A 70,810-nucleotide genomic window follows, 5' to 3' on the forward strand; every position below is an offset into this window, starting at 1 on the left:
GTGTTTTGTAAGTGGAGAGCCAAATGAACGCAAAGGGTAAATAACAAGACAGAGTGTGCAAAAATATCATACGCTTTCTTCTAGTCATTTTGGATTATATTGATGTTCACCACTCTTACGGCAAGTAGCTGCATAAATTTGTGGCTACATAAATTTGTTTAGTTTTTCCGCACGTATCCTTTTTAACTAGCCGGGGGGGGGGGTTAGGAAACAAATATTTCATGTGAGTGTTTGAGTCAATGTATGTGTTGATATAGAAGCGAGTCTTGTTAAGAGATAACATTCTTGTCTTTTTCCTGTCAGCATAAATATTTAAGTAAAGCTGTCAGTGGAGCTCCCTCCTTCCAAGTAAAAGAAAGAGAGACAGAGAGAGAAAGATAAAGGCCCCTGAATGATATCTGTCTGTCAGCAAGGTTGTGCTCTGTAGCTGTAACTAGGACCACTCACATGCAGACTGGCCCTGTGTTTGTGTCTAACACGTCTCAAAGCTGTCTGTGTGATCGAACGGCCCTCCAGGCGTCCTGTTATGACAGCTCTCTCTCCTTCTTCTTGAGAAACCTCATCTGGGCATGTTCTGAGAGGGCGGCCGCTTGGAATAGTTGTGATGAGGGGAAAGAGCAGACCTCTATCATTCTGCTGCTGCTCCCTGTCACTGTTTCTCTGTGTGTGTGCTGTTTGTTTCTGCATATGTGTAAGTGTATTACTGTATTCTGCCAATAAAAATAAATTTTATAAGCACATACATATATAATGTAGACTACCACTGGAGTTGTAATGCAGTAATTTAAAAAAGCATTGCTATTGGTTTATCATATGTTTACCCAGATCTCACTGGAGACCAGTATTGATATTAAGTAAACTATGAAAAAAAAATGTAAAAGCTTTTTTTTAACACACAGTGCATATGAAACACAGCGACATTGCAACAGGTTTCAGAGAAATCTGTGTATTTTCTTGATGTCTACACTGTGCTTATTTATGTGCTATTATGTCTCTGTTTCTACTCTTTCTATTAGCCTGAAATTGGAGTAGATCTGTTAGTGTGTGACATCTGACAAGTCACAACATGTGCTCACTTTAGTGTGTACAGTCCCATATGTTTACACGTTCTGTTTTGACTGAATTACTTTGAGCCTTCGGGCAAGTTGGATCTCGGCATCTGTGTAGGAAGTTACAACTTTGAAAATAATAAAATTACCATGTTATCCATGAAGAGTTAATTGTTGTTTAAAATATAATTTATATTATGAATAATTAGATTATAGTGCACACTTGCATATATGTTTTAATGCCAAACTGTTGCTGTTTTTGAAAAATATGACTACTGTGAATAATAAAAGTACTGACAACAAAGAAAATGATATAGGATGAGCTACACACCCTGTCTCTGCACAGCTAGTTCTGACTGACATTGCTAGAGTGATATAAGGAGATCAGAGCAGTAAAAATGTCCTTGAAAGAGCTTTGGCCTGGCCTGATCAACCAGCACCATCTGTGACAACCCCAGAGGCAATTATCCCATATCACGTTCTCGCTGACCATCTATATTAAAACCTGCTCACAACACCTGAGATTAACCCAGGCTTGCACCTCTCCTGTCATGAGCTTGCTTGTTGACCCATGCTTGTTCTTCTCTCTGTGTCGCTGAGCCAGTTAGGTGGGGGTTGGTTCAGGGTCAGTCTGCACTTCGTTCAGCATATTCACCCTCGCCACTGGGTTGGTTCACAATCATGGGTGTGGCTGTCATAAAATGTCCTACAGCTGAAAATGACTAAAAGCCGTACTATTATAGACAAAGGTACAGAGAGGAAGGGGAGTAAGGGTGTTGGCAGCATCAGGGACTTGTCCCTCAAATGGCACCTGAAGGTCAGTGGCCGACTTTGGTAATCTAACTGTGCTCTGTCTCTCAGAGCCACCTGCCAATTGGCTTTGCTTTTCCTTTTATATATGATGAATGCTCTTGTTTAGATCTAATTGATAGCCAAACCATTGTTGTAAGCTCAAACACAAAATTGTATTTGACCAAATTCTCTATTGCTCTGTATCTAATTTGCACTGCTAGGTGTTGCACCCTAGCCTACCCTTCACCTTGGAATTGATGAACCTAGCTCCAGGCTCAAGACTCAAACATTCCTGCTTTGTGGAGCAGAATATGCTGGCCTTTGATTGAACTGCTATTTCAATCCCCTTTGACATTGGCAGATTTGGTTCAGGCAGCTGGTAAAGAGGTCCAAGACATGCTGGAGGGACTACATCTCAGTATTGTATCACCCAAGAGGCCTGGAATTAACTCAGTATATCATTACTTTATCTTTGGAACTTGCCTCTCTTTCATACTTTTCACTTTTGACTTCTTTGCAGGCACAGCAAAATACTTACTGTCACATGAAAAGAGCAATAGGTCTCTCTTTGCATTGTACCTTCAGCCTAGAAAATGAACAGACCTTCAAAGTACTGAGGGCCACAAAGACAGTATGCACACTTGTGATGATGTCAAAATGAAAGGTAGTGAATTCTCACTGACAAAGACCTGAGCCACCACGGCTCAGTGAGAATCAGAGGTGAGTAAGGAGATGGAATTGAGTCCAGGCTCATGCACATGGCTTGAATGTGTAAAATCATTTTCACTTGGTCAAGGCTGTTCTCTCCTTGTGTGCTGTCCTTGTGTTGCTAGTTGCAGCTTGTGAAAGGTACATCCAGTTGAAGCTGCTGAATAAAACGCTCACCGGGAAATGAAGTCAAAATACCCCTGCCACAAAAAGAACACGCTATCCCACATTATTTCTCTGTGACAAGCAGGCCCACACAACAGTCACGAAATTCAGCCTGCATGACCTGAATATGAGGGACACGACTTAAAAGCTCCCCGTCTCGAAGTGCATGTTCTCCTCTTTGCGGGGGCCATTAAGCTATCAAAGATGTGGCCTGTGAGGAAATGATACATTGTCCAGAGCTGGGGAATTCCTGAGCTGGAGGAGGATGGTGTGTGTTTGTCCATGTGTTTGTATGTGTGTGTGTGTGTGTGTGTGTGTGTGTGTGTGTGTGTGTATTTGGGGGGGTTAGAGGAGGTTTGGAGGTAGAGGAGAGGGCAGACGATGATGATGGACAGACATGGGGGAGCCCCCATAGTATCAAAACAGCAGGAATGTAGCAGAGGCTGGTAGGACCTAAAACGCTCTTCTAACCTCTGATCCAATGTGATGTGTGAAGTGGGGGCTGAGTTAGAGCTTAGCACACCACATAACACCCGAGATAAAGAGCAGGGCCACAGGCAAGCAGCTGGTTACCAGACTTGAACCACTGCTGCGTAAAAAGAAGGTGAAAAAATTGGTCATTTTGATGAACAGTCATTATTGTGTTGCTATGTGGACATATTTTCTTGTATGAGCATTTGTTTTGTTTTGATGAATGACGACTTTTTGTGTTGTTGGAAAATGCACAATACACCTCAGAATGTCAATAAATCTTTTAACCTCGTGGTACCTCCTGCAAAATCCAAATCCCGAATGTATGTAGTCTGAAAATCAGTGTTTGGTCAGTGATATTTTCTATTTCACCTGGTGTGATGATCTTTGGGCACTGACTCCTTTGTCTCATTGGTGTTTGGTGGTTAATATGTATGGAGGCATCAGTGCTCTGCTGCTTAATTGACCGGGGCAGTGCTCCATCACTGCATGCAGTCATGAGCTGGCTGGAGACGCTGTGCCTCCACACCATTTTATTTCCTGCTAACGGACAAAGCCAAGCTCTTTCTTAAAGCGTTCAGTCACAGTGAGAGAGATACATGTAGTGTATGTCTTTGACCTGACTCATATCCCTGTGAGCCCATGGACAGAGACAGAGAGAGTGAAAGAGAGAGAGAGAGAGAGCAATGCTGTCTGTGGTTATCCATTATAGGAGTGCCTAGAGCTTTTACAGTATCAGTCCAATTATGGCTATACATCTGCGTCTGCTTAAGTCCATTTGCTTTTACTTAATGCCCCAACTATTCCCTGATGCTTTGTTCTTTACTCTAAATACAAATCTCTATATCCATTTCTTTTTCTCTCTCCGCTTTCGCCTTCAGGCTGAGTGGCTCCTTGCCCCCTGTCTCCAACTCCCCACTGAACATGTAAGCTGCATCTCACCATTGGCTGCAGGGTCATTAGCCCACCGGAAATTTTGGTTTTGTTTTCTCCTGCTTTTTTTTTTTTTTTTACCTTCACCCAGAACAAAGGGAGAAACATTCAATAGTTATTGATTTGGAGACATTCAACTTTTACTGCAGATCCCATTTAATCACAAAAGCTGATTTATTGTAGGCCCTCTGACAATCCCATTAAATTGCTGTCTAGCTAATCAAGTCTGTTCTTTCTCCTCGAGGACTAATCTTTTATGTGGCCAGCAGAACAAATCCCGGCAGTAACAGGATTGGTGGAGAACTGGAAGGTTCAGGGCGGCCACACTTTACAGTAAAAAATCTGACAAAATGAGAAAAAAATATCACCCTGGGTTTAGTAGTGATTATCTATTTTGCTAAATTATTTGTCTTTACAGGTAAATCACAGAATACTAGTGATTCTGTTTAGAGAAAGCCATTACTGCGTATTTGGGTGTTTATTGCATGTCTTAAGAAAACTCAGTTAAGCTTCTTTTTGAATCTGATTGATTGTAGTGACCAATAGTATGATCATTTTGGTAATTTCACAAGTTCATGCAAACACTATTAAGCGATGTTCTGTCTGACTTGAAGATAATCCCACTTTGGAACCCTGTTTGTTTTCATTTTGTTTTTCTTTACAGTCAGGCTGAGCTAATCAGTTTTTTTGTGTGCGTTTTTTAAATCAGGATTAATTGTAAGTTTTCTACTGTGAATCTATCTGCAAACCTATATTGTGCATATATCACCTAAAGGCTCTTGAAATGCAAAATGTTCTAGTAAACCTTTATGTTTTCTCTCTGTATGTTGTGTGCGTAAATCCCTGCTTTATGAGTCATTCACTCGTTGGTCTCCTGCCCATCCACTAAATGAAGTGGAAACCCAAAACAAATGATGAAAAACTGTAAACACATGACCTAATTTTACAATGTACTGATCAAATTTTACTGGATCTTGTCTCATTGATTGACTCCAGGAAAGCTAGAATACAGATTGTATTGCTTTGTTTTCTTTCATTACATTTTGAGACATCCAAACTCTTTTCTTGATCTGTCTTTAACTTATATATTTCATCTTTGCATACATTCAACATAAAGTGCAGTATTTCTCCTGTGGGGTAGAATACCAGCTCTTTTCATCTGTGAAGGAAAATGTCAGCTGTAACATTTCCATTAGAGCAAATTGATAGTATTTCAAATAGTTTGTGATAGAGAGCTGTAATTGCTTGGTCTTGCAGTACCTTTAGGAATTCAATACTGTCAATAGAGCACAATTCAGTGTCATTCACTATTAGTCTGCTGAACATGTTCTTTTTGATTGTCATCTGCAGTAAGGCGCTAACTGGGCTGCAGGGTATCCGCCTGTGTTGTGTTTCCAGTAAAGAACAAGAAGACAGAGACATCTATTCCAGTTGGGTTCTCTCAGCCACTCATCAATAGTTAGGTTAGAAGAATACTATGGCTCTTTTATGCAAATAATGTTGTAGCCACATTCCTCTTTGAGCCCATGGATGTAGTTTCTGTTACACATTTTGTCAGGTATTTTCATGACAGTGGTGAGACCAGCAATGTTGTCTGGTTTAGAGACAGTGGCACTGAGAAAAAGACAGGAGGCAGAGCTGGAGGTAGCAGAGCTGAAGATGTTGAGGTTCTCTCTGGGAGTGACGAGGATGGATAGGATCAGGAATGAGGACATCAGAGGGACAGCTCATGTTAGATGGTTTGGAGAAAAAGCCAGGGAAGCCAGATTGAGATGGTTTGGACATGTTCAGAGGAGGGACAGTGAATACATTGGTAAAAGGATGCTGAGGTTAGAGCTGCCAGGAAGGAGGCCTAGAGGAAGACCAAAGAGGAGGTTCTTGGATGTAGTGAAGGAGGACATGAGGCTAGTTGGTGTGGGTGAGGAGGATACAGAGGATAGGGTTAAATGGAGGCAGATGATTTGCTGTGGCGAAACCCCTGAAGGGAGCAGCCCAAAGGAGAAGAAGATACTGAAACATATTACCAGAAAAGATCCATGGCCCTCATTATTAGCTATCCCGTGTAGATAAAGGCCTGACAGACTCAAGACACAGACTGGACTCTTTACTTTGCATTAAGGTGTTCCAGAAGTCCAGCTCAGCACCTCTGGACCTTAGTGGCGTGACCATTGATTGATCTCCTTACTTATTCCTCCATTGACATGGAGATGTCAGATACACAGTGTCACAGCTCGTTGACAGAATAAATCTTAGTTAGACAGGCTTATTGTCAGCCGACATTTTAAGGTTTTCACCTTGGTGTTTATGGAGATTTTCAGCTCCTAATCAAATAGGCCGCACTGCTTAGCTTTAGATTGTGATTGCATTTCTCCCATCACATTTGCATACTAAGAGTTTGTTTCCACTAGAAAGATCACGGCAATCTATGTGAGGCCAATGCTGGTCTGCAGCCAGGAAGACTGTCGATTCCATTAAAGGTGGGGCCAGATGTTTGTCATTACCTTTATTGATAACCACGGGGTCAATACTGTGATTTATTCTACTGGGATAGGACTAAGCTTTAGTCACAAGTTTCACCGGAGCCTGATCAATAGTACACAATGGACAAGTACAACATGACCACCCATGAAGTGAGAGACTCAGCAAAACTGCACATTTTTCATAGCGTTGTGTAGGCAGATGCACAAAATAGCTGCAGAGAAACTATATAAAAACTACTGGGTGGGTTTCATGTCTACATCAAGGTCCACAGCCCTTGACTTACAGTCACATTTAATTGTGAAATAGTTTTACACACTGTGCAAATAGGACTGTCTAAATATATATTTCATATCATCACTGGATACTCCTTCAGTGCTGACACCTGTTTCCACAGAAATCCCTTTAAAATCGAAAGTAGCAAATACTCGTACCATAGTAAATACTCCTGGATTATATTTCTGAGAGAATATGGATCTGTTCACAGCTTTTGACAATTAATTACAGAGTGGTTGCCTTAAATGGTGACTTGTATGTTAAAAGACTGATATCTAATGTATAACATAATATGATGAGTGTGTTGAAATATTCTGATACAGAAATGCTTTCTAATAAATATTTATTATATTAGTTTGAACATGTGAATCCAGTGCTTTAGCCTATAAAGTGGTGTGATTCATGGAACTGATGGTCTATGGCTGTGTGTCCAGAGGTGGACATTCCTCTGGTAGCTGTGGTCTATAGGAGGAGGGCACTGACAGCAGCCTCTGAATAGACGCTGAGTTGCTGGACTGGACCAAAATGTAATTACCTCTCCCTTACAATGTCACACTGCAGACCTGCGCCTGACAGCAGCCTCAAATGGAACGTGTTGGGATTGAATTAACCTCCAGCTGGGAACAGTGTTGTTGTGTGGTGTCAACCACACCTACGCCTTTTCTATGGCTGCAACTCAGTGAATTTTCTTGAACTCACGCTGTCACACCATTATGTAGCCCAGAATAGGTTTTCTAAAATTGCTTGGGCAAGCAATGTTGTTTTGTGGCATTTAGTGACTTTTGGCCCAACCAGCCAACCACTAGAATCGGTTCAGACCACTGACTAGTGTAATGTATTTTCACACTGACATACTTTGCTTTCTGCCCGTGAAATCTCGTAGCAGTAACACCAAGAACTAACCCTCCCTCCCTGAGCTTTATAGACTCATTGCTATGATAAGCCAATAGCTTCAGTAGGTCTGGCGTTATTAGAGTCAATCTATCCTTGTGAGTGACAGTAATTTGCTGCTCCCAGTGTAAACCTTTGTCATAGTCTTTAACATTAAACAGATTAGAGACAGTCACTTATAGAGATTGATTAATATTTTCATGATGTGATTTATTTGCTGGTGAGTGTACAGCCTGCACTGACCGAATGCACAAATGTAATGTAATGAGGACCTAAATGTGCCATTAATCTGGCAGATCCAAGGGTAAAGGGACAGCACAACAGGGAATGCAGGAGCACAATGTAACCAAGATGCAGATGATCACAAAATATTTGTGATTTCACTTTATAACTAGCATTTTATATTTTTATATGCCTAGATGTTTATTTAAAGCATTGCATGTAGCCTCTCAAAAGTGTAATAATGCATCCGTAGGATTATTTTTTTCTCATTATGCTCCTTCAGGCTCAGTTTATTCATAACACAGGAGCAGGGGCAAACTGAGGCTTTAAAAGAGGATTCCAGATGCTTCAAGATTGGAAATTGGAAATGGAGATAACACTGTGGAGGAAAGGGAAGCAGGGTGGTGATACACAATTATCTGTGGGAGGTGTTAGGTATTATAAATGACCCTCTGAAACCAGAGAAGATGGAGGGAGCCAGCAGGCTGTTGGGGGCTTCCTGTCTCTATAATTGAAAATCATTCAGACAGCTGTACAGTTTAACCTTGGAGGAGCATGGTCTTAGTTGCTAATTGATGGGCATGCAGCGGCAACTGCTGAAAAGTGAGGAGTATGTGGGCAGGATGCGTGTGATGTCTTTATGGACATGCTGTGTTTCAAAAAAGCTTTTAAAAAATGCCATTGAAGGTTCTTCAGTATCTCTGTGATGTCCCTTGACATTTTCCCTGAATCCTTTTCATCATACAACCACACAACACATTGCTGAGAGGACTGAATCATTGTGCTGGGATGTCTGCAAACATTCATGTGTGGGATAATTTCTGACCAGCTCCGTGCTTATCTTGAACAACATTTTCAGCTTTGCCAGCCACCCACCACCACGATACTGTCCAACATAATAATTCCATTTCTCAAGTAGCTAGTGTTTGGAGTGATACAAGCCAGAGAAGCTAGTAAGTGGTCTCCAGGAAGTAATAGGTCTCTCTGGTCAGTCGGAACAGAATCCTGTCTCCTTCCTCCATACAGAGGGCTGGAGGACTATGGTTGTCTCTTCCCTCATGGAACCAGATGCATTATTGATGGATGGCTTATTGGGAACTCAATTACACAGAGATTACTTGGCTGGCAGACGCTGGGACACCGCTGCCCTGTAAGAACAATTGAATTAGAGCACAGGAGAGGAGGAAAAGTGTCCTTCAGAGACGTCTCTCCTCTATCTGCAGAGCTCCTGGGGATGCCAAATGACCACAAACCAGTTCATTTTCTGACAGATGACCTTCCCAACAAGTGTAGCTGTAGCTGGGCAGCCAGCTGGCTGGATAGTCCTGCACAGAGCAATGGAGAGAAGTTTATTATAGGCTACCTCAAGTCTAGACAGTGTAGTGCGGTTGTACATTTCGAGGCTGTGGTTTCGAGGCTGTGGTTTGTTGTGGATTTAATGTTTGTGCATGTTTGCCTCAGAATAATTTGATGTCTAAAATGACAGCTGCTCTTTCTTTGGTGCTGAAGTAGATGCTATGATGAGAATGGCTCAGAATGTGAATTTATGTGCATAAATATTGGCATTTCACCAAATCTCATTCATATAACATGGTGTGCATGAATGAGAATCGCGCCTTGCAGGGTCGTATGCTATTACAAGTTTAATGTGAAGTCTGGATTGAAGAAGATGAGAGAAGGGGGCGTCTGCATTTGAAATGGAAGCATTCATCTTCCTTTTCTGTTGGTCAGCAAATGTGCTCAAAAGAAAGGAAAGAGCGAGGCGAGAAGAGCTGATCTCAAAGAAGAGAAATCATTTTATACCAGACCATATGGTGGAACCTTTTTCACCCTTTAGTGTGGTACAACTGACCATCCTAGGTTGCTGTTTATTGCATTTGTCACTGAATATATGGAAGATGAGTGATCTTATGCGCCTGTGTCTTCACATTTCTGCTCCTGCAGCTTTTCTTACTTACATGAAAATGTTTTTTAGTCTCTACAGTCATGTTTTCTTCCTGTATCATTTGTGAAGAAATCACATGGTTGATCATGGATAAGGTTTTCCATTTCTTAAGTGTCTTCTTCTATTGTCACTATGTCAGTGTGTCAGCGTCGAGAACAACTCTTGAATGAGACCATTGTTCAGGTTCACATTGTCAGTGGCGATGGGCCCATTGTTAGGGTTAGGTGGAGAACAGGCAGCTTTCACCAGGCTCCTGCTTTGTCCAAGTCTTCTGCAACAGGCTGGACACTTTCGAAAGAACACCCCAATGTACCTCTTTGTTGCCCGTTTCCTTGAACACTGGGCACAAGTTAGACCTCTGAGGAAAAGGTTCAAGAAGGAGTTGAGTTTAACCATTAGATAAATACAAATCCCTGCTGATGGGGGAGAAATGGAGGGACCATTAGACCAACAAGAACTGCTGGAGTCTGTGACAGTCATCTGAAGGAAAGTAATTCCCCTCCCTGAGCATGACTGGTCCACTAATTGTGAGCACAAAATATATTACCTAGAAGACTGGACCTTAGTCATTAAGAATTAAGAAGGCACATTTAAGAGTTTACTGGTTACAGTGATTAAACATTACCCAATTTATCCCATCTTATTCACTAGATTGGCTGAATTAGATAGATCACTTTAGAGGTATGTCTAATTTAGTTTGATACTTTATTTGTAAGGCCATTTTTGTTGGTCCTCATGACATGACAATACTTATCAGAGATTAAGACTTGGTTTTATGGTTAGGGTAGGGTTAGGCTAAGGTTTAGGTCATATCAGGGCTGGGGTTAAGCATTTAATTTTGGTGCAAGGGAATGCATTATGTCAATAAATGCCCTCAAAACTACATAAGACATGCATGCATTTGTGAGCTGGCTGATATTATTCTTTTGCCCATGTCTCTGCCAGGCTTTGTGTGTGTTGAGCTGCTCTTTATTACACTCATGCCTGCTTGGTTATGCAGTATGTACACACACACACACACACACACACACACACACGCACACACACACGCACACACACACACACCTACATGCACAAATAATCACTGTCTTTTTTATAAAACTTCATCCCAGACAATTCACAGGTGTCACTGGAACCACTTGCTCATATTCTCCTGTTGTGAATGCAGATGACAAACACTGATTTCCCCCGTCTGTGCAGCATATATGAAATTAAATCAATCTTCGGTCAATTTTCTGTCTTTCTGTCACAAACACACCAATCAATAGCTGCTGGTTTGAGAGGATTTTGATTGAGTCATATTTCTTGTGTAAATTATTTTACAGAAACCAAGCCAGGTGTTTATCTCTGTTGACTGTGATAATTAAAATCAAAAATTTGATCATCAAAAAATTGTATTAACATTGGAAGACAAAACTGTCAAGTGCTTTTAATAAAAGCCAGTGTGACATTTTTAGTATCAGGTTCCCATAGCGTGTTTGAAATTGGTAAAATCCAAGGATAAAATTTCAACCAGCTGAGTTTTGTGAAAGTGCACAGTGTGCTATGTGTCATTGTTCAGCCTTATGCCAACTGAGTGAATCCAATAGATTATTTCCTAATTGTGAATACACTCATGCAATTGACCTATTCACAGTGAATAAATGCATGCCATTATTTAGGTAAATCATCTCCATTAAGTAAGCATTTTTGTAAATTAATGTCGTGACTTGTAGCATCAGGTTACAACTTGCCCCCAGTAAGCAAGGTTCTTATTTGTATGAGTTATCTTTTTTGATCAACATCCCCTCACTTGTTGGACATTAAGGAAAGTGTCCTTCTACATATCATTAGATTTCTATGAGTGTCGGCACAAATAGTTCAGTTGTAGCTGGATCTGGGTAACTGAAAAGTTCTCCTGAAAGTGGATTAGCCCACTGTTTTTTGTTGCACTTTAAAGTTGGCAGGATTAAGGGACACACACACACACACACACACACACCCTCCCTCACACACACACACACACACATATACACTTTAATAGGTTTTAATCCACTGTTACATTAAGAAATAATCTCACCAGCAGCAGTCCCTATCTGCACTCTATTGTTTTTAGCTCTTCTCATTGTTAATCAACATGTGATCCATTAAGAGCTACAGAATGCCAGCAATCTCGTGAATGATCAACAGATTTGATGGATTTGATGTGATCTCCAAATGTGGAGAGCTTAACTGTTTTCTATTATGTTCAATATGTTCAACTGCCTCTCAAATGAGTTTTGACAATGCCTTCACTCCTTTATCCCTCCTTTATGGTTTGTCTGAAACAGTTAAACAACACAAAATGGAAGGCTATTTGCAATCTATATTCAACTCCCTGACATCCATGTGCCCAAAGATCTGTTTCCATGTCTCTTGGCTGCATACCTACATGGCCTGGAAAGTTCAGGTTTCCCACTACCAGTGTCACATGTCCTTCTCCAGATTAACAACATGCATGGATGTGACCAGAGACCCTCTGACACTACAGGCTCAGACCAGCAGTGTATGCAACAGAGTTTGTATGTACGCATGATAACTCAAGAGGTGGCTAACAAGTCTTCCAACATGTTGAAAACTTTTGTTGTGTTTGAGGGTTTGAAGGCACATTGCTCAAGCTTAAGAGAGGAAACAGAGTAGAATTTTCTCAAAAACTATTAGCAGTCAGCTAACGCACCATTGCTCACCAATGTCTGAAGTGTGAAGCTATTCCCAGACCTGTGAAATCAGTGAGTGTTTTATCATTTCAGAGCGATAAATCTTACAGGTCTGTTGAGTTTGGTGAATGACCTCTGTGCTGTGTGTATGTGCTGCGTCAGTATCTGTGTGCGGAAGTGTGGGGAACCATGCCACAGGGTTTAACCCTGCAGCATTGATCCCCAGGTTGCTCAGGGCTGTTTCCTAATTCAACAATTTTCAGCTGTTACAGATAGAATTGGAATAATAAACAGCTGAACCTCCCACTAATAATCCTGCCAACCCCCTCCCCGTCCATCTTTTCGTGCACACACACACACACATTGCCCCTTCCTCCACTGCTTGGCCAGCTCTCTTTAGGGTAAATGGGGCTGGGGTAGAGTTTCTGTCTCTGATTATCACTACCAGGACACACACATGCACATTTGTAGATGCATAAAAGCAAAAATAATCCTTATGCAGACTCCCTATGACAGTAGTGTCAGTGGATTCCTATTCAGCATATCATGGTTTTGTCACTCTAATGGTTCATTGAGCTTTGAGATACTATTGCAGGAGGGGGAAGTGCAGGAAATTACAAGTAATATGTTTTTGGAAAAACAAAATGCATAAAATTTGTTTCACATCTTTTTCTGCTTGCAGGCCTACATGTTAGATTTGGGGTGTTTAGATTCCTTTTGGTCCAGTCCTGGAAACAATTAGTCTCCTGAGGTCAGGCCTTGAGTTTCATACCTAACGTCTGGTCCACTAAATCTGTTTAGTTGTTTAGAGCCTCCAGATTCAGGAGTCTTCATCCTGCAATGTCAGTTACAGAACCTGTAGATTTTGAAAATAACACAGGTGCATCTGGCTTTTTCATGTCCGCTGGGAATTTTGTAAAATTAGTCTTAATGTTGGTAGTCAAAAGACTAGTCTAGTATAGTTTTTTAGTGGTATGAGAGACATAATGGGATTAGCTGAAAACACTACACCACATATTTCTCATTTTATTATTTATGAACGATTTCTCCTAACTACACTGCAAGTGTGTCATCTTACTCATCTCTGTCCATACAAATCTAACAAATATAACAGAGTTTTGCATTGACTGTCATTTTGGAGTCAAAAGTAGCTTTGCCTCTGCCAGTTTTCAGATGTTAGGTGCATAGGAGAGCAGAAGGCCTATGCTTTCATAGTAGAAATGCAACTTTGTGGCTCCTCCATGACTCCATGTTGATATAACCATTAAGCATAATATTTTGCTTATCTAATCACCTTGTGTATGGTTGTGCTGCATGCAGATTTTAATTTAATCACATTAAATGTAAGCCTGATTCATCAGTTTGCCTTGATGAAACCAGCTGACCTGCTTACACGGTTCATCACTGGATGAACAACCTGCTGAATGGAGGTGTTGAACTGACATGCCCTGCAGTATGAGGTCAGACACTGGCGTGTTGACCTGTAGGCTCTGTTCATAAAGGGGTCATTTTCAGCCTGCCATGGCCCTTTTGTCCACTAGTCATATCTCTCCACTACCCTCAAACAACCAGACACCCACGCAACCTGCTGACAGTAACCCATGTCTCCCGGCATCCACTGCATTGTACGTCCTCTGAGGGTTTAAGAGCCTGAGCTATCACAAGTGCGTAGAAATATCTTAATGCATATCAGAGAAGGAGGTAGACTCTTCGTGACTGACACCTGTCAAATTCACTCATGTGACACCTACTCTGTGTCCGTCTATTTCAAACTCTTTCAGTCTTATTTTTCTCAGTTTTTCGCTTGTCTCGTGCCCTGGGGCCCTGAAGTCTTTGTGCTTCAGTAGTGCTGGGCTCAGCATGCTGCCTGTGTCCACACACTGCTGCCTCAGCACTAATAAAGCAATAGTGTGATAGAGAGAGTGCCAGAGTTGTCTGCTTTCAACATCCCTACTCAACCATACCCTTACCTAACCCCCCACAGAGACATCATTAGCAAATCTATAGAGGATCCCATATTAGGGAAAACATTAAGGAGTCTAATTGTGGTTCTGTACTGGGACTCACTGGGTGTGTTAAATTTTGCAAGCACTCTAATGAGTTGCAGTGTTTCCTCCAATGGGTTTATTGCCCTACATTCCAATTTGAGCCATGTCACTGACCATTGGGGCATCTCCTAAAATAGTTCAGTGGTGTAGAAAAGGCAGTTTTCAGGAGTGCAGTGTTTAAAGGGCAATTACAACATATCTATTACGATTTGATTCTTAGTTTTGGAGTTTGGGTCATTATTTTTATTTTTCACATCATTGTACCAACTCACGACAATGACCCTTCATTGTACTGTACCCTTTACACAGAACAGCGAGGGGGAAACTCCTGCCTTGAATGGGCAGTGTGAAGTGATACAAGAAAGTCCAGTTGGGCAACTATTTGTGGTGGACTATATGTGTTTGTGGGTGGTATCCTTTAGTCTGTGCGGCAGCACAACAGGGAAGCTTGACTGGTGCATCGGCTCCGTGTAACAAGAGGAGATGACTGGACCATGTGGCTTCAGTGTGTCACTAAAAATGGCCTGACAGCTGTGTGTGTACTGCAAGTAAATGGAATAGGAATAGCACCTGAACGTGATACATATGGATTCCCAAAGCATGCCCAATTTGTGTGGCATTAATTTTGGATTATAAATTCATCAAATATATTTAACATGATTTATTATTACTGGTGACCTGTCCAGGGTGTACCCCTGCCTTCCACCCGAGAGAGAGCTGGGATAGGCTCCAGCAGATCCCCGTGACCCTGAGCCAGGAAAAGCGGGTATAGAAAATGGATGGATGGATGGATGGATGATTTATTATTATGTTTACTAGAACAATTATATATTTAGCTTTCAATTTTTGTTCTGTTTGGAAACTATTACTGTGAATGGCAGAAATGTAATCATCTATGAATGGATATGACTAGTTTCCACCTGAAACAGAGCAATATATCTTCCTCTCACTCCTAGGTTATTTAATTGCTTTGTTATGTTTTGTCTTCTCAACTGACTTGCTAGCCACTGGTCAACCTACATTCAGAAATCATTAGGTTTTGTGGAAGACTGTGGAAGGTTCCAACCCACTGGACTAGCCCTAACACAGATCGTGGAACCCAGTGTTTCAGTCATAAAATTTATTATGTGAAATAATAATTTTAACTCAAACAATAGCAGTCAACATTTACAGCAGGGATAAAATAGATAGGTCTCTTCAATGAAAGGCATTTAAATAAAAAACAGTCCAGAGCTATGCTGCTAGCACAGGGGAGTACTACTCAGCAGCAGTGCACTCACCAGAATCTATATTACAAAAATACCTCGAATAGAAATGTGGTTTATTTTACATACCTTCCCACCAGTGATGGCAGCACTGAGCACACTCCACTCAGGTTGGGAAAAAAATCCTGCGGCATCTCTAACTGTACATGGTTTGTTTTGATTTTAATGGAAGACAAGAGTGGTTAATTTGGTTAATCATGTTAATGTTACTTTACCCCAATCTAATGCTTAAAGTTATAAAGTAAAAAGAAAAAAAACAAAAAACAAATATTATTATTTCTAAATATTTATTCCTGTACTGAATTTTATTCTCTGCTGTATGACTCAGATGTTTGAGTTCTTGGAGATCATCCTGAGCTGTAACAAGATGTATGTGCTGGGTCAGGGCTATATGACGACAGAATGATGGTGGCTATAGCACCTTCCCCAGAGGCCCAGCTAGCTGTTAATCAGTAAACCTCTTCAAACCGTACAGTGGCTGCTTGCTAATCCATACTGTCTTGTCTTGTCTTTCTAAACCACCTACATGCACAAGATGTGACATGTGGGTGTGGCAGCGTTGGAACTGCTGGAAGGCAAAAAGTTGTATAACAAGTAATGTAGCACATTTTTATGCTTTTGAGTAATTAGTTAAGCAATCAATTCACTTTTTGTTTAGTAATAACTAAACAGTACTTGGTCATCATCTGTTTTAGTCTCTCAAATTTATTCCTGGTTGATTTCACCTTAATCTGACCACTGTGCCTCCAGCTCTATCTTAATTACCCTGGTCATTTCCCTCTAACCACTGTGGTTTGTTTCCAGGCTTCAGTGTCCTCTCTCGTTATCCTTCAGGGCACTATTGGTCAGTCCCCCACCCTCCCCTCATTCTCCCTCACTCTCGTTCTCTCGACTTAAATTCTTTGGGCATAAAGAGAGAGAGGAGGGGAGTCAGAGGGGGATGGGAGATCCATGGGGGAGGGGAGTGCTCACACTGTTGTCACTGGCCAAAGAGAGAGGAGTTGTGTCCCATATGTGGAAAAAAGCAGAGCAGTGCACACACAGTCGGGTCTGCTCCAGGGATTATCCTAGCGCTTTCAGATCTGATGGAGGACATGCAGGCATGAATAGGTAAGGCTGTCTGTCTTCTCTGCATATCTGTGGTGATCTCATATTTGACTAGGCTCGGCTGAAGAGTTGTGAAAGGACCGGAGCTGAGCGTGTTATAGCAGCTCTGTTTTTTTGGCCACTGACCATAAGCTATTTCCCTGAGCTAACTAAGCATTTTAACTCTTCCTTCTACTTTCAACCTCTCTCTCTGTGAACTGTGCAAGGACAGAGATGTGATTGTTTTAACTGGAAGCTGTGGTTTGCTGCTGTGGAGTAGTTATTCTGGGCCTAGTGTATAAAGTTGACTGTCAGTCAGCAGAGAGGAATAGTTGGAAGCAGTGTTCATGAAGCCTGTTGGTGTCCAGGGGCAGCCGTGTGGACATTGCATAATTTCTCCTCCATATGTTCATAATGGTACATAGGTGAATGTAAACTAGTAACTGCATTGTTTTGTTTTCCACACACTAAAATAGCCTGAATCTCTGTTAAGAAATGCTCCATAACGTGGCTTTAGGGTGATCTGAATTTGTGTTATATTTGTGACTCTTTATTTATTTTTGCCGATATAACCTCCTTTTTTAGAGGTTCACTGTATTTTGCAGAAACCTTCACGTTTATTTGTGATTTAAATGTTCTGAGAGATTTTTGAAACTGAAAAACAGTTACAGTTATTTGACTATGGTTTTTACACTATAAACTGCTCAGCACAGACGTGGATAGAAATGATGATTTTGTGTAAACTGAATAGAAAAATAACAAAAAAAGGATGCTATTAAACAAATTATCTTGTGCGTTTTCTCATTTACTCTATATCAGGCTGAAACAATAGAAATTGGAGGATTAAACTGCCTTTAATTTGTTGATGATTAAAACATTTAAAACCAGTATAGCGGTTCTTATTTTTTAAATAGACAGACATAGTTGAATTTGAAGTACAATTAAAAATCTAACGCTTTCATTTTTTGCGATGACTTGAAAGGTTTCTCTGCATTTTGCTTATGTGGCTCAAAAAGTGTTTGGTCTCCTAAGAATGGAGTCTTTATTGCCCCAGCACACAGAGCAATGGCATGCATGAGTCTTTTTGTGAGGCAGATTTAGAAAGCCCTCTTTAGAGCCTGGATGCAGCGTCACAATCAGCTTAATGCCTGCTTATAATGAATACGCTTGTGAGCGTCCGTTTGTCAGACTGGGTGTGTACATGAGTGTGTGTAAACTGTTTTTGTTACACTGATACTGCTCTCAGGTTGGTCAGCAATTCTAATATACTGTGTGTGAACTTTGCGTGAAAGGTTTGGTTGATGTGTGACATTGTGCAGCAGCTTGTAACTGCCTCACCTCTCACAATCTCTCTCTCTGTCTCTCTCTCTCTCTCAGGGCTGTTGTGTTGTCAGTGCTAACTCATACCAGCGATGGACTACAGCCGGACAGACGCTAACCTTAGCTGGCATTCACAAAACAGCATTCCTCCTTATTGAGACCAGCTCCACAGAATGCTGAGTCCTATTGTCCCCTATAGTGAGTACATTACGCCCATCTTTCTCCCAACCTTGCTGCATGCCTCACCAAACAGCCCCACTTGACTTAGTTGGACTTTGCCTGAATCAATGAGACTCCACTCCAAAAATAAGCACAGGTGGACTGATGTTCTGTAGATTGCAAACAGAAGGAAAATATGCAGGTAACAGTGACAATGTTCAGTTCAGAAATTTGACCTTTTGCTTCATATGTACTACGGAAATCTTAAACTTGGCACGGGCCTTGTCTGAATGTTTCATCACCAGGCAGAAGACACTGATGGGTGACTGGAGAGGGACAGAGGGAGACTGATGGTATAAGCAGCAGAAACCAAGCTCAGGCTCAGCTCAATACTTAGCACCACACGTTGTGCTTCCTAAACTCCCTTTTCTTCCATCAATGCTGACTTAATAACTGATGTGTCCAGTTTGCTCACGCCCCCCTTGCACCCACCTACCAGGTTTCATTTGAGTCCACCACTCTGGCTCTCCAAAATAGCATTGTTTGCTAGCCAGCATGGGGCTGCTTCTGTAGCCTCGACCTCAAGAGCCTTTTTTTCCCAGCTCTTTAACTCACCTCAAAAGAGTATTATAAGCATGTGTTACAAGGAAAGAGGAAGAAATCAAAGAGAATGGTTCATTTAAAAATATTACTTTGTAATTTGGAGTTGGATTTTTTTTCTTGCATGCAAAAGTTGGGTTGCAGAGGCAGCGTGTAGGTGTGTGGATTCAAACTGGACAAAATAGCTTGACTAAAGCGGATGTTTGACAGTTACCATGACACTGGTTGCTTTCGGTAAATTTCACCCTTGAAATAGCCAATGTTATGATTCGGCAGCTCATCAGATGAATGGGATTTAGAATAGATATTTGACCTTATGTCTTCTTATGAAATGTCCTCTCACAAGAGGCTCTTGGTTTATTTTAATGTCAATTCTCCCAGAACAAGTTATGTATTTTCCTATTAAAAGTTATATAAAAGTTGTTTATAGCTACTTTTTAACTGGTTGTCCCATCAGGCCCCTGTACACTGCTAGTCCATATAGTCCGATCACACTCAGTGCTACTGCATTGGACAGCACGTCCAAGAATGTCACAAACTACTGGTGGAATAGTCAGCATGCCTTCAGAGGAGGCACACTGCTGGTCCTTCATGGGAATCTTCCGGTACATTATGCACTGGCCTTTGTGCGTGATTAGCTTTTATGATTAGGGCACACAATGCAACTTTTCATCTGCTCTGTTCAACAACTTGATGGTTTTTCACATACAGAGCAGCTCTGTTCTGCAGTGTTTTCTGCAGGGTTGGGACACTTTCAGAACAGCCTGCTAGTGTGTGTGCATATAGACAGAGGGATCGTATGAGTGCACACAGCAGTGTTAGGTAGTCGTGCTGTTTACTCTCAGACCAGTGACACATAAACACACCCCTGTGCTTGCTGGTGACACTGTAGCTCAGGGCCTTTTAGTTAAAGACTGTAGTCATGATTCTGTTGAGCAGAAGAGCAAAAGGCTGCAAAGACTCTCACCTTCATGTCAGAATTCACTTTGTGGGAATGTGGTGCATTCTTGCTTCCCAACGCTACTTCTGACTGCTCTAGGTGCATGGATGCATTCATGCAGTATTCTTCTTCAGTGTGTCCGGTCCTGGTCCTTGTCTCCGGACAGTTCAGAGGACTTGAAGTGGGGGTGAGCGGCCATTGCCGGACCTGAGAAGAAACCTGAGAGAGATTCCAGGGGCCATGGATACTCCTGGAGGGATTTGGTGCAAAGAATCTGTAATCTGCACTTCAAACACACTCTTAAATCAGTCCCAGGCCGCCAACCCAGGAGTGCCCTAACTCTTGTTGCTGGGGGCCCCCACTGGAGTAGCGATACCTTTTCTTTTAAAACAGCTCGCATGCACACAGACACACACAGAGCAATTACACACAGGAGTCCAGATCTGACAGTTTTTATAGCTCTCCTCTGATTGACCCCTCTCCCTCTCCTTTTTCTCTCTCGCTCTGTTTTTGTATTTTGGGTAAGTGTCTTTGTGAATGACTTGGCTAAGTCATGGGGCAGTTTGTATAGAAAAAAGAAAGAATCTCATCCTTGTCCTTCAAGGAACAACTTGGAGGACCATGCCAATGTATATCACTGTATGAGTGCTGCTTTGGAGAGCTCTGTGAGGCCCTTGAGTAAACACACAGCCTGCTTGAGTGTGTGTGAATAAGAGCTGGGATCATTAGTGCAGGGTGTGAATGGGCTCTAATTAGCCCCCAGTGTGTGTGGGTGGTTGTGTGTATGTGTGTGTATGTTTGTATGAGCCAAAGAAGGTTAGGGACCCAGGGCCCTTTGAGTCCACTAGTCCTGTGCTCTGTCTCTCCAAGGGTTCATCAGCTCATTAAGGAGACCTCTGCTCCCAGTAAGGGCCCAATTAAGAAGCAGCATGGTGAGGCTCATTTAGATGGCAACACTTCACTAGATTCCTGAGGCAGCAGAATTCAGGTCTTGACAATGAGACACAACGTCTTTCACACCATTGCAGCTAATTAGTAAATCACTACGCTTGAGAAATAACATTCTTTAAATATTATGCTGTTAGGTGTTTGTAGTGCAGCAATCAGAAAATATGCTGCCACAGTGGTGACTGTGACTGTTTAATATTTTGAGCTTTCTTTAATTTTGTTGTGTACTAACAGAAAACAACAAATCACAGAGCTGCTGCTAAGAGTATAAGCTGGGAGCACAGAGGGGCCAGGGGATTTGGACAAAAAGGAAGGAATGCAACATGCTTGCTGGGAATGGAGGGGATAAGAGAGGTGGAGAAGCAGAGAAAGTCAGGAAAGTAGGAGATTGCAAGGAAAAAGAGCTGAAGAGGGGGAGATAGAGCAGAGATTGGGTGAGTGAGACAGATGGAAGGGGTGATTGGTCATCACAGAGCTTTAGGACAGCTGTTCTTTGATATATTAGTGGACACAATGGCCTAAAGCCAGCCTGCAGTCACAGAAAATAGGGACCCTGTTTTTCTTGAAAGGGAGGTGGGGGCGTACGGGGCCCTGCCATTTGTGGACGTGCGTTAGCAGGAACGGGGGATGGGGAGTTGTTTCTAAAATTACGAGCATGAAGTGATGCATCCAGCAATTATTCTGGAGGCTAGCTTGTTTTGGGAAGCGTTGAGAAAAGGGCCGTAAAATGAGCATGATCTCAGATGGGAATTTGCTTTTTTATCATTAGAAATTCATTAGAAATTAATCAATTAATAATAGAAAGTTTAACAAATATCATCTGGTAGTTTGGCTACTGCTTCTATCCAAAACAACAACTTAACGAAATTGAATATTCTTCTGCTAAAAAGAATATATGTGTAGATTTACCATATATTTTTTCTGTTTTATTTATCAACTGTTTATAACTTGAAATTGTTAATTTTAACAATATTTTATTACAAAAAAGGATGCTATGCTTTTATTATTCTTCACAGTACAGTGTTGTCATATTGTCCTTTTCTAATAAAATCATATTAGCAGCACACTCTGACAAAAACTATTCTGACAGCTGGCCTGAAACATTCCCAAAGGGGGACGAAACAGAAAATAGAGTAAATCAGACTGTCATTCTGATACATGGAGTACAGATAGCTCTAGAAAGAGGCAGATACAGCGATCAGGGGAGAGAGTAACACACACAGAGGACATCCCTCAATGCCACTGCAAGAGACGAACTCCTTCCTCTTGGGACTGGGCTGGTGAGGCGTGTTTGAAAAGAGCTGCGTCTGCTCATGCTCTGGGCAGCAGGTGTGAAAACTCCCCACCAGAGCTCTCGTACTCTTCTGTTATTACATTTTTTTAGGGCCATGAAAGACGGAGCAGATGAGCCAGAGGGAGTGAGAAGCAGAGGGGAGTGTGGGATTGTGTTTCTTTTGATTGATAGCAGCCCTGTGACTAACGTACAGATTTATAATAATTTTCCTTAGCAATGCCCAATTATACATGGCTGATAAATTACCATCCCTGTTGTCCAGCGTGCACATTATTAACCCATGTCTTAAGGCAGTTTGGGAAGGGTCTCAAGTACTGACCTTACACTTCCTGCAACAGTTTTTTGGCAATACCTCACAGAAGCTATTCAGCATCTGTGCGATAATATTGTATGAAGTCACTTGACATTTGTAACATGAGTAAAGTATCATACAATGTGAGAGGAATTCATCACCTTTTAATATTTTGATATAAAGTGTGAAGGATCTGATAAAATGTGTATTTCATATCGAAGTGAGAGAACATTCTGAGATTGTCCACCTGCCACACTGTAAAATGTGGTCAGCCTCTCAGATTGCTGTTTTTATCACAGGTAGTATGCAGCAGTAGGACGACTGCAACCTAGTGAGAATGTCCTGCTCGATATTAGTGTCATAAGTCAGAGTAAACTTGAGAAGAGACGACTTAAAGGCCTCAAAAGTGAAAGACAGTGTAGATAAACAAAACTAAATCTTGGTGGTTCTTGCTTTGCACACCAAACCCTGCTCTTGGTCAACTGAAGCATTTCTTGGTGAGACAGTTTATTGGACATATTTATTTAAAATGATCAGTAGTGTTTTAAAGATTCCAGAAGAAAGATATTTTCTTTTACATATTTCTGTCCACCAAGTAGGAGTTTCATCCAATAAGGCATTGATCAGCTGGCGCTTGCTGAATGCATAACAGCAGATGGAGTCATCAGAGCATCATGCTTGTGTTTCATCAGTGCAAATGCAGTGTCTGTCACATTTCTCTACTTTCTGCCCATCATTCCTGTCTGGTATGGGTGCGTCCTTTCTATTCTGAGTGCATCCATTACAAGCTCTTTAAAGTGGCTGTTTCTGAAATGTTGTCTGCACATTAGCTAGAGCAGCATTCTCAGAAGAAAGAAATAGACACTGCCCTCTCCACAATTTTTTTGGAAGAATTTAAAGAATTTTGGTGCAAAATTAAACTGTGTGTTAAGATTTTTTTTCAACATGTTTTACTTGTTGAATGAGCTTCTCACAGTTTCAGCTTTGACTTGTAAAATCACAGTTAAAATTCTACACAGAAAATGATTTTTCACAATTATAGCCTTCTTCTCTTGGTTCAGTATGTTTTTTAAAGGCCAAGCAATGTTTTGCAAATAACCAACCTTCTGCAGTTCTGCATAGTAATAGCTCTTGGTATTAATTTTGTTTTATTTGAAATTATTGGGGAAACATATACAGGACATGTAGGTTTTCGTAGCAATTGCCCTACCTAAATTGTGCTTCTGTAAAGAGGTGTATGATAGAGTGGAGATGTCGGTTGTTTTCTCTAGTTGGTGGGTGGGGGTAAAGCTCAACCCTGTATAGAGCACTGATTGGATTGATCCAAGTGTTCTTGTTTACAAGGAGATGCTTCACAATCACACAGTTTAATAGCACACTGTCCCAGAAGGCTTGTTGTATCCGTGTCCATTTTATTCCTTGGGGCAGGGAAAACAAAAGTGCCAGGAAGGGAGAAGGGGAAAGCAACCTCAGGGGAGCTGTGAAACAGCACTGGAGCCTTCCATCTCTGGGCTTTCTGCCAAGACAACGTTTCACTTCACTGACTGTTTCTTCTTTTATAGGAAACCTCAACACAGTACAGAGTAGTACAGAGAAATACCAGCCTTTATGGCCTTTATGGACCAAAAGCTATCCAGTTTCAGCTAGTCAACATGGCAGAAGACAGAAATCACAAATTAACCTAACACTTCCCACTGAGCTAGAAGTGGTCTAATTTTAATTTTAATTTTGGGACCTTCTCAAAATAAATTTGGGTTCTGCTGAAGAGAGCCATGCCACTGTCTTAATCATGCACTCCTACAATAGGAGGCAGCTCACACAGGTTCCTCAATAAATCCCAGGCGGACACAAAAGCTGTCAGTGGGCTGCTGCTGAATAGATTAATAAGATTTCCATAATTAGACAGGCCCCTGACAATAGGATCCTTCAGGCTTTGTCTCAGGGCAAACTGGATTGTCCGAGCAGTGCACGTCTGCTGGACAGCCGTACGCCACAATGGCTGCACAGACAGTAAGGCGGTCAGCAGAAGAACATCTGTCTCTCCTGGGGCCAAGAGCACACACACAAACAGTGAGAAGTTTCATGTGCATACACACGAGGTGCTTATCAACCTCCTTCCAGACAAGTAAGACCACAAGGCAACAGAAAAGCAGCCCAGTCACCTGCTTGTTTAATTTTGTCATAGCAATAGATGTTAAATAATGTTTCTGTGATGTTAAATGAATAAATAAATAAAACTATATTAATTCCCCCCATGACTGGTTTACAAAGCAGTTTTACATATTATCCGAGCGTATATTTGGGCTGAAATCTAAATTACAACTAATCTAATGTTTGCACACACATTGTCCTACTTCTAATCTTAGCTTTCTTCCTTTCTTCTCTAGTGAATTAATCTTCATTATGGCCGTGATTTAAGCAGAAGTGTAGATTAGAGCTTGCACAGTTTATCTTGGAGTGCTACTGCTCTTAAAAACCACAATCCAGCAGAAGGCAAGATCTTATTACATGAAAAGGGCTAAACTGCACTGCCACCCTGCTGTGTTCATCAGGGGTGAGTGACAGCATATCACTCATCTAACTCAGTGTGAATTTTAGAGTCTAATTTTATTTAAGACCTATAGAAAGTTATTACTGTCAGATTTAAAAGTGTATTTGTTCTCCAGGTATGGGCAGCTGCTGGGATGGGGTGGGGGAGTGAATGAGATGTCCGTTCTGTATTACACTGATGATGGAGTGGACAGCAGATAGCCCGCCTCAGTGGGTACTCTTATGTCTGCCCCAGTCCTCTTGGAGAGGACGAAGTGCCTGCTGTCCACTCCTTCCCCTCCCTCCTTCCATCCCTCCCTTCTTCCATCCCTCCCTCCCCACTGAAGGTTTTATGAGCTCCCCTGGGCTCTCATCCATCTCTGTCACACACAGGCCCCATTATTAGGGCTGCAGATGGGAAGGGCCTACAGGACATATATAGTTTCTACAGCCCGGGCAAAGACCTGGAAGTTGGACCACAGCAATCTGGGTGTGGACAAGTCAATGTCTTCAGCGTGCTTGTAAAAATACAATTGAACAGTGTGAGAGTGTTATAATATATTTTGCTGTAATGGCTGTGTGTGCTGGCTACAGGCTTAGGAAAGTACTTTAACTGGTTTGGGCTTTGGTAACTTGAGGCAGTGGATTTAAATATGAAGGACATGATAATCCAAGGGCCATCTGGTCTGCTGGTCTCATCTGACTGAATAAATAACGGACGTAATCTGAAAACACACACAGGGAGGTTTGGAAAGCCGATAAAGAAAGAGGCTAAAGTTTAGGAGTGAGTGAGAGTATGAGGGTGCTGCAGCAGAATCACAGCCTATGGATATTGAGATTTGATTTAAATGGCAATAAGAAGCCTGGCTCCACACACACAGACAGCCATGAATAATGAATCATCAGGCATCCACTGAAGGGTAGGCTGAGAGACCAGCAATGACGGCTTGTGCCATATTCCCTTTTACCTCCCTGTTTCTGGCCTAAGTAGTCTCCACCTCGGGGTAAATTGTGACAGTTCAATAATGCCAAGCTATGTGTGGAATGTCAAGCTAATGCCTGAGCAAGATGTACGGCCAGTATTCATGAAAAAGACAATTCTATAGCTATTGTACTGTGATATATGTGGTTAAACATATTCTTCCTGGATGTGAAACTGCACAGTCAACATTCAGACGCACCATATAAAATGGGCAGGAGAATGTTGAAAATTAGCAGATGCATTTCTCATATAGGCAGGGTTTAGGGTTAGAGCTGCAGTAATTAGTTCATTAAGCCATTGGTTCAGCAACAGAAAATTAATTTGCACCTTTCCTGATAGTTAAATTTAACATTTTTTAATACAAAAATGCCAAATGTTTGCTTTATCTAGCATTGCATCTAAGGATCTGATGGTTTTCACTGACAGTAAACGTTATATTCTTGGACACCTTTTGCTCTACAGTACATTGGATTTTCTGAGGCATTTTTCATTTTCAAAATTATTAATTAAATAATAACAAATTAATTGATAATGAAAATAATAATTACTGGCAGCCCTAAAGGACTTGTTAAACTATGCTGTATATGCATGTTCCACACATTTCAAATGCAATGTAATTTGAATATTTCATTGAAAAGATGACATTTGCATTATAGGACATGCTGGGAAACAATTAATCCATTAAGGTGCTTTGTGTGTCGCAGCCATGATCAATCAGATTTCAGTCTGTGCTGTTGAAGGCGGCCTGAGGAACAGACATTCCACTTTCCCAATCTGACATGGGAGACTGTGCTGGTGAATAGTGCACTATGCTGCAATTCCAAACCCAACCCCCTTCTTTTTTTCCTTTCTTCCTTTCTCACTCTGCCCTCACACTGTCCGCACACACAAACACACACACACACTTATTCGCTTTCCTCCCTCCCTCCCTCCCTCTGTCCAGCCGGCCACTGGGCTTTTGGAACTGTGGTGTACGCTGGGTGGGTGGATTGGTGGGTGGTAGTTGGGGGTGCAGGGATGAGAAAGCATGCATTCAGAGGAACATGCATGGGGAGATAACAATAGCTCCTCTGGGAGACCTGCAGATGCTCATAGTAGTGGGAATCGTAGTGGGATCTTATCGCGACTTCAGCGCAGGTTGGGAAACTGCTAAACAACACGTCCAACCTACTGATCTGCTTTGACTCTCTTTCTTTCTGTAGCTTTCTCTTCGTCCCTCCACATCCCCTTTACTTCCCGCTCCCTCCTGCGGAAATCAGAGCCCCTTCTGCTGCCATACATAATGGTAACTGAAAAAGATTGCTTTCCAAAAAGAAAAAGCTAATTTCTTGTCACTGACTACTTAGATAGGAGTGATAGTGAAGAAAACAGTCACAGATACAATCATCCCTGATGTCTTATCAGTCTTATCAGTTGGTCTTGTCTTCTGTGGAAGTAAACGATGGATGGTGTTAAACCTTTTACTGTTACACTATGGTTAAATAGATCTACATGTTGTACTAAACAAAAACAGAATACTGCGCCTGTATCTTTGTGAGTTCTGATCTTTTGTGGTAAACAATTTTGATTTTATATGTAATCTGCAGTGTCAGAGGTCAAATTAAAATTTTAGGGTTAACATTGCAAAACTAGAGACTAAAGACATTTAAATTTAACAAAGCATCAGTAATGTGACTTTTTGTATGTTTTAGCATCCTTGGAACTTGGAACTTATTTCACTGATCATTAAAATCTAGATAGAAAAAAAAACTTCTCATTTTTTTGAGTTACGGGAAAGGAGTCAAAGAAAGACCCTGTATGGTGTTTCATCCCATTACCAGGAAGCAGTGCAGCTCAGTTTTCTACCAAAGATATAATCACTGCTATACCATTGTTATTCTATTTTTATCTGTAATTGTAATAGGAGTGTAATCGCTATGTTTTCTCTGTGTGTTTTGTCAGGCCTGTTAAAGATGCACTGGAACCCAGAGCATGCCCAGCCTCTCAGCCAGTGGCCTGAGCAGCACCTGGACGTCTCCTCCACCACCTCCTCTCCAGCCCACAAGTCAGAGTTCTACTCTGGCCGCAGCCGCAGCTCCTACAACTATGCTTGGGCCAATGACGACATCTCTGCCCTAACAGCTTCCAACCTGTTAAAGCGCTACGCTGAGAAGTACGCTGGCGTGTTGGATTCACCATATGACCGGCCACCTACTGTAGGCACGTACCCAGAACCAGGGGCATTTGGGGGCCTCAACGGCCAGAAGACTGAACTGGAGCCCTGGCCACTGACGCATAGCACTGATGCTCCCTACTCCCTGGTGCCTCCTGGAGGCCATGACAGTCTTTCAGGTTCCAAGACAGTAGCCACATCTGCAGGCCCTCCAGGGGTTAGCAGTGTGTCAGTGGTTAACAGTAACCTCTCAGACTCTGGCTACAGTGGGAGCAGCTCCTGCAGTGCCTCCAGCGAGTACCCATCTTACAATGGCACCTATCTTTCCTCAGGGTACTGTCCCCAACCCAATGTAGCACTTCCCCCTGTCTCCCTCCATACTCTCCAATCCACTCCCACTCTGGTGCCCAGCTATAGCCCTACTACACCTGTCTATAACTATCCCCATAGCACATACCCTCCCCAGACCAGCATTGCCCCCAGCTACAGCCACGCCTCTGCAACTTACCTGTCCTCAGGTTTACCAGCCCCTACGCTGGTTCCCTCGAGGCCCACAGTTGTAGGAGGCAGCTATAGTTACCAGAGCACGAATCTTGGGACATCTGAGTCTGGAGGGACATTAAAAAGAAAAGCATTTGAGATGAGTGTGGAAGAGGATGAGGGTGGGGATAGCTCTCGTTACAGAAAATATAGCTACGACCCCTTGAAGTCTGGGGGAAACTCACCCTACAGTGTAAATGACAAAACAGAGTGCCGGGGAAATGGCTTCAGCAGTTCAGGCAGCACAGACCCTCAAACCTTCAAGCCCACTAAGCCCTCTTCCCAGCCCTTAGTGTCTCCTCAGTATGGGACAGCAGGAGAATACAGTCCTCCGGCAGGCATGACAGGGGAGAATGGTGTGGCAGAACAGGGCTTCACCCAACAGCAGCAGCTCCACTCCCAGCCCCCAAAACGCCCCCCACTGTGTGGTCCACCTATTGAGACTATGAAGAATCCAGATTTTGTCAATGGGGAGTTACTGGACTGCAGCCCAGCCCTGGGCTGGGGCGAGCTGGCTGGACTCACCCACATCAAGGCCGCTCTTGAGGAGGACGTGTTGTGGCCCGTGTTGAGGCCCAGTCAAGTGGTACGACCACCAAGAACTGTCCTGCTGTTTGGCCCCCAGGGAGGGGGTAAGACGACGCTGACTCGTTCTTTGGCTTCACAGCTTGGAGCGTCCTTCTACCGGTTAAGTGGAGCCATGCTAGCCTCTAAAGGAAAGGCTGAGGCAGAGCACATTCTGGGGTCTCTGATGCAGGTGGCAGGGGCACGGCAGCCCTCAGTGGTGTTGCTCAGCCAGGTAGAGGCCATGGAAGAGGAGGGTTTAAGGCAAATACTGTTGACCACCCTGGAGAAAGCCCGGGTGGGGACCACAGGTCTGGTGATTTTTGTGTGTGCCACTGGCAGGCCAGATCTACTGCAAGATGTAGTGCATCAGAGCTTTGCCAAGCGATATTACATTGGCCTGCCAGATGTGGCTATGCGCAGGCAGGTGCTGCTGCAGGTGCTGTCGCCCACAGGCTGCAGCCTGAGTGAGAGAGAGCTGAATGCTGTGCTGCAGCGCACTGAGGGCTTCTCAGTGTGGGAGCTGCTGCAGCTTGGCCAGCAGGCATTCTCCTCAGCGTCCTCACCTGGTGGGGCCATGCATGGCCTGTCCACATCCTCCAAACCGCCAGCCTTCACAGACTTTGAGAATGCCTTCTGCAAGGTGCGCCCACACACCACCACAAAAGAACTGGACACTTGTATAGAGTGGAGCAAGATGTATAGCCACTGAGAAAGCAGCCGGTCACTGCACTTGGACTGCACTACAAACCTGTCTTTGTTTTGACATTGCGAGCCTTGGGAATGTTTTGTTGTTTTGTAATTACAAATTATGCAGCCAAAATTCTCAGAGAAGCTCAATGATATGGGGGAACTGACAGTTTCTTTACTAGCAGAAGCATGCCATGGTGTGCTGTTTTTCTTTTGCAATGAATATCCTCACTATTTTATTTTTCCCAAAGACAAGAAAGATGAATAGGTCTTGTTGAAGAGGGGTAGTGTATCCTTTGGCCAATGGGAACATCCAATATCTACTTAGATATGCTCAGAGATCCTGATTAGCCTTGGTCTAGGACAAAATCAGTTATTTGTTTGCGAGGTGACTTGGTCCAAGATTGTGGATAATCAAAGTTTAGAAAATGCCCTCTTTGATTGCTAATCTCAGGATCCTATTTATTGCCAATCCACTTCCATGTTAATGTTGATTTACACATTGGATTGTCACTAAATGTGCAGTATGTAAGGTTAGGGATCATTTCAGCAAACCACAGTCTTTGACCAAAAACACGTCAAACCAAATACATAATCAACTGTGCTATTACATATCTCAAAACAAGACTGGTCCTCAAAAGCACAGCATATTAGTGTTCATGATAGCTTCAAACCAAATCTATACACAACAGATAGCCCTTACTATTCTGACAGAAGAGCAGAATTTAATATAAGATGTCACTGTCCTTCCCAGCAGTTTAGCTTTTCATGTAAAACATAGCAGGTAAAACACATTTAACCCACTAACAGTACAATGCTCACACATAAAATGTTACAATTCACACACAGCTTAACTATTTCTGGATGGTTGTCTTTAACTTCCATATATATTCCATATTTGTTCATGATCTCACATTCCTTATAGACTGCAGAAAAACAGAAAAACACTTAATCCACCTGCACATCCAGTTTCTCCTGTTTTCTATTTTGCGTTCTCCTTTTGTGTTTTTTAGTATGTAGTCTTGTTTAAAATGCTCAGGAAGAATTTCTTTACCTCAGAAATATGAAATAAAGAATGTATGTAATCTTAGGGTCTTAGTAGAAAGTGGCATGGAGCGAGATAAAGGAGCGAGGAGAAACCTGACAGTTTTGTAATACCCACTGCAGCTGGGCTTTTACCTCGGGGGAGAAACTTGAATATTCTACAAAGAGTAACATTGAATGTAATTCAGGTATTTCAAAGGATATTTGATGCCATAAATCCATGTATTATTATATATGAATATATAAAAACAACTTTCTTTTCTGTTCTTTTAACCTTTATTTTTTAGTTAATGGTGGAGTGATGATTGTCTTCAAGAAATGCTGTTTAGAATACAGAAAATATTCCTTTTTTGTTGGACAAACTGCGTGAAAATCTCTGTTATGTAGTGTTTACATATCCTGTATATGCATGTTTGCTGTTTATAGTTTTACAGCTGCAGAATATCATTTTAAATTGTAAATATAACACACAATCATACATATGTACGCAGTGAACATCAGAGCACAAAATACCTTCCAAAAACACATCAAACATACACATACATGAAAAACATGTTTTTATATGTAGCTTTCAGCAATTCCCAAAGTCAAAAAAGTTGAAGTTATTGCATTTACATTAATCCATGCTAAATACTGTAGATGAACCCAACATATAGACAATCCAGAAATATCTCTCCTTTTACTTTGCTTCTGTTTTAACAAGCTGGAAAAACCCAGTAACTGGACTGCAAGTACAGAGGTCATTCATGTTAGACTGTTGCCATGGTCCTGAAGAGGCAACCAGAGCATGATGTAATATTTCCTACTGCCTTTTCCCTCTTCTGTCTCTCCCTTCCTCCCTCATCATTCTTTTGCTCTTTTTCTTTCTACCCAGTGCAATCCCATTAGATTGGATTGCCCCCTGGGCATGAGCCCCGGTGGCCATGTGGTGTAGTATCCTCTCCCCATCCCACCACCCTCTTTCCCCCTCTCTTAGACTGATTTCTCTGGAGTGGAAGTGGTTTGATTGATGTCCAGCAACCCTATATCACGGTGCAGCCTTCCCTCTCCAGCTGGTGGCTTCAGCCATGCCATACAGCCAGATCAATCAATAAGCCACTGTCTCAGAATCTGAAGCAACGTCTGCCTCACCATCACAATAAGGCAAGCGATTATTCACATGTAATTACAAAATTAATTAATGACACTGCAAATTAATGATTTAGAGGTATCAAGAATTGTAACATTTTGATTTATTGTTCTTCTCACTGCTTCTAACAGTTTGTCCAACAAAACAAGCTTTTATTTTTTTTAATTATTTTTTTTTTACATATCTGGATCTATTATCACAGTAACTTCCTTCTTGGTTATTGTACATTTTCGTAACCATTTCTACCTCATTTTTGCAGCATATTGTACATGAAAGTATTTATTTCATGTCTTTTTTGACGTCTGTTTTAAAAATGATAATAATGTTCTTGAACTGTAATGGTCTACCTCAGAAAAGACTGTATTTTAAGAGAAGAGTATCACACAATATTAAACAGAATTTGTCAATATTGCACTGTGGTTATTTCTTAGTTGTTTTTTTTTTTTCAAGGGCTGCCCTTGATGAAAGTGTAAAAATGTCATGATGGTGGGGCTTCTGGTATGGCCTGGCATCTGTAACCTGGCTTGACCCCAGTGTTAAGGGCAGCACAGTTACTTAAACTGATTGCTAAATTGCTTAACGTAAAAACAAGACAACATCATGTGGTTTTGGTTGTGCTCTAACATCAGTTTGGACTGACCTCACACAGTTGCTTTGCAGTCAGTGGGTAAAGTCAATAGGAAAAACGGTTCATACTGCTGTTGTGCTGCTGTTGAAATGAAACGAACATGCATTTTCGCAGTTACTGTGGTTCTGTATCATGAGGGGAAGATTGGGGAAGATTAGAAAGAGAGGAAGCTGTGTGTGCGTATTAAAGATAAAGACAAAGGCAAATAATGTATGTGTTTTGTGTGTATATGTGCACATAAGACTGCTCTGCATGTTAATGTTATTTTATATGTGTGTGTATTGCATCGTCACGAACAGCAACAGAAGCAGTACTGCACACCCCTGAGGCTTCAGATCCAGCACCAGAGCACAGAGATCCTACATCCCTGTCACTGTCTGTAAACAAAATCTCATCCCAGCGGCCTATCCTGTGCTATTTCTGGCCTTTCCTGACATATTTCAAAGGCTCAAAACTAAGCAAAAGTAAACCTGAGCAACTCTGTGCAAAAGTTTAGTCAAAGCCTGAAACAAGATTCATTGGTCGCCAGTTATGGATAGTGGTGTCAAAGTGGAGTTGGAAACATCTGGGACTGAATCCCAGTAGAATCATGGTGTTGCTGGTGTTGATGACAGAGTAATTAATTGTCTAATAATGATGCATAGCTCTGCTATAAGGACAACCTTGTGCAGTGGGTGCCCTTCATCCTCTGAAGAAGGATAATTGTTTCTCCAGCTGTTTAGAAATTACAGTATATCCTATTTTTTCCTGTCACAAACTCAATAGCGTAATTCACAGAGTGACATGATTGTGTAGGTAGAACAAACTATGTGGAAAAGTGACACAACTCTAGCAGAACACTTTTCACTTTTCACATTTCACCACTTAACATAGCAAATTCAGATAGCCAGTGTTTTAACAAGCAAAATATCTAATGTTAACAATATACCAGCTGGAGATTAAAAATACAGTTTGTAAAGGCTATAACTCAACTCAGTGTGATGACTATGCTGTGAGGTGATAACGTGCTAATCCATTTCTTACAGACCCAAACAGTAGTTCCTCTCTCTTATGTTTAAATTTCCTGAGTCACTTCCAGCAAGTGACTGAAAACAACTTTGTCCTTTTTTGTCCGGACCGATTGCTGTCCTCCAGGAAGTCAATAATTTTCTTCTCCCTGCTGATTGGAGGTAATTAGGTGAGCAGAGTTTGTAATTGGATGATAAAAGATGCTAATGAGCTGCTGTCCTATTTACTTATATTATGGCAGTGAATAGTAGGGCATAGCTCTGTCAGTTTCCTCACCATGATTCAGATTTACTAATTGAAAGATTAGTAATTGTAATTGCAGAGCATCTTTTCAGCATGCACTCAACTTAATGGTGTTCATATCATTCTTCAGTGTGTGTTTCATGCAGCAACTCCGTGACAAAAAAATGAAAATTATTTATGGAAACAGGCGTCATAAAAAAAAGGTCATTCCCTGAATCTCACTCCACACAGACACACTCCTCCTCTTTACCGTTGCTGGGGCTGCATTGTCCAGGCCTTGATACTGACAAGGTTGACATCAGAGGAGAGCTCTGACACTGGGTGAGTTAGGACTGCCAGCTGTTAGCAATCAAGTCTATTTTGAAGTCAGGGACACAAGGACCCCTAGGGCCAAAGCAGCAACTAGCCCCACCCCTCAGCACCCCCATCCCAGCCTACAACCTTCAAGCCCCCTGGTCCCACAGATATCCTGCACAGCTGTATTGGTTCCAGATGCAGCAAGCCTGTGACAAGCACCCTTTACCTAAGAAGACCCCAAAAATGACCTGCAGAGAGTGATAATGCAGGAAACAATAATAGCACAAACGCTAAGATGGATAATATGTTTCAATATCAAACCTGTAATCAAGAACTAGCTAAAAAATAGGAATCTCTGTCAAGATCTAAATAACCATTACATTTCTTTAATTTAAAGGTTTTACGTGATTTTCTCAAACTCTTGTCCTTGTCTGAGGAAGACAGCATATAATAGAGAGGGAAATATCACAGCAAGCTGCTTTTAGAGCAGAAGATCAATGCTGTTTAAAATCAGATATTGGATCTCTATTTCCTGGAAGGTGTAGCTCTCATTACAAATATTGGCCTGAATACTAAAGAGTCTAATCTTTATGGTAAAAGGGGACTGAGTCCATCAGGGCTACAATATTTGACAGAGCAGCAAAACCAAAAGAGAACATGGAGAAACCATAATCATTAAATGATGTTTGCAGCTTGCATCCAGATGAACAAGCTTATAAAATACCTAGAATAAGTGGAGAAAAAAGAAGGCACATTGGAAACTCCCCAGACTTTTAGAAAGAAAATTAAAATTAAATCTGTGCTGCTGAGCTGTTTCTGTTTTGGAAAGGCCCATCAAAACTGTCAGGAAATTGGATTTGACAGGTGGAATGTCATGGTAAGATGTCTTGTCTTGACCCCTCTCACGTCACTAACATGCAATCATTGAATAAATAAATGATAAACAGCTATGTAAGAACATAAACAGATTCATATTAAAGAAGAACTGAAACTAAGGCACCACAGGGAGAATGCCAGAAGGATCTGACGTTGCCAGATGTGGCTCAGAGTTTTGAAATTAAAAAAGACACAAATCTACATGTTGCTTCATGGTGAGTATTCTGCAGATAATCATGTGTGATCTTTATTATGGCACCTAATTTTAAACAGATACAGACAGAATATACTGAAGACAGGCAGGTTCTAGGTAGGTCTATACTTCCCTCGTGTGGCCGCACCAAGAAAGTGTAAGAACACGTGATTAGTAGGACTTTGGAAGACTTGAATCCAGTCATATTAGATCCTGAATGATGTTACACATATTAAATACAACCTGAGTTTACACAACCATAGAAAGGCACCTAAACACAGAATAATCTTACAACAATAAAACCTGACACAGCAAAGCAGTAGCTGGACTGTGACATATTAGGCAGATCAATGACCCCTGGTGTCTCCACCTGAGAAACACTGGAAATTTATTTTCAGCTCTGTTTCCTATGAAAAACAAACAAGCAGTGTGACTTACATACCAAATAACTAATTTGTGCAATTATATTAATATAAAAAATTAATATGCATAATTATTGTACATTTGTACCAATCAGTGAATACATACATATAGTGGGTCTTAAATATATGTACTGCATATGTCAATGAAGCCTATATGAAGTGACAGAGTGACTGGTCTGGGACAATACATGTTCATGTTCATAATCATGGTTGTTGTTGTGTATCACATCTGTGTGAACTAGTGAGATATTAAAGTATGGCTAGTATTCAGATAGGTTAATACAGATGAAAGTCCTGTAATTAAATGTCAGTAAAAGAACATGTAGGCTATTAGTATTATCAGCAAAATATACTTGAGTATTAAAAGTAAAAGTACTCATTACCCAGCAGAAGAGCACCTGCAAATATTATCTTACATGTTACAGTATAGCAGCACGGTGGATTAGTGGTTATCACTGTTGCCTCACAGCAAGAAGGTTCCTGGTTTGAAACCCATCAGGGGCCTTTCTGTGTGGAGTCTGCATGTTCTCCCTGTGCTTGTGTGGGTTTTCTCCAGGTACTCTGGTTTCCTCCCACAGTCCAAAAACATGTATGTCAGGTTGATTGGTGACTCTAAATTGCCCATAGGAGTGAGTGTGAGTGTGTGAGGTTGTCTCTATGTGGCCCTGTGATGGACTGGGGACCTGTCCAGGGTGGACCCCTGCCTTTCACCCAAAGAGAGCTGGGATAGGCTCCAGCTGATCCCTGGGACCCTGGTTAGGAATAAGGGGGTCTAGATGATGGATGGATGTTACAGTATAATTCATTTAAAAAACTTGAGTAAATGAACTAGGCTATACTTGCACTTCCCCACTGGAATAAAGTTCACTTCGTGACAGTGGTGCTGGAGTCATGCAGTAGTTATGTTAGATTATAACGTGAACGGAAGCAACAGCTGGACCTTAGATAGGCCACAACTGCACCCAGTCCTTCAAGGAAAAAATATACAACACAATAACCTCATTTACCAGAAAAGAGTAAACCTAAAACCTTGACTAGTATATTAACAACTCGAGGTCACACTGCCAGATACTGCTGAATAGTATCGGCCTGATGTTTTCTGTCAGTCTGTACCGTTGGGAAGAAGTCCGACTTGAAGCACTGCCATCTGCAGATATGGTATCATGTGTCTCAGTAGGCTTACTGGAAGTTGCAGCATCTGGTGAAATGACTCACCATTACTCCGCCTACGTTTCGTTCTGTGGAAGTTTACCAAGCCCACTAGTCTCCTGTAATTTCAGTTTTAAGTCTACCACATTTTTACCTTGTTAATCCTAGTTGTCTCAGTCTGGAGACATTAAAAAGGCTGCAGAGTGCACGCAGTCACTGCTGTGTGATACATGAATACATGAATAACAAGTAAACCGTGTAGACAGTAAAGTAAGACTTGGATCAGAAAAGACGCGCATTTGGATTTTCTACATTATCGCTTTTTCTGCCCTGGAGGAACCCCCCACTCCCTCTCCAGTCTCTATACAGGATCATATTGCTCAACAGGAGCCCTGCTGCTTCATGCTGGGCTGGTCTTGTCTTGGTCATGTATGAACTTGAACGTGAGGGCAGGAAGTAAAGCGCGTTCCTCCGTTTAGTGGCACAGCGTGCGTAAGAGGGAAGTGAGCCTAACCTACTTTCTGCGTTGGTAAAAGTTGTGTGTGTCCTGTGCGAACTGCTCGGAGCCCAAAGTTAATTTCTCCTCGGATTAAACGACGAGAAGTGTAGATCTTTTACAGTGACGCCGTTTGGGTGCAGGGACGTGTTCAGAAGGACGATCGGCCTGACGGAGTACTTATGAGACAGAAGAGGAGGAAGAGGCGACGGATCACAGCGTTTTTCAATGTTTTGAAATTTCTGGTTAACTGAAGGTAAGAGTCACTGTAGTTGGTTTTATTGTGCGGGTTTTTCTCTGGTAAATAGTGGGAGCTGCTGCTGACGGGGCCTTGTCTGTTGTGAGGGCGACAGTGTAGGCCCGTTAAATGGGTTTGTTTGCGTCTGTGTCTTGTTTTGGTTAGTGAAAAAAAGGGCAGTTGCAGGATGTATGTCGGCCTGGAGCGCAGCCTTATTTCATCCTGCAGTTATGCAAACCATTAAAATGATTATGTGTCGTTTTTTCCCCTCGGTCACCAGCTAAAAAAGGCTCCAGCTGTGCTTTTGGTCATTGCCTTGTCAGACATTCCCTAAATTGTGGAAGGGAGTTATGTAATGAGAAAGACAGCAAGAATATTATCTTGATCAAGTCCCTCCCTCCAAGCTCTGTGCCCCAATAAGCACATTTGTTTCATTTGCTGTACTGTTCCTAGAAATCAGCTATACAGCTCAACGCGGATTATGTGGCATAAAACCTGCACTGACGGCATCGATTAGATTTTAATATAGTTAGTTATTTCTTACAGTTCACGTCATCTCATGCCACGTCATAGCTCCTCAAACAGCATATTATATCATATTCCAGGAAAACTCTAAAAGCAGCTATTTCCACATGGTCAAGTATATGCCAATAATATCATCTATAGCCTAATTGGGTTGCTTTGTTCATCTCCAATGGAAAGGCCTAACTGACTCCATGTGAGATTTTTTAATGCATGTACAAACAACCAAGAACAGTGTGCACTGAAAATTACTCATTACAGAATATTTGAACTATGCCGAGTGCTTCCTGCATGTGTACAGTCCTGATGAGTAGTCCTAGACAGAGCCATTCTGATTCCTGAACAATGCTGTACTGCACCTCCAGCACACCATGAACAATAAGGGGAAGTCTCTTCTTTTCTTTTTGTAATGATTAAATCACGTTGTTTTATTGGTACAGACATTGCAGCTGCACATTTTAGCTTATTGCATTTAAAACATAACTGTCAGTATAGTCCTTAAAAATCCTCCATGATTTATTAACACTAATTTATTGTCATTCAGTTTACTTTTTGTTTTTGCTGCCTAAATTATACAGTGACTAATGCATGTCTGTATTAGAAGAAGAATCCCTCGTCCTTTTCTTATTCTTTGTAGACATCTTCCTTTTTAATCCTATTAAGGTTTTAATTTGAAGAGTTTCACTAAATAAAGATGACATCTAAGGATAAAGGATGTTGTATATTATCCTGTGAGGAAAATTTGGGATTTTAGGCCATAAACAAAAAGTTTACTTGACTTGTGTCACGTACATGGATTTTTGGGCATATGACTTGTAAGATTTGTGCTGTTGTGTCAGTGAAAGGGTGCTTTCTGTAAGAAAGGGGAGCAGATAACAGTGACAGCACACCACATTTTCTTTTTGCAACCAGGTTTCAAAGGCTTTAAAGGTAACACTTAGCTGTAAGAGGTGAGAAATGCTCCTAGAGAAAAAGACAATGGAAATCGGTTTGTCTTGTGTAGCAATGCTGATGCTATTCATTACCATTATAAATAGTAGTATGTAGCAGGGTATTTCTATTTCACCAGTATTTCTAACTGACCAGCAGATTGCCCAATCCAAAAATATAATATAATATAATAAATAGAATTATATATCCCCAGATGCAGTGAATGTAACCATTTTAATTACCTAAATAGATAATAAAGGGAAGTGAGTCAATACATTTAATTATACCATAGGTTATTGTAGTTGCTCTATTGCACAGGTATTTCTCATTATGCCCCGGGAGATGAGTTTTCTGAATACCGCCACTGACAGCATACACTATTTGGGCTATTTCTGTACTTCAGCTCAAATCTGAATGATTTATTTCATTTTTCGGTATATGATAATAAACTAAATATCTTTGGGTTACTGAATATTCAATCAAGTAATTTGAAGATGTCTCCCTTAGCTTTAGGATATTAATTGACAGATTCTGAAAACGGTGTCAGATGAAGCTGACTGTTGGTGAAGAGAGACTTGACAACAATCCCACATATCCAGTGAGAGTGATAAAGATCTATAATAAGAAACTAGAAGAACAAGAACTGCAACTCATGTTATGGCATCTGAGAATTGGTGCTGTTGAAGGAGCAGTGTAGTTACACCATTACCATTAAATGATTCACAACAAACAAACTATTTATGGCATTGTTTCTGAAAGCATCCTCATTCTTGCACAGCAGAGCATATCTGCAGCTGGAGAATGCATAATCAGGAAGACATTTGCTTTTAACAAAAGAATAACAGAACATTTGACTTTAGGTACAATTGAGGCTTCCCCTCTGTGCAGGATGCCTGGAGCATTGATTTATTGATTTGTTGGTTGGGAGGGAAGCTATAGTGCAGCTGCCAATGCGGGTTAATGTTTTAGATTATGTCCATTTTGCAGCTGCGGAGTTGCTTAATGGTCTCAAATGGGTTGCTCTAAGATTGCAGGGCTGAAGGGTGAACAATTTGTAACTCACACTGCATATTAGCAAAACACATGTTCCATCACAATTTGACCAGGAATGTCTAAGCTGTGACTACAACAGAGAACTGATTATAAACTGTTGCATAAAAGTGTACCAAGAACAGTATTTGAAACATCTACCCATCTGTACCAGACATTTGTCCAGGTGTCCAACTTGGTGGCTCATAAAGCAGCTTCATAGAGAGAACCAAAACTTCATCAGTAAGCTTATCTTACTGATAAGCTACTGTATATGTGCTAGGTCTTTGCTGTTGGCGTGTCTAAGGTCTAATACTGATGTACCATACATTCTGATATAAAAGCCAGCATTTACATAATGGTCAAATAAAGAGGTGTTATTACTTGCCTAATCTAACAGATCACATGGGAAATTCACTCATGTTCATCTGGGATAGGGTTGTATCAAATCTAAAGTCATACACTTAAATCTAAATCCTTTTCAATCCTTTATTGAATCTTTTTTTAGGCTGTTTAACAATTTGATGCAAAATGAAAACATTTGTAAGTTATAAATATAGTTTTCCTGCATGACAATTTTATACAATTTCATTCAAACAAATTCCAGCTGTTCTGTGTAACAAAAGACATAACTTGATTTTTTAGAATTGTTTTCTAAACATGTTCGTAACAACACTAGTAATTTCATCTGTCATTTTGGGACCAACTAAAAGACAAATATCTGTACACTGTCACTAAGAAAACTACATTGCTAGAAAGGACAGGTGGCACTTAAAGTAAAAAATTTGCAAAACACCAGGTGTAACTGTTGGTGGACTGTTTCTTGGCTGGCCAGCCTTGTTTTGACGTTTCCGTCCTGTTAAAAGGTGTTTTGTCAAGATATGCATCTCAAATGAAGACTGGTTGGGGTTAGGGATAAAGTCTGGCCTAGAGTGAACAGACTCAGTCCTCTTGCTACAGTTTCCTGACTCTATATTCATATTTGGCCTTTAGATGTAACTGCTATCAAAATAAGCACATAAACATGTTTCCCAAATTGTCACAGGACTTCTGGGGAGCTATAAGTTTCTTATTCTTTGTTTTTGATAGATAAAAATTCACAGTCGAAATGCTTATAACAGTGTCCTTGATTCTCGTATGGTCGGTTCGTTCTCAAAAGTAACATGGCCCACATTCTTTCAGTCTGACACAGCAGGAACAGGGAATTGCTCCATGTTGCATTTTAGCTATTATGACTTACTATGAGGATTTTCCTGTTTGATCAAATTAGGAAAACCACTTTGCCAGTGTTAAACCAAACACAGCATTTGTGCAGTTTTTCCTGGACCAAAATAGTGTTTGTGTTAAAACCTGCATAGACCCACACTTGTCCTAGCCACAGTGCAGTTTCCACACAGGAATGGGCGTATGGGAACTGGTGTCCAAATATATTTTGGCAGATTATGAAAATAATTGTCAGATGAAGCTGAGTGTTGGTGAAAAACAATAAATACTCAAATCCCTACCTATCTTCATTGTAAAATTATCTTCTCAAAAAATGTAATGTTATAATTTAGAAACATATATATTAAATAGATAAAATACAGAATATGTTTCTATCGATATTAATATGATCTGGCATGCATCATGATGCACCATCACCATAAATGCTACTGATTGCAGAGCCTACACTGTATATCACACTGTGTACTACACTACTGGTAGGTCACATTAGCGGACTACTAAATAAATATATGCATCATAGCCTACGTATATTAGGACTTTGGCCATTACTGAAGCCCCCTTTTAACTCCACCTCTTAATAAATATTCATCCTATTAATAATGTAGTCCATCTCTCCCTCACTTTGCACATGATTACGCTTGGATTTGCCCTGTCCATTGCGAAAATTGCACAAGATTTTTGCATATGCCCATCACATAGGTGGTTTAGACTAGAGCTTCGACAGTGGCCTGTTTCAGGAAATAGAGCATATAATAACAAAGAGACTGCAGAGAGATAATAAAGTAAAAATGCTCATCAACATCAATGAAACTAACTGGAGGAGGTTGTTACACCTATTAATTACCATGAAATTGTGATAAATTGGTGAACAGATGTTATCACACTATGTGGCACTTTCCACATGTGGGAAGCTGATAAGCTCACAGGATATATCTGTGTGCTGACAAACAGTTTTACAGTTGTGGACATTGTTTGACATGCTTGCAGTAATTTTGAAATCTTTTCTATTTTCCTATAGTCAACAAAACCACAAGATTAAAGCCAACAGTTAATTAATCTTACCAATAAGTGTTTGTGTATCCAAAGATAATAATATGTGCCATAGACTGATCTCCAAAAACCGGTAATAAAACATGGTGTGGGCATCACTGTTTGAATGCGTCACGTTCTTTTATTAGGATGAACATGAGCAGTGTATTTTGATTTTCACTTAATACTACACAGGTCGTCCTTGTTCTGTTTGGTTTTGCTGTAATTCAAGAATGTAGTAAAATTGAATAGTCATGTATAATGTCCCTTTTATTGGTAGCCCTGCGTGATCATGGCCCAGTGGCTGCACATGTCACAGCTGATTCCGTGCCTGCCTGACGATACTGTCAACAACCTCTATCCACCGCCTGCCTTCCCCATTGAAGTCAGACATTTTTTAGCTGACTGGATTGAGAGCCAAAGATGGTATGACACACGTGCAAACACAGACATATACAGTACATGCCTGCATGTATATATTTATAGTGTATGCATGCTGAAGTTTGAGATCCTACTAAATATCGTGTGCTTTGTCAAATGTGGTCTTGTGTATGTGGCACTATATGCACTGTATTTACTTTTTGTAAATACATGCAAATACCATATATGCATTTACGTGTGTGTGTGTGTGTGCTCACAGGGATGACTTTGTTCTGGAAAAGGTGGAGATGGAGAGCCAGGCTCGTGCTCTGCTGGAGCAGACCATCAGCATGCTGCAGACAATGGCTCAGCAGAACAGCAATGTTGTGGACAGGATGAAACTGATGGCGATCAGCAGAAACATGGTACAGGGACTGGGTCGCTCACAATAAGATTTATGTTCCTGCCAGATTGTTGGACGTTTCGATAAAACACTGTTAAATAAAATTTTAAGGGGCTGCAAGTGGGTGTAGCAGGTTTGGTTGTCTGAGACCTCTGACATAACTAGAGACATCAAGATAGTGTTTTCATATGAAAGTATTCTAATTTTAGTCATTTAAGGCCTTTAGGTGCCCAAATCTACTACTACTACATACATGCAGTTTTATCCTGCTAAAACATAAATGCAAGCAAGTTCCCATGAGATACAGTATATGCTGTCTATAACAATTGTATACTAGTAGCCCTGCAGTAGCATTATGAATTGTTTTTAGAATTTGATAAGATATGTTTGCTTTACAGACTAGGTTTCAGCAGCAGCCTCTACAGTTTGGAGTGATGGTCAGAGATATCCTCAGGAAGGAAAGGGTTCTGCTTAGCACGGTAAAATCATTTTTAACAAAAAACATCTGTGTTTACTCTAACTGCAACCTAATTAGCTGCATTAGCTGATCATTTTCTATGGTTTTATTACAGAGTGTAGATTATAGATAAGTCAGGACTCCACTCTAACACCACAAGTAGAAATCACAAAACTGCACTGACCAAAAAGGCCAATTCCAAAAAACTGGGACACTGCCATCAATTTCAAAATTACCTTATTTTTTTGTTGAAATGGTACATTTCTCATTTTAAACATTTGATAGGTTTTCTGTGTTCTACTGTGAAAAAGAATCTGGGTTTATGAGATTTGCAAATCATTACGTTCTGTTTTTATGTAGATTTTACACAGCATCCTAACTTTTTTTGGAATTGGCGTTGTACATTGCCAGAAAAAGTCCAAATGTACCAAATGAGTAACTGAACTTTAAACTCTTTCCCAATATTTTCCCACATAAATCAGTTTTCTAAGTTAGTCAGGACTTTTGTTTATTTCTCTCTGCTTTTTTTAGTGATGCATTAGATTTTATTGCAGTGTCAAACCAGTGCACTCACATCTGGCGCATATCACAGAGAAGCTCACATTATGTACTGATTCCCAGGAAATAAGCAAATTCTGGCAGCTGTCTCTCAAACTGTCAGTACATATTTGAATGTATCAGCAGTAATAATTTCTGATTGCAGTTCCAGTAGCAGTTATGATTCAAGTTTTACACAGGGAAAAGGACTTTGTACTGAGATCTACTAGAAGCAGATAAAAAAATTAGATGTCAGTCCTTCAGTGAAATTAACTGTTTTAAAAAGTGGATGGCAATAAGCTTTACACAATGTGTTTTTAATTACAAAACCTCAGCATGGTCCGTAAGTTCAAAAATAATAAAGTCATCACACCAATATGAACACACAATACATGTGCACACTGGTTTCTATTATTATTCCATTGAAAAAAGACACTCCTCACAATAATCAAGGCTAAAAAACTGAACTTATGTTGTAGCCTCCATCTCAGTGTCTGACTCAAACGTCATGTTTTCATCCTCCAAAACCATCAAATTATGGGAACTGTTCTAACTCAGATTTTTTTTGTTTTCATCTTAAGATACAGTTAATTTGTCTTCTAGATAATTTCCCACAATAAAAGTGAATGAATAGTTGCTGCAAGTATATTACAGTGGGTACGGAAAGTATTCAGACCCCTTTAAATTTTTCACTCTTTGTGTCATTGCAGCCATTTGCTAAAATCAAAAAAGTTCATTTTATTTCTCATTAATGTACACTCAGCACCCCATCTTGACAGAAAAAAACAGAAATGTAGAAATTTTTGCAAATTTATTACAAAAGAAAAACTGAAATATCACATGGTCATAAGTATTCAGACCCTTTGCAGTGACACTCATATTTAACTCACATGCTGTCCATTTCTTCTGATCCTCCTTGAGATGGTTCTGTTCCTTCATTGGAGTCCAGCTGTGTTTAATTAAACTGATTGGACTTGATTAGGAAAGGCACACACCTGTCTATATAAGACCTTACAGCTCACAGTGCATGTCAGAGCAAATGAGAATCATGAGGTCGAAGGAACTGCCCAAGGAGCTCAGAGACAGAACTGTGGCAAGGCACAGATCTGGCCAAGGTTACAAAAGAATTTCTGCAGCACTCAAGGTTCCTAAGAGCACAGTGGCCTCCATAATCCTCAAATGGAAAAGGTTTGGGACGACCAGAACTCTTCCTAGACCTGGCCGTCCAGCCAAACTGAGCAATCGTGGGAGAAGAGCCTTGGTGAGAGAGGTAAAGAAGAACCCAAAGATCACTGTGGCTGAGCTCCAGAGATGCAGTAGGGAGATGGGAGAAAGTTCCACAAAGTCAACTATCACTGCAGCCCTCCACCAGTCGGGGCTTTATGGCAGAGGGGCCTGACGGAAGCCTCTCCTCAGTGCAAGACACATGAAAGCCCACATACAGTTTGCCAAAAAACACATGAAGGACTCCCAGACCATGAGAAATAAGATTCTCTGGTCTGATGAGACCAAGATTGAACTTTTTGGCGTTAATTCTAAGCGGTATGTGTGGAGAAAACCAGGCACTGCTCGTCACCTGTCCAATACAATCCCTACAGTGAAACATGGTGGTGGGAGCATCATGTTGTGGGGGTGTTTTTCAGCTGCAGGGACAGGACGATTGGTTGCAATTGAAGGAAAGATGAATGCGGCCAAGTACAGAGATATCTTGGAAGAAAACCTCTTCCAGAGTGCTCAGGACCTCAGACTGGGCCGAAGGTTCACCTTTCAACAGGACAGTGACCCTAAGCACACAGCTAAAATAACAAAGGAGTGGCTTCGGAACAACTCTGTGACCGTTCTTGACTGGCCCAGCCAGAGCCCTGACCTAAACCCAATTGAGCATCTCTGGAGAGACCTGAAAATGGCTGTCCACCAACGTTCACCATCCAACCTGACAGAACTGGAGAGGATCTGTAAGGAAGAATGGCAGAGGATCCCCAAATCCAGGTGTGAAACACTTGTTGCATCATTCCCAAGAAGACTCATGGCTGTACTAGCTCAAAAGGGTGCTTCTACTCAATACTGAGCACAGGGTCTGAATACTTATGACCATGTGATATTTCAGTTTTTCTTTTGTAATAAATTTGCAAAAATTTCTACATTTCTGTTTTTTTCTGTCAAGATGGGGTGCTGAGTGTACATTAATGAGAAATAAAATGAACTTTTTTGATTTTGGCAAATGGCTGCAATGACACAAAGAGTGAAAAATTTAAAGGGGTCTGAATACTTTCCGTACCCACTGTAAATGTTAATCTATTTCAGCCGCCCCCTCCAATGAGCAACCCTCAGCAGTACCAACAGTACCCAAACAGAGAGTCCTCGTTCCTCAACCTGCAAGATGTTGACCATCTGGTTCTGAAGGTGCTGCAGCTTCAGGAAGTTCGAAAACAAAAGCACCAGCTCCAAGAAGATCTCAACTGGGAGAGGCAGAACTTTGAAGGTTTGCGATGTGAGAGAGGTAGGCTCCGATTTACCGCAGTCATGCTGTGTCTTGTGGTCACCTACCTAAAATACTATGGACTGTCAGGAACCTCTAGTGACGTGAATGAGCTTACATAATTATTTTAGTTCTTTTTTTTTCTTTTTTTTTTTCTAAAGGTGACTTTCTATATTAACTCATGGTTTCCATTCATTTTCTGTTTACTTTTCAACCATTTCTATCTTTCATTTATTATTTTTTGTCTGTTTTCATTCATTTTTTTAATTTTAAATTTATTTTATTATTACATTTTATTATTATTATTCATTATATGTTTGGGTGACTGGTAAACTGTGGTGTGCAGTTTTTACTGTTGTCTTCAGTGTCACTAACCACATTAATTAATCAAGCAGAAATGTATACAGCAGTCTTCCTGTTCAGTTTTATTTGAAGGAGATTTTGTAACATCCAGTATTAAATGCCACAAAACCAGTTCTACCAGTGGACCAAGGTAGAAACTATCACTGAGATCATGACAAGTATGGCTCAGTCATTGGAGTAGGAAAGAAACCTTATGTTTTTTTGTGAATGGCATGACAGAGGGGTAACATGTAAATATAAAACAGTGATGGGAAACCAAGAGTGGAGTCCTGAGATCTTGCCTCATCTCATCATTGTTCCTGATTGGCTTCCTAAATAGACTCCCTTCACAGTAGACATTGCGACTTTTCAGAACAGAGGAAGCACTGGTGTATTTAACATTTCATTGAGCCGGAGCCAGACCTCACTGCTGTTGTTGGCTTGTGCATGCTTATTCACTGACTGTCTGACCGGGACAGTGAAACTTCCACTACCACTGCCTTTGTTGCATTCTTCTTTCTACTGTTACAGCCCGAGCTGCAAGGCTTTGTTCTGGGGTTGTATGTGCATGTCAACTGTGAGTGTAGTTTGTTTGTAGACATCATCAGTCAAGGCTTTCGACTGTTTAAAACCCTCCTCTGTTTTACACATGGAGCAGCTGTTAGTTAGTCTGTGTGGTCCACCTTGACATCCTCTGTGGCTGCCTCTGCTTTTCCTGAGCCACCTGCGTCATAATACTAATCTGACATTTTCTAAGATACTGACATTTTCAGTTTTCTGTATACCATTTATGTATTATCATACAGGTCTGTCTGGTATTGTGTGGACCATGTGTGTGGCATGTTAACATGTTGCTCAGCCTAACGTGTTCTATCTGTCATAGTTTACTCTGACATTAGCTTTCACTGTACAGTGTGTAATAACACATACTCTGTCAAAAGTGACTTAGTTTTTGACAAGATGAGTGCTTTTGCTTTCCTCTCAGAACAGTGAGAAGCAGTGAAAGCCTACTTTATGTTAAAGAAATGCAGTAGTATGTTGTAGTGCACAGTAGATTCAACATGTTGTTGTTTTATTGTTTGATCAGGCCCAACTCAACCAAATGGACTGGACCCCAGTTCATCAGAAATCCAGAAACGGAAAAATCAAATCCAGGACATGGAGTTTAACGTGAAAGTGTTGTTCACGGTGAGCTTGGCAGTAGCTGTCAGTCCCACTGTACTGCCAGCTTTGAAAGAAAAACATTTTTCATATAAGTTTATGAAGAAAATGAATTACCGTACATTGTCAAAACAATGTGTATGAACAGCAGCTGATTTTGCCCAAAACTAGAACTAGATGTTTTTAAAAGGCTGATGTTAATTATCACTCTCAGCCTCAGAGCTATTTCATGAATTCAATCTTAAGACACCAGCCTTCTTTCTGCCCAAGTGCTGAAACAACTGGTCAATTGCTAGAAAAGTGATGTGGTTGAATGTTAATTTAAAACACCTTGTAACTTCATGAAAACATATGTATGTAATCAGGCATGTAATATTTCTGAAATGCTGATATTTACTGACATGCACAGTCATACGTTTGCTTGTGTGTCTTAGTATAATGTGTTTGAATAATGGTTGTTGTAGAAGAGTTTCGAGCTGCTGAAGGAGTGTGTGGACTGTCTGGACCAGTGTCAGACTCGACTGATCAGCAGACTGAAAACGTGGAGGTGGGAACAGCACAAGGCCACAATCGGACATCCCTTTGATGATAACCTCAACCCCCTGCAGACCTGGTGAGTATCTGACATGTGTTCCCGATTGTGGTTTGTAAGTTTGCTACAGGAGTCAGTGCTTGTTAATGCAACCAGTCTGATGATGTTGAATTACATAACATATTCTGCTTTACTGGTTTCCATATTTGTGTTTTCATTTTCTTTTCTCATCTCTCATTGGCTATATTAATATTCCCTTTTAGGTGTGAACAGCTGGTTGGGGTGAACGGGAAGCTGAGACAGGAATTGATGCTGATAGGGGAACCAGTCCCAGAGCTCCAGGAGAGGCTGGGGAAACTTCTGCAGGTTCTCATTCAAAGGTAGCATATTTAAATGGCCTTTTATAGTTTTGATACCTAATTTTAAATTGAAAGCTGTCCTCTTTGTTGCTCAAAAACACCATTCAAAGAGAAAAACACTTGTCCACACTCATTTATCTGATGTCTCTTTCAGCTCTCTTGTAGTGGAAAAGCAGCCCCCTCAGGTCATTAAGACTCAGTCAAAGTTCTCCACTACGGTGCGATATCTGCTGGGGGAGAAAGTGGCTCCCGGGAAGCCTGTGATGCTGAAGGCACAAATCATTAATGAAATACAGGCCAGGAACCTGGCCGTTGTACCAGCGTGAGTCGTATACACAGCACAGCAGGGAGGACAGGAATCATGTAAAAAGTTTTAACATATGAGTTTCATGTGGCCGTTACAACTCCTACTTTCACCAATGGTTTGGTACAAAGGGTAACTGGTAAATCAGCATACATACACCAGTCTAGCTCCATTATCTTTACAATAATTTATACACTACTGTGACATCATAGTAAGTTGCTATTTTAAAAAAAATCGTCATTGGTTTTGCTTCTGACATCTTCTTGTGGCAAAATTTATGATTATATATTACAGAATATTTCTGTTACGCAAACTGGATCATATGAAAAGAATTTGTAAAACTGTACATTAAGGCTGACCATCTTTGTTGTTTAGCATTCTGTAAGCCCAAATTGTGAAATAAAAATAACAAAATCTAACATTTTACAATGGGTTTCATTTAGATATTTACTGTTTGATACTTCTATGTAAGAGAACTTGACAACACTCTCTATCTTATGTACCTTTGTAGTGATAATGTCGGGGAGCTGATCAACAATTCAGCCATCTTAGAACACAACACCGCCACCAAGAGCACATGTGCCACTTTCAGAAATATGGTATGTACTGGTCTTGATTTACCATCCTGCATTTAATTATTATCATTTAATAATATTGAATTATAACTCTGACTCTGGTTCAACAGTCCATCAAGAAAATCAAGAGAGCAGACAGAAAGGGATCAGAGTCTGTGACAGAAGAGAAATTTGCTCTCCTGTTCTCTGCAGAAATCACTATCACAGGCTGTGACACTCCCTACAGGATACAGGTTTGGTCCTTTCCATTGTTCTGCCTTATCCTTAACAGTTTTTACAGCCTGTTACCTAATGGAAGGTAAATATGTCAATGTGTTTTTTCCTGTATTGCACTGAACAAGTTTTTACTATAATTTTTTAAATCATACAAGCTTTCTGAAAAGGCATCAGCAGTCAAACATCGACTTGAAAACTAAGTAGTCACAGAAAATTTTACATTTTATAATTGCAAAGCATTTTTAAATGTTTATCTTCCATATGTATCCTTAGTTGGATCATGGCTGTAATTTTGTCATTGGTTGTAGATGATATCACTGCCAGTGGTCGTCATTGTCCATGGAAGTCAAGACAACAACGCTCTGGCTACCATCATATGGGACTGTGCTTTTTCAGAACCAGTAAGTGTCAGATGTTTGCTTTGCTTGGATTTTTTTTATCTGCTGTTGTTTTCCTGTCTCATCACTGTTTGCTGCTTTTCTGAACGCATCCTTTTTAGCAACAGCAGAGTCAGTGTCAGTGTTTTGTGCATGGTGGTTCACTGTCACAGTGTCATGGCTGACTGGGATTCTTAAATAAATCGACCCATTGTTGATGTTACCAGTAACAGCTGTTCTATTGTGAAAACGCCCACAGTTTGGACACACAACTAAATTTGTTAACCACAACAGTGAGCCAGCATGGACAATACCAGGACCCTGGTTGGCTCAATAAAGGCAATATCACTGGAAGATAATTACTATGAAGGGCTGTGAGGAAAGTGAAAGTCATGCTTACATCCCTAACACCAACGTAAAATATCATCCTTTATTGGAGACCTAAGCTTGCACGCCATGTATTCACCACTTACATTCACAATATGAAACAGGACTAACCATGAGCATCTTATTAATACAGCTTTACCAGTTTACAGTATTGAGATGAAAGTGAGCCACAGTAAGCGTTGACTAGAAATATCTGATATAGTCTGTTCACAAAATGAACCATCTGCAAGTAACAGTTGCGATGATGGTGTGTTCATGCTTCCCTTCTTTTATCCTCTCTCACTTTTTAATTTCTTTTCCACTGATGTTGTAAATGCATTTTATGTTCGCAACATGTCAGCCACTTTGTTGTTGTCATCAGGACAGAATGCCCTTTGTGGTGCCAGAGCGCGTGCCATGGAGGATGATGTACAGCACCCTTAACAGTAAATTCACTTCCGAGGTCCAGACGCAGCACGGGCTGGACCACTACAACCAGCATTTCTTGGCACAGAAAATATTTGACAAACCTGACTTTGCTGAGGACTACAGCAACATGATGGTTTCCTGGGCCCAGTTCAATAAGGTACGTATGTGTGTCTATCCTCTCGACATACACAGACTCAAATCTCACAGTGCCTTTCCAAACTTACAGGAAGTCCTCCCAGGTCGACCTTTCACTTTCTGGCAGTGGTTTGAGGGAGTAATGGAGCTGACCAAGAAACACTTGAAAACCTACTGGAGTGAGGGGTGAGCAGACGCCACAGCTATTTCAGTGGTAAATATCACGAACCTGATACAGTCTGTGTTAATAACAAGCCTTTGCAATGTTTTGGTCCACTAGGCTGATATTTGGTTTCATTGGGAAGCAGCATCTTCACTTGATTCTCAAAGACAGGCCCAATGGGACATTCTTGCTTCGCTTTAGTGACTCGGAAATCGGAGGCATCACCATTGCTTATGTGTCTGCTAGTGAGAGTAAGTGTTGGATTATCTTTTCTGTTTCCATTTGAGCTATTAGGCTGCTGAGACCCTCCCAGTACAGTAATCCAGTAATTTTAGTTCTATATTAATAAAAATGTGGACACCCACTGTATTTCCTTACATTGATGTTTTAAAGGTAGGGAAAGAATTTACAAAGGTTTCTGTTGCATTTGCTGTTAAAATTTGTACCTGAAATATTTCTACAACATAGCCTTCTGTTTCAAAATTAGACCAAATAGACTAATCAGTAGACACATAGTCCATGTTGCATATTGGTATTTTTCACATAATAGCAGGATGTAAAGTCCTGCTGTTGTTCTGTGTGTGGAACAATGTTGGATGGTTAAAGGATAAATTAATAACTCTCTCTCCTTCCTCTGTTTCTCTCCCTCACATCAATCATGCTTTTCTTCTAGATGGGGGACAGAAAATCCAGAACATTCAACCTTTCTCCAAAAGAGATCTTGAGATCCGTAGCCTTGGGGACCGCATCCGTGACATCAGCCACATAACACACTTGTATCCTGAATTTCCTAAAGATGAAGTTTTCAAAAAGTTCTACTCAGGTAATGGTTTTCATATACAGTCCATTTTACACAGACAACTTGGGGTGTATTCACACCTGGGCAGTTGTTCCGAAACAGGTACCCTAACCCTAAAGTTCGGTTCGTTTGGGCAAATGTGATCACAGCAATTGTGCTCCGATGCGGAATAAAACAAGACTCAACAGACTCATAACTGTGGTTCACACTCCAACAGAGGGGGCAGTAACGCACCCGGCTGCCAAACGTCAATCAAAACAAAAGAAGAAGAACTAGAAGAAAGTTGTTTTTTTTTTTTTGTTTTGTTCGTTTAGTGAACACTGGTACATTAGCCAGAGAAACACAACCAAACAAACTAGCCACACATGCTACTGATGCTACATGTTTGTTTTTCCCAGGTAAACAACTTCTTCTTATTATTCTTATTCTTATTCTTCTTCTTATTATTTATATGGCGGTTAGCCAACAACGTGTGGTGCATTACCGCCACCTTCTGAGATGATCTCAATGGATTCCCAGGTAAACTCTTCCTCCTTCTGAGTAAGATTTCTCACCAGTGAGAGAACAGCTGGTTCACGCATGACATTTGTTTACAACTTTGGACCACTTGGGACTGTGACCCTGTGAACACAAATGATTCGGAAGAAAAATGCAGCGATGGATGTTTTTAGCCCCCTGATTTGGAACAAAGCAAACGAGCCACAGGTGCGAATCCACCCTAATAAATGGAGTTTTTTTTATTCTGCTATCATTTCAAACAGAGCCTCAAGCACCATCCATCGGGGGCTACATCCCTGTGTCACTACGCACTAGAGTTGGCATGTAAGGAGCTATTTATTACAACTAAACTATGTAATGTGGTGGCCTTCAAGTCATTGTAAGATTAAGGGTAAACATTGGGAACATGGTATGTTTTTGTGTGTGTGTCTGTGTGCAGGGAAGCTGGCTCAGCCACATCATCACCTCCTCCTATCGCTGATAGCCCTCAGAGCTTCAGTGCGTAAGTCAACAGTTTTTTCTTTTACTTTACATCCATACCAGCTAGCGACTTATCTTTTGTGATTAGGAACATTTATGCTGTGTTTATGTCTGCACATTTGTGTTTGTTTGTTACTTCTAGGATGTCACTAGGAATCCTTGAAAGATCTTTCATGAAATTATTGACTTCTTTTCAATTGAGCTCAAATGTAGGAAGTTTTTAAAGGCTATGTCACAATAGTTGACTATTGCAAGCTGCAATTCTATTAGCTTGACTTTGATCATGCCTCATGCTATGTTCCTACACTACCCTTTACATGCAACATCACCTTCCATAAAGTCTCACAGAACCTGAAAAAAATATCTGACAAAAACCAAAGGTATGTTTCATTGCACAGAAAAATGATATTTAATAACATCATGTCAGGCATACCTGACACCTGAAATGTGTTTTAAGTGATTTCTTGATTTTAAAATGTCATGAGTGTGAGTGTCAGGGTCAGATTTTGTGTTTACAGTAAAACATGCACATTTTGAGCAGTTTGCGGTCTGAAGGGAGCTTGTGTCTCACTGGTTATTAAAGCTACCGTTCCTGCTGAATGTTTCAGGCATCATTTCCCGCAGCCATTCAGCCCCCAGGAATCCATCACTCCAGACAACCCATGTCCTACCGATATGGATTTCAACCCAACCACTCCCGTTGTCTACTCTGAACATATGTAAGTTTTAATTCTAATTTCTATACATGTAATCTATTCCCATGCTTTTAGCTTTTTTTAGACAGAGCTGAGAGGTACTTATGTGTTTGTGTCATTTAGTTCTCCAGGTAACAATATAGACATGGAATTAGAGAGCATTCTTCAGACTCTGGAACCATAGATTTGCCCCCAAAGCTGTTTTTGGATCACGAAGCATACATCAACAAGAGACCAAAGGCAGTTTCAACTGTCCTACCTATGGGTGGGTGCGATTACGTGTGCAGATGTTCCTCCATCACTTTCATCATCTATCCACAGCTTCATCTACTTTTGAGTAAAAACCTGTTGGAGAAAATTTGATTTCCGTGGGACTCAAAGTGCTGAGCTGGCGCTACATGAGAGCAGGAAATCATTTGAAGGACAAAGGAAAAACGAAAACAAACCAGACTAAAAAGTGCTGACCTCTTTTTCTGCTCTGAGGAGTACTCAGGAGAATAAGCGAGTTATCTGTACAGATTAGAGTGCTTTCCCAACCAGACCAAGACTGATGGACTCTTACAATCAAGGTGATGATAGTGGTGGTGGACTTATATCTGTCTCACTTTGCAAGTTTTTATTTTACATCTACATCCCACATTAAAGACTTGTGTGTATTTTCTGTTATTTGTATATATGTTTAGCTTTTGTTAATTGTTCCATGGTTAAGATTTTTAATTTCTTATTTTAGATGCACAAAGTGCCCTAATGCACAAAAACTTTTTTTATTTCTCTGTGTCAAAAAACTATTTTAGGAGGTATATTATTGTGGTAAAATCTAATGGTAATTTTAGTGGCTATTGATCACATCTGATTATATAACCAAAGCCAATCTTCTACAAACTAACTGGTTTTATAAGAGGCTTTGCATGATCTATCATCATTGCCATTGTTGTGCATGTAACAATATAATTGTGTGTTTGCTGTACCACATTGCATGTATGTGTTAGATGACAACCTTTTATATCTTGACTTTCAGCTGTAGTCACAAGTACTTTCTCAGTTTTTTTCTCAAAATTTCTAAAATATTTTTGTGGATTAATTAACAATAAATTTATGTCCCTTAAGTCATCAAAGTCCAGTGTTTGTGGCAAAATATGAAACACTTTATATGGAGGAATAGACTGTATGTCCTTCACTAGCAGACAGATGACCTGCACTTTCTCTCCAATATCACATAAACAACCTCATATTTGGCATATTTAGGCAAATATAGGGCTCTCCTGTGTGGAACTATCTATTGCAAAACTATATTTCTATTCTTATTTATTCTTCAGTGAGTCTAAAAGAAAACAGACAAAAAAAGGATTGGAAACAAGAATTTTTGGAATTTTTTGACATATAAAAATAATAAATCAATGGTACAGTGTGGGAGAAGGTGTGATTGCAACCATAAAGGTTGTCCATTGAATGAAAGCATGCATAACATAATTCCCTTCACTTCCATAATCCATCAGCCAAAGTGGAGACATTGCATAGCTATTATATTTCCTATCCATCCAGTTTCAACAATGATTATCTTTTTTTAAAAAAGAAAACTTTACACTGTACATCACAAAGCTTTTACAACACGAGTGCTAATTTCAAAATCACACTGAAAAAAAAAGGAAAAGTTATGTAGAGGAAGCAGAAAGAGAATCAGCTTACATGTCTGGTTCAATAACTGCCGTGGTGTATATTGTCAAAATGCTGACTTATCTCAGCACCTCGTCCCCTTCCCTCCATCCCAGCAGCTTCAAATGTCCCTCATTAGAGCAGAACAAGATGGCTGCCTCAGAAACAAAGGGAGGAGGTAGGGTGAATGAAGGAGGGATGGAAGAGAGGGGGGAGACAGTCCAATGCAGTGCTTCAAATTCAAAGTTCACTCTTCTGGGGACTGTATGAAAATAAAGGTGTACATACATCACTCTGTACAAACACACTAAAGATTTCAGTCGCCTCGTGGTGACCTTCTCTCTTCTCCCAAATATCAGGTAGGGGCTTGTCCAATAAAACTCACTCCTGGAGAGCCACCCAGCTCAGTGTAGAAAAGAGAAGGCACCAGGTGTTTGCCAACACCAGCAAGAAGCCACCACACCTCATGCAGTCTTTCATGTCTAACCTCGAGTTGATGTAACAAAGACTCTTCAGCTGGAAAAAGCTTGTTCCTCATGACAGCTTGCCAGGTTTGTTCTCTTTGTTTCGCCATGGCTGACATGCAAAGGTAAAAGCAAACCATCAATCACACAGCTGTACATGAATCTGTCGTCAGCACTGCTCCAAAGCTCCAGGGACAAAAGCATTTCAGAAAGTAATTTAAAATGTAACCCAACACAAATGCTGTTTAAATGTGATATAAACCTGCAGATTTCCCATTTACAATGCGAAGTGTAACAGATTTGGTGGTGATTATACCATTTCAAATGCTTATAATTCCAACGCCATTAAAGACTGAGCTCAGGGAAGAACAGATTAATTTGTGTTTTGTGTTTATTCTAATATAAATATGAGTATGTGCGCTTCACTAGATGAGACACAAATTTTAAACAGAATGAATTTGGCTTTGGAGTCAAATGTATAAATTACCTTCCTCTGCTATAAAAAGGGATTAATATAAAATCTGTTTAACTTAAGTTGTATTTTTGCAGTATGAGTGAACATGAGGAAAAGCAGCAACTTTCCCTCAAATAAGGTTGCATGATAAATGAAAATTATGATACAGAGACAATGCTTTGGTGCAACAAAAAGTGAAAAGTAAAAATGATCAATTAAAACAGGCACACACTCATTCATATGCACACACACGGATGCACACTCCCATTCTCTGTCACTCTCTCTATCACACACACACAACTAAAAAAGAATGTTAGCCAAATAAATACTGGTATAGAACAATACATACATGTAATCTAAAGGTCTTGAAACAAAACAAAAGGCGAGATCACACTGAATCAAAATGGAAAAGCACGCAGAAGCCCACTGCTCTACTGTAGCTTCACTCCTAGCAGACTACAACATAGGGAGAAAACAAAAAGAGACAGAAAGGGAAGGAAAGATAGGGAGGCCCCTGTCCTGAGCAGTTATAGCCACCTGGTCAGCCAGGAGTAACTGACTCCCCACACCACAGGGCACAGGGTGCTTCCTCAGTGGCAAGTCTTCTTCTAACCCTCCATATTTGTCCTGCAGTCCAAAGGGAGAAGGAAAAGGAACAATAGGAAAAGGAGGAATGGTCAGGGCTATGGGTACCCCGTCACTGTAATTCAATAGGTCCAGTTCTGGATTCACAACAAGGGATTTGGGATCTATGTTAGCATGTGTGGAGGCATGGAGGAGGTTGGTTGCCAGGAACTGCGCAGGCTGTGACGTGAAAGGTGAGGAATGGGGGTCAGAAAACAGATCTTCAGCTGCAGGCTTATAGAGCCTGTGTCTTGAGCTCGATGGGCTCTCCCCTTGTTTCTTGCTGGCCCTCAGCCTCTGGGGGTCGGGCACCCTTCAGTGTGGCAATTCTCTCAGAGAGGCCACGTATACGGGGGAACAGCATAAAGTCATAGATCAGCGCACCTATAGCGCCACCAATCATTGGTCCCACCCAGTAGACCTGTCATTAACAAACAAAACAAGAGCAGAATGTATGGGCAATTCTGAAGAGGTCATATTAATATGGTTAATACGGTTTGTTGTACTAAAAAAAATACTCCAGACAGAATCATCTTTACCCAGTGGTTTACAAAATTCCTGACAAGGACAGCTGGGGCGAAGGACCTTGCTGGGTTCATTCCTGCTCCAGTGTAATAAATCTATGTCAAAGACAGAGAGAGCAGTTTAGGGTTAAGACTATAGAGTGTATGCAGCATAATCTAATGCTCAAACCCTTATTTGAAACTAGTGAGCTGTTTCACATTTCTACACCCTAGGTTGATTCTTACCCCAAGAAGGTGCCCGATGAGCACAGAGAAACCAATGGCCAATGCAGCAGAGCCCATGCGTCCATTGCGCCTGTCATCAGTCACAGCAAAGATGCAGATGACAAGCTGCAGAGTAAGGAAGATCTCCACAGTGGTGGCCATGCCCAGGCTGACACCTGGCTGCAGCTGCAAGATTCAGGGTCAGTGACAGAGTAATGCAATTAATGATATGAGTGTATACATTTAATACAAACAGCATGGTTTTTAATGATCAAACACAGTATAGTATAAATGTCCATTACAGATTTTTGTCTTTGAATAACATTCTGTCTGGCTTCTCAGGTTTATGATTTGTGCTGCTACTAAATATAGAATTGGCATGAATGTATTAGTAGTAATAGATAAAGAGTATTACAGTGACTGGCGGGTAATCTTACCATGTTGAGTGCCAGGTTTCCCCTCATGTTGCTGGGTGTGACCCCATAGAGCACAGCAGCACCTGCCAGCGCTCCAAGACACTGGGCTATGATGTAGAAGAATGCACGGAACAGGGACATCTGGGAGCCAATCAGGTAAGCAAAGGTAACGGCCGGGTTGATATGACCTCCACTGATGTGGCCAATGGACTGGATGAGGGTGGCAGCTGCCAGCCCAAAGCAAAAAGCAATATGGAGGACATTATGGGGCCCAGTGGTCCAGCGGAGGGCTGCCCCTAGCCCAAAGAATACAAAGAACATGGTACCATAGAACTCAGCAAACACCGCCCGCCAGAAAGACATGGACCTGAACTCCCACATGGTGACAAAAGTCAAAAAAAAAAAACTCTAAGCAATGGAGGGATGAACAGTCAACAGAAAAACTACTCAACTAAAAGGAGATTCGTCTTCTCCACAATAAAGACCAAAAAAACACAAAGCACCAATTGCACTCAAGCAGAAACTGCCTCTCTAATGCTAAATGCAACAACACCAACTGCTGAATATGTAGCTCTCATGTAAATGTAAGTAATCTGCTACTCTGCCTTCTGAATTCTGATTTCTGTCATAGAAAGCTCCTGAATGGAGCAGTATGCCAGTCTCTGTGCATCTATGTGCCAACCCCGCTGGTTGTCAGTAGAAGAACATGGATAGACAAACATTAAGCATGTCCTGCAGACATTCAGCCTCTTTACCAGAGCAAGGGGGAACTCAGAGGCCTTTTTATAACACCCCAGGGGCCACAGCAGCACAGAGGAGGGGCATGGACACAATCCAACAATCAAAACAAAATCATTTAACCCTTTGTCTGTTCATTGTCCTAATCAATTTTAATCTGGACTAACCTGTTCAGATCTGACAATGATCTGATTTACAATTTACAAAAGTAAAAGTTTTAAAAGGTGTGTTTGAAATTAGTATTTGTGACTGAGTTTGTGTAGCTGTGCAAGAAGAGAAATAAAAATTTTGGCTGGTGTTGCAATACACTTTTGATCAGCTTAAATTTCTGCTGGGCTTTATTCAGATTTTCAAGGGTTCTGCTAAGCTAAGGAAGTGGAGAGCTAGTAAATCAAAATTACCACCTGAAGCACTTACACAAAGAAAGTAATTGCAAATCCCATTCATAACAGCACTGACTATATAAAGCCCCCTTGACCTTCAAACCTGAAAACAGACAGCAGCATGTGCTGGGCGGTAGCTGGTAGAAACAGCAGGCAGTGACAATTTTACTTTTACTTTACAGTTATTTTAATATAATAAAATAATAATCTCCCTTTCATTGTATCCTCTGTTTTTTAATAATCAACAGTTCTAATTCATTCTAATCAAAGCCGTGACTGAAAAGTACGAGCAATTTCTCAATTTCTCCACTTGTGCTCTGGAAATCAAGTTTGTGGCAGCAGAACTGATTAGGCAGAGTTTTACATTGTGTTTGCTGAGTGGGTTTGGAGGCTCAGGTCAGATAAAGCAGTGGAAAATCCACGGTTGGAGAGGAAGAGGGTAGAGCAGGGCCTACATTGAGCTTCTGCACTGGAGCATCATGCTGACCAGGGCAGGCAGAGGGACGGCCACAGCCTTCTGAAAGGATTTTGCTGAGCTCACGGCTTTTCTCCTTTCAAACAGGGAAACAAAACGCTGGCAGAAATTGCTTCTGCTGGTTTCTATGATCTGTTTGCCTTGGCATCACTGAATCTATCAGTTCCCTTTTCCATGGGCCAGATTGGCTGTGTATATATATTTGCTTCTCCACTGCAGATACTCCAGAAGGTTGTGTTAGAATAATGTCAGGTGAATTTGCAAATATAGTCAACACACATTTTCATGCCTCAAAGGGTGTAGGTCACTTTGAAAATTGTCTGCTTTTTACCAATATCTGATATGGCGTGATATGCATTAATCTCATAAGTGCCTGAAATTTGGATGTTTATTTTCTTTTTTCTCACATTCAGAGAAAACACATTAACAGAATGTACCAGCTTCATAGGATGAATAGTGATTATTTTTGCAGGAGAAAATCCTAATTTTTCTGTTGATTCCATTGTTTTGTCCCTGACGGTTTATTAGTTTGCTATTTGGTGCATGTCAATTGTAAGGAGTATTATGTCCTTCTCATGATTTTCCCCTGTCAGTAAAGCCACCTTTTGTAGGCTTAAGCCCACAGTTCAGTTTTTTCTTTTTAGGGGGGGGTTGAAAAGGTGCTTGCATTGTATTTTCCTGTTCCCTGGGTCCAGACTGCTGACACATACACAACATGCAGCCTTTAAATGTCTCACAGGGGAGCAGAAACTGGTCTGCACTGACCACACAGTGGTGAACACATGCATTGCAGATGACAAGAGACAGAGAACTAAAAGGCTCAGTGTTCAGAAAAAGCACTTTAGAGATTTTCTACTTCTTACAAATGATAGATTTACATGCCTGGTTTTCATTCCAAAAACTCCTCTATCAAGTGTACGTCATCTCCCTGAAAATTCGGTGGTTCTTATCCTAACAAATATGTTGCCTAAACCAACTGATAATCGGTTTTAAGACAGCATCCACTGTAAGAATTAACATTACAAAAAAAATTAAGTGAAAGTGAAAGCATAAAGAAATTTGAGCCTTCCATTTCCCTTTTTGCACTTAATATAAAAGTACAGACAGTGGGAAGCCCCCAAAAAACCTTAAATGTAAGAGAGAAGTGAGACTACAGTTCTGTGAAGCATTAGCACTGCACAGTGGTTACACAGTGATATTTCACATTTTTATGGGAACTATCTTGATATGTGCACATTTATAAATTGAAAGCGCTATAAGCTCATACTATTCTTTCCATAATGGCCATGTGGAGATCACTTTCCAGTGCAATTACAGATAGGAAATGAAGGACAAAATCCAAAGTCGGTTCTGTGTAAAAATAACTATAAATTAGTTAAAGCCAGTATAAGGCTTCAGCAATTTGAAGAAAAATTAGTGTATTCCCTTTTGTTACTATCAATACACTGCAGCTAAGCAAGAAACACTGTTTGAACAAAAAGAGAGTTGGATTTATTCTAAAAAGGCTGAACTCAGACTGCAAGCCTCATATGGCTCAACTTTAGAAAACATTTCACAGAACAAGGGTAGATGATTTGTCTTCCATACACTGGAATTGTTAGCGATAAATCTCATTTCAACCAGCATAGATCCAAGAATTTATGTTGTACTGTATTGTATATTATACTGATATTTTTTCAGTGTACATATGGGGATGTCAGTGTTGTTTCTAGACAGGCTTGGAAAAAAGATAGAACCTTTAAACATTTTTAACACTATGAGCACATTCCTACAATACGAATATAAATCCCTGCCAGAATTAAATTTTACTCCTAAACTTTGAGTTTAACTTTTAGTGAACTGAAAAAACTAATGCTTCAATGCTAAGGCCTTGTATTGAATGGTCTGAAACACTTTATTAGAAATTTATACCCAAATTCCCATAGCATAAGAGAAACATAAAAGTGTTCAACATATATTGAATCAAACACACAAGCCTCCAAAGCATAGTTTGAGTTTATGTGATTAACATTTATAACCTGTATTGTTTCAAATCATTTGGGAAACTCTTCGTAGCCTACATTGGATTTTTGCCTTCACCACAGTATGCATAAGGAAGAAAATTCATTTTTGAAGCTGCTACAATGTGCAATGTTTTGTACATTGTCATAAAAAAACTTATCTTTGCACAAGTATGACTAAATGCAAAGACTACCACTTATAATCTTAAAACAAGCTGTAATTTGCACAAGCATATGTTTATTTTAAATGCTGAAATGTACTTAAAAAATGAAGTTAAATATTTGCAGATGTTGGTACACATAGGAAAACCCATTTGATGTGGAATTCTGGGTTCTTAAATTAAACAAAAAAGTGCAATTTACAATACAAACATTAAAAGGGGAAATCTATCATTAAAAACAAAAAAACTTTTTGGAAAATAGCCATTTTGAGTTTTTCATTAGAAATCACACTGCTCGATACATAACCTGACATTGCAAAAAAAGTGTAAGACATCAGCACATCCTATTACAGTCATTTAAGTCAATGAACAATAACATTTTCATTTGAACAGAATTGTTCATGCAATACAGAACAGCAAAGCACAGTACTGTAGGTTTCTATCAATCTCTGTGCATGTCTGTATGCAACAGTCACTCCATGTCACACCTTTCAGGGGTTTCGCTTAGAAACGGCGTAGAGAGATGAAGTTTCTTGTCCAACGTGGCTGACATCTTAGTCTCTTTCTTCAACCGACTTACAACTTGCTTTATTTACTACTGTGGTGACATCCATATTCATCTATTCAAGGTCTGGCATTTCTGAAACAGAAACAAATATGTGTGACCAGAATCTTTACTTAATCATTTGAAAACATTGAAAAATAAAATGTTTAAAAGGTAGTTAAGAAATTAATTTAAATTGGTACTACAAAGTTAGTGGAGGCAATACCCTACATAGGTGCTTGTGAATTTATGGAAAAAAGTTAACTTTTCTCTGACAAAGCCCTTAATTATAGCCATTTTTGATTAAATAAAATATACAACTGAGCCCTTTGCAACATGCCTTGATTACTTCACTACAAGAGATAATGCATATTTTCCTACAAACATTGTATGGTCTGCCTAACAGATAACATGTTTGCATGCACTTGGCAACAATATAGAATTACAACTGTCTTCTCACTACATAGGATCCTGCGATTAGAAATTACAAGATGTTCTGGCAGAATAGAACTTACTTTCATCGTCGCTGTCCGCAGAATCATGCTGCAAAAAAAGTAACAATTAAAAATCCTTATATAGTGATTTACCTAGTACACTGTTCCTGAATAGAATTCCTTCAAACAAAACACCAGTTACTGCAAATAAAGGATATCCAAATCATATTTTAAAAGTACATATATATGTGTTCCAAAACCTTACCTCATCATCTCCACCATCTAAATCAGGTAGATCATCCCCACCCATGCTGTTCATCATCTAGAAGAATGCACACATATCAACAATCGATATTACTAGTACTATAGTATATGTGGACATTAACACACCACAGACACTTGGGTCCGTTAAATATGTTTACCTCTGAGAATTTGTCAAAACTTGACAAATCCTCATCTGAGTCATCTTCCCAGTCTTTCCAATTATTGAAATCCACACTCAGCCAGTTGCACTAAGAGAATAAACAATTAAGTAAGGAGATAGTTAACATGTAGTCATTTGATCCCTATTGTTTCTATAATGCTGATATTTAATTGTTGAGATGGATGGTATGAAACTTTGTCATTGTTACTGGGAATTCATTTTAAAAAAAGGTGACAAATGGTGCATTAGTGCTACTAAAGCATTTCATCTGTTTTGTTGACTCGAACTTCTATTAAATGTCTCTGTCATCAGCTGGACAAACAGTATTCATGAAGTTGAATGAGCACAGAAATTTAGTGTAGAAAATTGTAGGCTCAGCAGGAAGAAATCTCTAATGTTTTTATGTATGTTTGTCTACATTTTACTGATTAGCCCGGCCCACTACAGAGAATGGGGGAAAAGTCAAACCAAGAAAGCTCAGTGTCACTAGGAGCCTGGTCAATCTTTACAGATAAATAATTAACAACACATAAATAAGAGGAAATACATGATAAACAGATGTCAAAAACATGTTAAATGCATTCTATGTGAAGTGACTTTTAGAAGTAAGAAATTTCATGGTTTTAATCATATTTAACAGGACTAGCTGTTACAAGTCTTTTTAAAGAGTAAAAGTTACCTTTGTCTTATCTTTGGTAAGTCGTGGCCATGATTTCCCAGCCTCTGCTTTTCGTAAACAACACAACACAGACCTGTCAGTGCGTCTGTGTTTGGATTCCTGCATGGAACAGAGAGAGTATGATTGAAGGGTTTGCAGGATGGAGCAAATGGGAGAACAGCAAATATGTCCTCCGGTACATACTTTAGGGTCAATCTCCCCGTAAAGGTCCACTGTATTCTGGTGCTTGATATTATCTGTTGCACTGACACAACTGTAAGATGAAATGAAGAGAAGTCATATTTCCATTAGAACTTCAATATGCTCATTCTGGAAATCCAGTACAACACAGATTTTATTAATACAACTTACCTGAAATCAATTTTGGACTTGTCAAAATTTACTTGCACGTCTTTACTGTCCTCAACACAGAACTCTATAAAAACAGAGTCCCGTCTGTCATACCACTTAGCTGTTGCAGCTTGCCTAATGAAAATGAGTAGAAAAGGGAATATTAATTTTTAATTTTTTTTTTACTATTAATATCATATGAGCATACAGGCCAGAGATGGCTATTGCGGTGGTCCATGTACACAGGGTGCAGTATATCTGAGGTCACTTTCAATGTTGATGCGAGCTTCACTCATTCATTCCTGATTAGCTAGCCCCCAGACAAGTAATACACTTCACCTGTTCACCTAGAAGCAGTAACGTTAACTGGGTATATTATTTAACCAACACACACTTCTCATAACATTTACTATATGATCAAGATGTGGGGGACTAAGGCAACTATGTGAGTTAGTCGTATGTTACGCAGCTAAGTTATGGTTATTTAGATATGTGCCACATTTAAGTAATGAGAAAAACATTTAACTGAATTAGCGTGAAGTGCAGTTTGGTACGTAAACTACGTTAGCTTCAAAACCACAGTCGTGTCTAAGTTCAGGCTGGCGTTAGCGTGGTGTAGCTGAAGTGAACCCTTCCGACCTAGCTAACCATGACACCATGCTTTTTCAGTACTAGCATTATCCTTGTTCTGGTGGTTGGCATTAGCCTGGCAGCTAACAATAAATGAACTTATGTAGCTACGGTGCGTAAACAAAAACGGTCATGAGTACATGCTGCCCAATTATTTTAGGCTGAAAGAAGGCTCGCTGTCGACGTGCTGTCCCTTTTAGCCTCCGTGTGTACACCACTAAGTAACTTGTGTGCTAACGTTAGCCAAGAGTAGCTAGTGCTAGCTGGTTGTAGTAAGGACTGCATTACCAAAACCTGTAGCTAGCCTGCTACTGTTACCGACTACCGTTACACAGTGAACCCAAGACTTACATCTTCGCGTTTTACCGATTAAACTTCCTCGGTGAACCACGATACCGTCAATAACTTCACCGAACTTGCTGTAGTGCTCCGCAAACTACCTGTAACGTTACAGTTTACTCCAGCGTTTACACCAGACGTGCCTCCAAACCTCGCGAGCTCTCCTCTTTCTCTCGTGACGTACCACCTCTCCCGCCTTCTGCTCGCGTAGACGCGAGAGCTTTACCGGAGACGGTTCTAGAACAGCGCGCTGCGCACGAGCTCCACCGCGTAGCGGACACGGAAGTGTGATGAGGGTTTATTTTCCCAAAGCGTAAGAAATATGAATTATTAGGGATAGAAACAGAAACAGATTTAAACAGATAGAAACAGGGAAACAGACAGATAGAAACAAACAGACTTAAACAGATAGAAAACAGAAACAGATAGTAACAGATTTAAACAGATGTAACGTTAAACAGATAGAAACATAGAAACAGAAACTGCTAGAAACAAACAGCCACCTGTTAAAGACAAACTTCAGCTGTTTTTAATAACTGAGCTGTAAGTTACCACCTTCTTTGTGTTGAGGGGGAAAAGTGAGAATTAATATTGAGGTAATACTGAAAAACATTCAAACATTTTATATGTTTAGGAATAAGAGAAAACAAATGAGACAACAGGTTCAATTGTTGGCATAAGGTCACTAATAAAAAAAACTGCTGCTGATGTAGAAAATGTAATGTAGCGTCATGATCAGAAGACTGAGGACGTTTCTGCAATAGAAGATGATGAAAAAGACAATAGAGATGGACACAAATGAAAGTTAAAGCAACTCCCTTTGCAGCTTGCCTCTTTAGCAGTGCTATCAGCCATAATAACAGTGGAGATTTGCACCTTAAGTCCCTACAGAAATTGAATTAGCTGCACCTGCTGCCAGAGTGTTTGAGGTAGTGGTCTCCTCTGTGGGTTAATTCACTAGAACATCAGAAGGTCACGTGGAAAGTGATAAATATTTTTGAGGCAAGCTGTAAGCCTCTATGTGATGCCGCTTTGGGAAGGGCTACAAGCAGTTGGAGGCAGTATGAGGCTTGGCACCTGCTGACAGAGCAAGAGGAAGAATAGCCAAAACAGGGAAGAGACAGCAGCATCTTGAGATGAGTGAGAAATCCACACTGACTTGAGCCACAGATGACATGGATGATAGGTTGGATAGAATAACAATGCCATACTTCTGAATTTGTGGGACAATAGTGGTGGTGATAGACTAGATGGGATGAAATTATATGAAAGGGTAGGTAAATGTTCAATTAATGGGTATACTGTAAACTCCTAATAACAGATTATCATTCTTTGTTTCAAATTTTGATCACACTGCTGGATGTTTGCCTTTGCAAGACCAAGAGGGGAGCCAAGCCTTAGTGACAACAAAGTGGTAAGGATGACATTTTGTAGATGCAGGGCTGGAGGTAGCTGACAAATGTGAGCTTTCGTTGTTAATAGCAAGGGCTGTAGTTAGACTACAAAATAAACTTCTAATTTTTAGTCAGCTTTTAGGAGAATAGGATATAAATCCCAATTGATTCAATTTCCTTATATTTATTATAGAATATAAAGCAGCATCATTTTCTAAACTTAACTGATATCTTTCAGTAATGGATCATTTAGAGAAGTGCATCTAATGTTATCTACATAGTAATGCTGCAAATAATGGTATAATAGGCCCATGTAATAATGTTAGTCATTCAACCAATACTTTGAAGTAATTCATGCCTCTGCAGACTGTAGCTTTACAATGAACTAATCTCATGATTTAGAACCAGATATAGAAAAAGACATCACTGAAAGCTGAATTACCTGCAGGAGGTTTCTGTATTTGCAATGTGATTTGAGAATAAACAAAAGCTTGCTGTCCCCCTGTTCTTTTCTACTAGTATCTTCATAATAACCCATAATTTGAATGCATTATTGTGGTTAGCCCACGTGACAAAAAAGTTGCCCATTGTTCTAATTCTAATGATGCATTTGATAGAGGTGGTCAGGTGTACTGCTGAAACACACATAGCTTCAGATGACATGACAGCAAACAAAAGAGAAGACTGTGCTATAAGGTGATGCACATCTACATATCTTTATACAATGCAGAGAGGGTAAGAAGAGTTTCTTCACATGCTAACAATTATACATTTTATCTGGCATAATCTGAAAGGTATGTATTTACAGAAAATGTACATATAACAAGCTTCATAAAATGATTACTTTGCTACTCATTATGCTAATTATGTTGTTTGCATCTTTTGTAAAAAGGAGGAAACTGCTCTGGTTTTGCTGCGCCATCTGTTCTGCCAACCTTTTTCCAAAAAGGAAATCTGCCTTGACATAATATTTACACAAGTCCCATAATTTTAAAACGCCTTTCTTTGCCAGCTTTAATATGTGACACCCATCTATTTTTAAAGTAATAGCGAGACAGACAATGCCATGATAATGGCAGCGAGACACAAATCCTACACTATGACCACAACTGTCAGGCCTTTACTGGGATAGGACTACATTTTCTGATTCACAACAGGATTCTCCTGTATTCCTCTAAAGCTAATTGGACAAAACTTTTAAATGAGTCAGTCACTGATTCAGTTTCAGTGGACTGCCACCAAGACACTTCACATTCTGATGTTCAGAGCTTCAGCTACAGGAAGGAGTTGTCTCTGTATAAAAATTTCAACTTCACAGAAGTTTGATTTTCCTTCGGTGTATGGCCATAAAGAAAGAGATGGGCAATAGATGTGTGTAGTGCTGTCAGAAAACATAATGTATATCCTCAGATTAATTCAAATAACTATAAATTGAACCTTTTGTGTTAAATAAAAATATGTTAAAACTGCTCCCACTTAGAGTTTCTCTGATCATGTGTTTTTGATTATATTTAAGGCTCAATAAAACAACATAAATGGAAATTATTTTAGTTTTACTGCTGTTGGAAGATCAATCTAAATTTGATGTGTTGTTGAGGCTATCCATAACCAGTGAACCAGTAAACCGATGAACCTTAGAAAAAAGGGCGGCATCTGACATACGAATAACCACATATATTGCGTGATGTTGCTGGCCTAAGCTCTTCAAGCATGGGTGATCCAAAGTCTAATAACCATGACATCCATGCCATACTGGAGGGGGGTTTCTACCTAGTCTGATACGCTTGCATCAGCTATGTTTTTAATTGGAAGAAAATAACTGATCAACCCTTTTCACTTCTATTGAAACATAAAACAAGAAATGACTGATTTCTTTGGCTGCAATAATTGCTGATCCATAATAAAGGCTGATATCAATCATACTTGGGAAATTCTTTAGAAGTTCTTATTATCATCGAGTTGTGGGTGTTTACAATGCTGAGACATATTAAATGAGTTTATTTAAAGATATATTGCATGGTTTCAGAATTATTTAAGCAGCCCACCTAAATGGATTTGCTCCCATCCTGAATTTTGTACTGTTGTACTAAATAATAATATTTTTTTTCATGTAATTATTAAGAGTTCTGTTTTGTAGTCAGCTCTATTAGATGTCAGAGCTGATATCACTAAAAACAAGCTGAACTGTGAAACACTACAATTCATCATGTAGGAAATGTCAAGAAGTTGTTGATTTCAGCATCTTAAATGTGCTAATATGCTGCTTGTCTAAAATACATTAATTAGTGAGGATCCTTTTAAAGCTTGATCATTGAACTGAACTTTTAAATCGATAGAAACAGATCGACCGGTGATGAAATTAATACATTGAGGCAGCTGTAGTTATAATATCAATAAAAGCATAACAATACTGATATAATAACATACATAGATATTGTCTGAGAGATTGTTAACATTTAACTGTTTATTATTAAACAATTTAACCTTTAATGTAACCCAATGTAATGTCTGAAGACAACATTTGTATGACTACATGTATTTGTTATACCCAAACAAAGCTGTCAATAAGTCAGTGTGCTGCACAAAGACATCGCAATTTGCATCATAACTGGATGAGTGGGTTTTCCCTCGGTGCAGTGTAGGCCGGACACTTGTGTGCACTTCGCGTGTATTGGGCGTCGCGTTATTATTAAAGCTGTTAATCACGACAAAAAGTATGATTCACTCACAGCATAAACACAAGCACACGCACGCACACAAACCAGCATTTGTCAGCCAATCGTGTCAGCGCGTGACGAACTTCCTGGTCACATTTTCTCGCAGGTCTCAGTCCCTTTAATTTAATGTCCAGCCAACAGCAGGGACGCCGTTTGAAGACGCAGACATGAGAATAAAGAGCAAATTATCTGCCGCACAGACAGCGTGCTCGCAGCCAGCCACGGAGAGTTAACCCCGGGAGCTATTTACTCTGTGCTCCGCCAAGCCCAAGGACGTACGAGGAAGGAAACACAGGCCAGACCGGGGACGAGGTGCAGGAGCTTGGATGGCATTTACCAGAGCCGGGGACGGGGTGTGGAAACCCTGAAGAGACGCAGAGCTGGGAACACGTTTGGATATCATGTCTTGACTACAAAAATACTGATTATCCGCGGATAACCTGCAGCAGCACGTCAGAAAGAAAGGCCTCCTGTGATGGAGCACGGTGCGCGTTAATCCAGCCAGAAACCTCCTGACAGGCAGCGACGCGCTACGGCAAAAGGGTGAGGTATCGAAGTCATGGGGGGTGCAGGGGACCCACTTAGATGAATGTCGACACGAAATGTATGAAGGGCCAAGCTAATGTTGACACATCGAGGCATTTTCCTTTGCTGCTGCGGAGAATGGAGTGTGAATCTCGCCGAGCGGCTGTGATAACATTTGTTCCAGTCCTTCAGTTTTTGTTCCTCTCTTTTTCTGTTCTACAGGACGCTTTATTCGCACTTGAAGGAATTTATGGGATCACAAGGTAACGTTTGAGTGCCATGGAGTGTAACTCTTGTGTTTGCATGTGGCTGTCAGAGGGCTTTCGTTTCCTTTGTTTACAGTGGCAATTTCTGAACAGCTGATGCGCTGCCTGTTGTATTTTCTTTGGCGTATTGCAGCCACTGCAAATTAGCTACCCGTGTAGACATATGAGGGTTATTTGCTCATGCATAGATACTCTGCAAGTCAAACAGCATAAACAGGCGTCATGTTGCTTTTTGTTTGCAGTGCCTGAGCTGTTAGAGCAAATGGGAAGTAAAGTGAAGCCACCACAGCCCAG

The 70,810-nt window shown here is 40.5% G+C and overlaps 5 protein-coding genes across 13 annotated transcripts in view; 3 read left to right on the forward strand and 2 right to left on the reverse strand.

Annotated features, from left to right (window-relative positions):
- Positions 1 to 16,881: 16,881 nt before the first annotated feature.
- On the forward strand, positions 16,882 to 32,571 carry fignl2 (fidgetin like 2). Of its 6 annotated transcripts, XM_026332970.1 has the most exons (4): positions 18,530 to 18,685; positions 18,789 to 18,836; positions 27,271 to 27,353; positions 28,010 to 32,571. In XM_026332970.1, the coding sequence occupies exon 4, from the start codon at positions 28,021 to 28,023 to the stop codon at positions 30,034 to 30,036; it is 2,016 nt and encodes a 671-aa protein (XP_026188755.1). In that variant the 5' UTR covers positions 18,530 to 18,685; positions 18,789 to 18,836; positions 27,271 to 27,353; positions 28,010 to 28,020; the 3' UTR covers positions 30,037 to 32,571. The 6 variants fall into 6 exon arrangements, with proteins under 6 accessions (XP_026188753.1, XP_026188754.1, XP_026188756.1 ...); XM_026332968.1 differs by lacking the exons at positions 18,530 to 18,685; positions 18,789 to 18,836; positions 27,271 to 27,353 and adding exons at positions 16,882 to 17,028; positions 18,382 to 18,522; XM_026332971.1 differs by lacking the exons at positions 18,530 to 18,685; positions 18,789 to 18,836 and adding an exon at positions 18,405 to 18,522.
- A 4,577-nt stretch (positions 32,572 to 37,148) lies between these two features.
- Positions 37,149 to 58,889, forward strand: stat6 (signal transducer and activator of transcription 6, interleukin-4 induced). 3 transcript variants are annotated; one of them, XR_004463124.1, is made up of 23 exons: positions 37,151 to 37,755; positions 42,752 to 42,897; positions 43,112 to 43,256; positions 43,633 to 43,713; positions 46,533 to 46,728; positions 48,137 to 48,237; positions 48,675 to 48,823; positions 49,006 to 49,122; positions 49,256 to 49,423; positions 49,917 to 50,004; positions 50,091 to 50,213; positions 50,505 to 50,597; positions 51,322 to 51,525; positions 51,595 to 51,689; positions 51,784 to 51,917; positions 52,340 to 52,489; positions 53,227 to 53,287; positions 53,403 to 53,465; positions 54,052 to 54,162; positions 54,262 to 54,403; positions 56,151 to 56,342; positions 58,071 to 58,261; positions 58,548 to 58,889. XR_004463124.1 is itself a non-coding variant. In XM_026333720.2 (20 exons), exons 2-20 carry the CDS (start codon positions 42,764 to 42,766, stop codon positions 54,320 to 54,322), a joined length of 2,265 nt encoding a protein of 754 aa, XP_026189505.1. In that variant the 5' UTR covers positions 37,149 to 37,755; positions 42,752 to 42,763; the 3' UTR covers positions 54,323 to 55,248. The 3 variants fall into 3 exon arrangements, 2 of the variants coding, with proteins under 2 accessions (XP_026189505.1, XP_026189504.1); XM_026333720.2 differs by lacking the exons at positions 56,151 to 56,342; positions 58,071 to 58,261; positions 58,548 to 58,889 and having other exon boundaries at positions 37,149 to 37,755; positions 46,533 to 46,719; positions 54,262 to 55,248; XM_026333719.2 differs by lacking the exons at positions 56,151 to 56,342; positions 58,071 to 58,261; positions 58,548 to 58,889 and having other exon boundaries at positions 54,262 to 55,248.
- Positions 57,569 to 58,858, reverse strand: mipa (major intrinsic protein of lens fiber a). The gene is made up of 4 exons (XM_026333723.2): positions 58,499 to 58,858; positions 58,083 to 58,247; positions 57,873 to 57,953; positions 57,569 to 57,754 (listed from the first exon to the last, which is right to left on the reverse strand). Exons 1-4 carry the CDS (start codon positions 58,856 to 58,858, stop codon positions 57,569 to 57,571), a joined length of 792 nt encoding a protein of 263 aa, XP_026189508.1.
- Positions 58,890 to 61,943: 3,054 nt separating the features above from the next.
- On the reverse strand, positions 61,944 to 65,784 carry ptges3a (prostaglandin E synthase 3a (cytosolic)). Its single transcript, XM_026333246.1, has 8 exons — positions 65,627 to 65,784; positions 64,667 to 64,780; positions 64,499 to 64,568; positions 64,316 to 64,414; positions 63,635 to 63,724; positions 63,478 to 63,534; positions 63,294 to 63,321; positions 61,944 to 62,874 (listed from the first exon to the last, which is right to left on the reverse strand). Coding segments are annotated over exons 1-8 (480 nt in total). The 5' UTR covers positions 65,629 to 65,784; the 3' UTR covers positions 61,944 to 62,854.
- A 3,954-nt stretch (positions 65,785 to 69,738) lies between these two features.
- Positions 69,739 to 70,810, forward strand: part of dtx3 (deltex E3 ubiquitin ligase 3) — a 5,242-nt gene continuing 4,170 nt past the window's right edge. The window contains exons 1-2 of one of the 2 annotated variants that reach the window (XM_026333255.2): positions 69,739 to 70,268; positions 70,473 to 70,513. In XM_026333255.2, the coding sequence (XP_026189040.1) occupies positions 70,501 to 70,513 (13 nt within the window). In that variant the 5' untranslated portion in view covers positions 69,739 to 70,268; positions 70,473 to 70,500. The remainder of the gene's footprint in view (positions 70,269 to 70,472; positions 70,514 to 70,810) is intronic. The other variant, XM_026333256.2, reaches the window with a different exon arrangement.

This window comes from Mastacembelus armatus, chromosome 7, assembly GCF_900324485.2.
Source record: "Mastacembelus armatus chromosome 7, fMasArm1.2, whole genome shotgun sequence".
Classification (NCBI taxonomy): Eukaryota; Metazoa; Chordata; class Actinopteri; order Synbranchiformes; family Mastacembelidae; genus Mastacembelus; species Mastacembelus armatus.

Coding starts and splice junctions, on each gene's coding strand:
- fignl2 (XM_026332967.1), top strand. CDS start 25,066: ATGAAAAGGGCTAAACTGCACTGCCACCCTGCTGTGTTCATCAGGG. Junction 25,112..28,009: donor CCCTGCTGTGTTCATCAGGG/GTGAGTGACAGC, acceptor GTGTTTTGTCAG/GCCTGTTAAAGATGCACTGG.
- stat6 (XM_026333719.2), top strand. CDS start 42,764: ATGGCCCAGTGGCTGCACATGTCACAGCTGATTCCGTGCCTGCCTGAC. Junction 42,898..43,111: donor TGGATTGAGAGCCAAAGATG/GTATGACACACG, acceptor GTGTGCTCACAG/GGATGACTTTGTTCTGGAAA. Junction 48,824..49,005: donor CTCAACCCCCTGCAGACCTG/GTGAGTATCTGA, acceptor ATTCCCTTTTAG/GTGTGAACAGCTGGTTGGGG.
- mipa (XM_026333723.2), bottom strand. CDS start 58,858: ATGTGGGAGTTCAGGTCCATGTCTTTCTGGCGGGCGGTGTTTGCTGAG. Junction 58,248..58,498: donor GAAACCTGGCACTCAACATG/GTAAGATTACCC, acceptor TGAATCTTGCAG/CTGCAGCCAGGTGTCAGCCT. Junction 57,954..58,082: donor TCATCGGGCACCTTCTTGGG/GTAAGAATCAAC, acceptor TCTTTGACATAG/ATTTATTACACTGGAGCAGG.
- ptges3a (XM_026333246.1), bottom strand. Junction 63,725..64,315: donor TTACCAAAGATAAGACAAAG/GTAACTTTTACT, acceptor TTATTCTCTTAG/TGCAACTGGCTGAGTGTGGA. Junction 63,322..63,477: donor TAGATGGTGGAGATGATGAG/GTAAGGTTTTGG, acceptor CTTTTTTTGCAG/CATGATTCTGCGGACAGCGA.